The sequence below is a fragment of the Gossypium arboreum genome, chromosome 12 (genome assembly GCF_025698485.1).
Source record: "Gossypium arboreum isolate Shixiya-1 chromosome 12, ASM2569848v2, whole genome shotgun sequence".
NCBI lineage: Eukaryota > Viridiplantae > Streptophyta > Magnoliopsida > Malvales > Malvaceae > Gossypium > Gossypium arboreum.
In genome coordinates, this window is record NC_069081.1 from 24,067,318 (window position 1) to 24,139,406 (window position 72,089).

Sequence of the window (72,089 nt, forward strand, 5' to 3'; positions counted from 1 at the left end):
GTTGTAAAGTTGAGTAAGTAAATGATACAAGACTAAGATATTGGTAAATATTTAATAATGCCTCATGAATATTTTGGGCCTTGTAAGCCCAATTAAAGGATAATATACGTGTGTATGAAAAGTTTAAAGTTGATCAAAAATTTTTACGGTCTAGTTTTATATAAATGGATGAGTTTAAATCTGGTAGCACCTCGAAACCTGTTTCGGCGAGGGATACGGGCGAAGGGTGTTACAGACATGATCCTTTATACTCTCGAAAACATGATAAATTTTGACTTCCAGAAGTTTATATGTCAAAAATTACAAAAGGATGCCCAATATTTTAGTCCAACGAAAAAATCGAAACCCAGCACAGTAAGGCATGATTTCTCGAATTTCTAGACATTGAACATTGCCTTATTTTAGAATTTAGAAAGCATGAGTGAAATTCTAAAGGAACAATTGATTATTTTGAACAAACAAGAAATTGCAACCCAGCACGATAGGGCACGATTCCCCGAATTGCCAAACATAGGGCGTTGCCTTCATTTTAAAGAATTTTTAAAGACATGAATGAAATTCCAAAAGGGTCATTCGATTATTGAGAGCAAATGAGAAATTGCAACCCAGCACGATAGGGCACGATTTCGCGAATTGTCAAATATCGGGCATCGCCTTCGTTTTAAAGAATTTTTAAATGAATAATTATAAAACTAGCTTAAAACGCATTAGTTCGACTTGAAATATGATGGAATAATTAATTAGAATTTTACAAAAAAGAAGTTGAAAATCATAATGCTACATTTGTAGACTAAAGGGAAAATAGAACTTGGGGTAATATGCACACATAAAATACAATACCAATTAACCAACTTATAACTAAGCATAACTGATCAAGAAAATATAATCAAACTCACAAGCGTGGTTGACAAACAATAAGAAATAAAACAATAGATAAATGATATACGACAATAGTAAACATGGCACAATATAAGTCAATCAACAAATCATATACAAAAACAAAATGGAGTTTAGAGGTCGATATGGTATAAGACAATTTCAAAATAGATGGATGAACACATAATATATGATATATAAGTGGATGAATTGATAAATTAGAAACCATTAATTGTAAGAACAAACTAAATATATACATGCAATTATTAGAAAGCGTATCATAGAATGAATATTTTAAAATCAAGAAATATACAAAGGAAAAATGTTTATTGAAATATGTACATGAAAATTTAAGTAATGTATAGGATATTCAAAAATAACAAAAATACATTGTAAAATATAATTTAAGAAATGCATGTAATAGGTTTATAAAACATATATATGTATAAATAGATTTAGAAATAGCTATTTGCAAAAGAACATACACTTAATAATGCATTTAAGATTAAATTAACTTCATTATAAGCTATACATAAAAACTTAAGAACATACTTACATATATAAAGGAAACTATAGGTATAAAGTACATGGATTTAGTAATGTATATAGATTAAACATAGACATCAATAAACATATATACATATAATAATAATTTAAAAGATATATCATGTAGGATTATGTAATATAATATGTAACACCCCAAACCCGGCCTAGACGTTAGGCCGAATTCGGCGTGTCACATTGCAGTGTTTTTCGAAAACCATGTTTTCATTGAAAACCCTTCTTGATGTAAAACTCATTGAAGCATTATTGTAAAACTCATGTTTTAATTAAAAATCTTTGAGAAGAATATTTTCGTTGTAGATTAAAGTGAATGGAAGCTGTGCACCAGGTAGGAAGCCAGAAAAGAGGAGGTGAGTCTATTGGACTGCTTAAGTACCAAGCTCTTCATGGATCCAATCCTACACATGCACACATCCATTGCCACACTTAAAGCATATTACTTGTCCACGAACAACAAATTAAGTTTAAGTCCATTTAAAATATTTATTTCCTTTGAAAACATTTACGTTGCGGAAGCTTTGCTCGGTAATCGTGATATTTTGAAAATAATTAACTTTTATAAAACGCGCCCTAGAGCTAACCAATTTAATAACCCAAAATATTAAAAATAATAAAAAGAGCAGCCTTATTACAAATTAAACCAGAATAAAAATAATCAAAATAATAAATGCGAAACTTATTTTAAAGAAAAGAAACTTAATCTTCGTGGCCACTGAATCCCCTTGACTCCAAGTCCACCAACTAGGCTCACTGCAAGGATGGAAGAAAGGGGTGAGTTTGGAAAACTCAGTGTGTAAAGTATCCCAACGAGCCCAAATCGGTTCAAGCTTTCTTGGGCGTAAGCCCTATTCAAATCGATGTTAATCGGGCCATAGCCCATATCAATATTAATCTGGGCCATAGCCCTTACGAGATCGAGTATATTGGGCCTAGCCCATATCAAGTATCAATCGGGCCGTAGCCCTATTACAAGTCGAGATATATTGGGCCTTGGCCATATTAACCGATTGGGCCCATTTCAATACAATTGGCCCATAACAAAACAACCTCATATGATTAATGCATGATAACCCGATCCAACCACGCACTTGCCTCCGTCCATCCCTACATTTCTGTGGGAATAAATCACCACGCCATCCCTACACTTACAGTGTTAGCACCGGTTCTTGGCACTAACTATAATCCGCATGAGAAAGTCGCTTATATCTGAATATGTGGCACGACCACCGAACAGGTTCTTCCTCCATAACATAACCCAGATCCCATGCAACAGATATACATGTCATGGCATACAACAAACAGAATTAGAATATCATGCATTTCAGTCAAAATTAACCCTAGGGGTATAACGGTCATTTTGCACCTAGGGGTAAAATGGTAATTTTCATACTTGGGGATATTTTAGTAAAATTCACTATTTTAGGGTTTACATACATCCTACAACCGTTAACGCATCAACAGAAACACTTACCGAGCGTCTTTACTGAATTGGGCCCGTTGGCCCATTAACCCGTTTTCAGCCCATTAAGCTCAAATATACCGAAGTGCACGAAATTGCGCACTCTGCAATCATACCGCTTTAAATTACCAAAACTAACAAACAACCATCTCACGAGCGCTCGCACGCTCGCAAGTTCACAAAATGCTGGCTTTCCGGCATTTCGGCTTTTCAACTTTTGCCGATCTAGTCTATGAGTGGGTGTCGTTTACACACCTATTTTTCGATGAAACGTTGATAAGTTCCACATACGAGTTGCCTAAAATTAGTTACTAACACGTTAAACTATGAATCCATAACAACTTAACACATCAAACCCTTACCATATTTGGCCCTTAACACCTTAGGCACTAAAGTTCTTACCTTTGCCGAAAAAATAGAATAGATCTAATTCTGGTCGTTCCAAATATCCAAGCCCTCGATTAGTAGCCTTTAATCCACACAAGAGCAAAACAAATCAAAAAACACCACTAAACCCTTTTAGTTTAGTCGACAGGCACCCTTTGCATATAGGGGTTTTCGGCTTTTCTTTAAATCCCGAAATAAAGAATGGAAATAAGATTCTGAGTACTTACCACCAATGATGTACTTGTCAAGAGCGTTTCAAACACTTCCCCAATCTCAGATCCACAGTGAATCCAATCTTAGAATGCGAATAGAGAATAGAACTAGATATTAATTCCCGAATCACTAAAATATGAGGCTTTTCAGCTTTTGGATCTAGCCTAGAATATGACTATTGCGATCTAAAAGAAAAAAATAGGTGACGATAAGTTCACCATCGAAGAGACAATCAGTAGAGGAAGAGATGTAAGATTAGAGGTTCGGTCTTTTGAAAGATTAAAAGGAAAGGAGATATGGTTTCAACCAAAGGAGTAATCGGCAACCAATATTTGAGAAGAAAAAGTTGTTTTAAAAAGAATTTGGCTTCGAGGAAAGAAAATAGAAAAGGAGAGAATTGTTCACTTTTGGGAAAAATAGAAAAGAATATGAGCAAAATAAATAAGATAAGATTAGAATAAAATAAAGTCCTTTTCCAATTTTAATTCCTTCCTTAGCTCCCTAATTCTCGCCAAATTCAAAGTTTGGATTTAATTCAAAATCTCCTTTGCTAGCAGCGATCCACCGCTTCAGCCGACCCTCATTCTTTGGTAGAGTTTCAATCCCGTCACGGTCCTTCCCACTTCGACAGCAAAAAGAAGCACCCTCTTGTGCGTAATAATCGCTCGAACACAGGACCTCCAGGTTGCCCAACACGATGCTGGCCACTGGGACGCACCTTTGCTTTCAATAATATACCGTCACATTTTATCTTAAAGGTTACCTGCTGAAGTCCCGCTCATTTTAAAAATATAAAATTAAGACATACCTGCGCCTAGACTCGAACCCATGCCCTTGTGGAACTCCTAGCACCCTACTGCCACTGCGCTATAAACTCTTTTTGATTAACTTATACTCGCAATTCCTCTTAACCCTTATTCTAGCCACGATCTGCATATTAAAAAAAAACCCCAAATTGCGTAGCCACACCTCCCACGCCTTCCTAGCGTGCTTAGCCACTGGGCCAAGTGCTCCGTTATGCTAAAACGCAGCCCAAATTATTATTAAGGCCTACTGCCCAGATTCCCTAAGGTAGCATAAAATTAAAATCTTTCTAGAGTCTTAAACACCAAAACAACAATACTTTTATAAATATATATATTTTATTTTTTCCCTATCTAATAATAATAATTATAATAATAATAATTTTATAAATATATCTAATAATAAAAATTTCAAATATCAATAATACAATAAATAATAATAAAAATTTTCATAAAATTTTTCAAACATACATCTTGATAATATTTTTCTAATAATAATAATTTTATCTCATAATACTAATTAAAATTTCGTAAAAATTTAAAATATCCGTAATAATAAATACAATAAAAATTTTCTAGTAGTAATTTAATTCAAAATTGTTTTCTTAAACGATAATATTTAAAACTTTTAATTATTCAGGTTTTCTTCTATCCGAATCCTGCACTCAAGGCCCAATTCTTTCTAGGCCCAATTTTTGGGGTGTTACATAATATGAGAATAAATTTAAAAGAAATCATATGTAAATATTTTAAACACAAATTTATTTTAAAAAATTGACAATGTACATGAAAATCTTAAATAATATATAAAATATGAAAGAATAATAGAAATACACAATGAGATATAATACACATAATAGATTTACAAAATATATGCTAGAATTTAAAATAATTTACATGTATAAAAAAACCTCAAATATAAAAATGATTTTTAAAATATATTGTAAAAGAAGAAATTTGAATCAAATAACATCCAAAATATTTTTAAAATGGAATATCAAAGTTGATCATATATATATAATAAAGAAAGTTAAAAAAGCATATTAGATATGAAAGGTTTGTAAATAACAAAAGAAAAATTACGATAAAACATATTTTATATACATAGGGTTTTAACTTATATACAAATAGATTCAAAAGGAATTATGTATGTGAAATAACATGGAACTAATAAGATATATAGAATAAAAATCCAACTTTATCATGAACTACATGTATTTAATAGTATATAAAAACATTTAAAGGATATATTATACAAAAAAACATTTTAAAATAACATGATAAAAATTTGAAATAAAGATCTTATGTCAAGAGGGCAAAATCATCCTAAAAACTCAAAAAAAAGTATACATTTATAAAGAAAATCGAGCGAATAATAAAAAAAGTATACATTTATAAAGAAATAAATAAGCAAACAAGATGCAATTGAGCATCTGCGCAAAGGGGAGGGACCTGGGGCGCAATTAGCCCTTTCAAACAAAGAAACGTGGACCCGGCCTATCTATCAGGTCAACATGCGGATCCCTCTCCCTTTGAAACGATGCCGTTTCACTTTCCATCAAAAACCTAATAACAAATGAACTCTACCATTTTTTACTAAAATTTATACCAAACCTCCCCTTTTTCCTATTCTCCACCTTGACCGACTCTTGGGCTTCACCGACGCATAACACGCCTCCACCACCGCCGAGGTTTTCATCGGATCCGCAAGGATTCGTCGACTTTAGACCGGAGAAGAGGGCGTTGGCTAGATCGACACCAAGCAACAGATAAGCAAACCCTATTCTTTTTCTTTAGTGCATTTGTAAGATAAAAAAATGAAATAGTCTAATAAGGACTAAGAATCAGTGAACCAACCAATTTTGAAAATGAACTCGATTCCCCTGCTTTATGAATCTTTTTCATTTTTTGTATTCATTCTTTGCATCTCTATTGCGTTTTTTTTGTGTAATTTTTGTTCGTGTGTAAAAAAGGTGCCCCTTTTACAATAAAAAATCAAAGGCTTTATAGCCGAATAACCAAAAAAAACAACAATTTTTGTCCTCTGCTTTCGTATTGACTTGTTACTACTTTCGTTTGTTTTCTTTTGCAGGTACGGAGCACGGGGCTGTGCGTTGGAGTGTGTACGGGAGCTGGCACGTCATACGGTGCGAGGGCTGTGTTGCTGGAGTGGAGGCGTTGTCCAGTTCTTAGCTGCGGAGCAAAATGAAGGGGGTGACCTAGGGTTTCTAAAGCTGTCAAGGAGATGGGCTTATTGGGCTTGTTTTGATTTGGGCTCGTAATGGGTATCGGGTCTGGGTTTAGTTGGGCTATTTGTAATAGTTTTGGACTATTATAAGATTTAAATTTTGGTCTTGTATTTGGGTTAATATCGGACTTTTATTATTGGGTTTTTATTTTTTGTTTTTTTGGTTTGTTTGTAATGGGCCGGGCAAATTTGGCCCACTACGTATGGCATGTATAGTCTAGTATTTTTGTTGGTTGGATTTGAGTTGTACTTATGGAAGCCATGCGAAAATGGCTAAATATGATGTTTAAACTTAAGTAAATTATGGTTGATTTCATAATTAAGTAATGCTATAATATATAAATATATATGTGATGGAATTAATTTAGTATTCTTGGTATATGCGAATGAATTCATGATCTGTTGGTATGGTTAGATTATGGATATATCATGCATAAGAGTGGATTGTTGATATGAAATTATTAAAGATGTATGCCGTTGACTATAGTATAAATTGGGCATTTGATATTGATTAGTTGATAATCGTTTCTAGAAGAAATAATTTGTTTGTGTACTTGGAAGATTTTTGATATGGGATGAATTTTGGTCAGCTTATGGGTTTAGTTATATGTGAGATTTTATGCACGTTTTATGAATGAGAAAGTTGCTAATGGATCTTTATTAAGTATAATTAAATTCAGCTTTGGTTGATAAAATGAATAAATGGACATTGATTTATGTTTGATTAAATTAGATGAGTTCATACAAGATAAAAATTGACTTTGTTTATGGTACTTTGATTATTAAATCTGTGCATATTAGATGTTTGAAATTTGGCATATTTATGAATTTTACAGATGCCCATATGAAAGGTATAATTGATAATGATTAGATGCCAAATGAAATTAGATAATGATCGGTGATTTATATATATACATTATTTATTTTATATATGTATGTAAGAAATCCTTGACTTTAATGAATGCTTTGTATTTGATAGGATTTAATATTGTCTATAAATTGTATATTTTAGAAATGTTATAAACTTTATGTTTAACTGTGATATTAAAATGATGATAATTATTAAATGATGAATTTTGTTTGATAATGCCTTGTAACCCGTTCAATGACAGACACGGGTTAGGGGTGTTACAGATAATGAATTTTATTATCACTACAGCAAAATAGGTTTTTAGCGGCATTTTTAGCGGCGTTTTTTATAAAAGCGCCGCTATAGGTTCACATTTAGTGGCGCTTCAAGAAAAAACGCCGCAAAATTTACTCTAAACTCCGTCATTTTAGTAGAGCTTCAGTGGCATTAGCGGCGTTTGTACAAAAACGCCGCTATAGATCAGTATTAGTGGCGTTTTCAAAAAAGCGCCGCTAAAGGTGTACATATAGCGGCGTTTTTAGAAAAATGCCGCAAAAAAATTTTGCAAAACGCCATCGTCTTATATTGACCTTTTTAGTGGTGCTTTTATAAGAAACGCCGCTATATGTCTTATGTAGAGCTTTTAGTGGCACTTTTCTGAAAACGCCGCTAATACTGATATTTAGCAGCATTTTTTTACAAACGCCGCAAAAAATTTTGTGAAACGATGTCAGCTTGTGTAGAGCTTTTAGTGGCGCTTTTATAGAAAACGCCGCAAATTCTGATACAAAAAATCTTTTCATCTTTTTTTTTTGTACTTTAAGTGGTTTATTTATATTAAAATACAATTTATTTTTAATTGAATATTTATATTCTTGAGAAAAAAAAATGACACGTAGGAAAAATTTGAAAGTAAAAACATAGAAAAATATTTGTTAAAAATGATAAAATACTATTATTTAAAATAATTTTAAAGATTTTTGGTATATGACTGATTGTTTTTAATTTATATGTTAAATATTTTCTTATATAATTGTAAAAGAGATTGTATTAATTTCAAAATATTGAATTAATTATCATTATAGTTTAGGGTACTTTACGGTTTAGGGTATATGATTAAGGGTTTAAGATTTATGAGTTATTATTTTAAGGTTTAGGGATTATAGGGTTTAAGGGTTATGGTTTAAGTGTCAGGGGTTAGGGGTTTAGAGTTTATGTTTTATGATTCAGGGTTTATGGATTATGGATTAGGGATTGTGGGGTTTAGGGTTTTGATTAATTAGTATTTTTTAATTTATATATTAAATAATTTCTTATATAATTGTGAAAGAGATAGTATTAATTTTAAAATATTGAATTAATTATCTTTATAGTTTAGGGTTTACGGTTTACAAATCAGGGTATATGGTTAAGGGTTTTAGGGCTTATGAGTTACAACTTTAAGGGTTTGTGAATTATGGTTTAAGGGCTGGTGTTTAAGGTTTAGTGGTTAAGGGATACGGCTTAAGGGTTTAGGGTTTAGAGTTTATGTGTAAGGTTTATAGTTTTAGGGTTTAGTGTTTAGAATATAGGGTTTGGAGTTTGGGGCTTGTGGTTTGGGGTTAATAAATTATGGTTTAGGGTTTAGAGTTTAGGGTTTATGTGGTTAATGGTTATATGTTACGGGTCTGGGGTTTAGGTTTATGTGAAGGGTTTAGGATTTTAGGGTTTATGAATTAGAGGATTAGGGTTTAGATAAATTAGTATTTTTTAATTTATATATTAAATAATTTTTATTTAATTGTAAAAGATATAATATTAATTTTAATATCTTAAAATATTAGAGTAGTGGTGTTTTTGAAAAAATGAAATTATTTAGATTAAAATTTTAGATTAAATTGTTTAAGAGATAATAGATAAACTTTATATATTTAAATATTAGATTTAAAAAAAACATTGATAAAAAATAAAAATTAAATACAAAAAAAAATGAATATAAAATGGAGGTTAGTGGCGTTTTTGAAAAAAATGCCACAAAAAGCATTTATCTTTAACTAAAACGCTGTCGTTTTAATTGGAGCTGGAAGGGGATTAGTGGCGCTACCTTACAAACGCCGCAATATATGGGATTTAGCGGCGCTTTTTCAAAGCGCCACAAACGTTTAAATTTTTTATGAAACGACGTCGTTTTCTTTTCTAACATTTTATCCTCCTCATACCCGACACTTTGCCATTTCCAGCATTAATTTCCACCCTTTAACATATTTCCCCCAATTTCCCTAATCCCTAAATTTTCCCCCAAATCCCTAAGCATCCGAAGCTCCTGAGGCTACCCGACCACCTACTCGTTGTCGTTCGCCGTTCTCACTGCTCTTGAGATTTCCCCTAAGTGCCTTTGGAATTTAGCAACCAAATTTTTTGGCACCAACTTTTCTTTCAAAATAACATATGCACGTAGTCCATTTCAACACCATGTGACTGTTATATCTTTTTGCTCAACTACGCAACAAGTAAGTGTGTGCTTGTTTTTTTTCGATCAATTTCTGTAAATCATAATTATATGGATTTAGTTTTTTATTTATTATTTGATTAAAATTTTTCCTTCTATTTTCTTTTAATTGCCTTATTTTAATTCTAAGCTTAACGGATTTTGTTGCTATCGTTAAATAATGACATATTGTCTCAATAAAATAGAAAAAGGGATTTTAGTTTTAATTGCTTTATACATTATTAAATGAAAAAGGGATGATTATATCCACAATGTAAAAGAAAAAGAAAGAAGAATGATGAGTAATTTGACAATGTTTTTGTCAATTACAGAACGGACAAGTTTCATCACCCACAAGATTCATTCTTTTGGGTCAAATTACTTTTTTAGGAAAAGATATTACAGCAGCAAATATGTTATCTAGATAGGGATGAGTGTTATGTGCTCAACAAAAATCTGTCAACTTTATTCATGTAGTATTTGAATGATGATACTTCATATCATATACTTGAATATATGTCAAATGCAGCTATTAGATACCTTTAAAAAAATAGTGTCTAAATAACGAAACCAGCAAAAGAAAAATTGCCAATATCTCCCAAACCAACTTGTGTTAAAATGTTTGAAATTGGAAGGTGGGAAACTGAGAATGGACATAAATTTGACATTTTTTTTCTGTTTTTTATTATACAATTAACATGTATTACAAAAGAATAAATTGCTATAATTATGACCTGAAAAAGTACAATTTGTTTCTTCATAGTTTGACGCATTCATCATCTGCAACCTCAATATCATCGTCCCAGTCCAGTTGAAAAGAGTTCGCTGATCTCATCAACTCTGCTAGTCCAGTAACATCCTCCAGATACGTTGGTTGGTTAATATCTTGGAGTATGAATTGCATACCTCTCTTAATTTATAAATTTCTATAATTAAAGATAGTATAGAGATAGTATCTTTAAAGATACCTGGCTATGGATATAGACATATATCTGGCTATGGATATAGTCATATAGAGATAGTATTTTTAAAGATACCTAAAATACATAAAGAAGCTTTAAGAAAATCTAGATATACTCGTATCGAACATATATATTTTTAACATTTTAGAATATTTTTAATCATATTAGACAAATTTCTTGAATTATGTTTGAAGTTTTAATGTACATGTTTGTGGAATTAAAATTTATGTTTTCTAGTGGTCCTGTTTTTTTATCTGCAGTAGAGGATTTTCACTCAGAGTAAGAAATCCCACAGCTTTCCTCGCACGGTCTCTGGTTAGTAAATACTTCTATATCTCTCTACATGATACTGTTGACTATGTTCTCGAACTTGAGTGTGAGTATACTTGTGCAGACATAAATTTTTAGAGTGTAGATGCAATGATTTAAGTTTCGATACTAATACATTTATATATGATTGAAGATGACGAAAATTTTTTATGGTGATGATAATTTATGATAAATATTAAATTGTAAAAAAAATAGAATATTGATTATAATATATTGCATTAAGATCATCAAGTGCTGGCCTTGAACCTAGATCAGCTCTACATTTATGCAAACGACTTAGATTTTACTCAAAACTGAATAGAAGCTGGCTTGTCGGTCCATAGTCAACTTGTGTATGTACTGCCTTTTATTACTTTTAAGTCTTAAATATTGATTTAGCCAAAATAAATAAAGGTAAACTGCATTTAAAGTCACAAAATTATTAGTAAATTTTTGTTTTGGTCATTGAACTATTCAAAATTGCCATTGGTTTGTTCAATTTTGCGTTTCTATTGGTTTTCCTTTGTGCTGTTTATAGAGAAGATTGTTGGTTTCGATGCTACTTATGTTGTGATTTCTAGTTTCTACGGTAATAACTTTGTCACTTGTGGGTTTCAACTTATCAATTTTGTGGATTTTCTACAAATACCACGTATGGTAGACAAGTATTTTTTCTTATTTTCCTTCTTTATAATGTTTCTCTTCATAGAATGTAATCTTCTTTATTCTTTCTCTTTCGAATTGAACCTGTTTCCTTGGTGTTGTAGGTCATTCAAGGGCAGGCATAGAAAACCCATTGGAGTGGCTCTTTTCTAGCAGTTTGGCATCAAATTATCAGGACCTTCATTTGCTGCTCTTTTCATACACTAAAGCAATATATAGAAAGCCTAGATAGCCAAAAGGTTAGTTATGATATTAAACTTATTTTTTATTATTTAAAAAATTAATAACAGAAGTAACTGCTAGATACCCCTATCTCATAGTTGATAAATCCATAGGACACAACCAAACTAAACTTTCTGGCAAACTTATCTCAAAAAACTCCTCACTGCTTAAATCAAACCCCAAAATTGCATTACTGAATCCACCAATTTTCCCTCTTGATACCCTAACCAATGGAGTGCCCCATTAACAAAAGTGGATGAAATCCCTGCGTCAACAGCGTACTTAGGTGAAGTGGGAGTAACCTTTTTCCAACAATTTTCATTAAGTGAAAACAAATAAGGTTCAATCAAAGTCTCACCTTTTTCAACCCCAACTATAAGTAGCTTATAATCATTGGTTTTCGAATCAAACCCAAACCCAAAATTTAAACGTACATCATCAGTATAGCAGCAAATATTTGGTTGAGGCAATGTAATGTATTTTTGAATGGAAGGGTTCCAAAAAATGAAATTCAAAACATCTTGTGGTAGAAAAGTAAGACAAACTAACCCATTGCAAGAACCAACCACTGCAGAATAAGACAAACACCCAAAAACAGGGAATTGAAGCTGCTTGAACTCATCAAAGTCATCATTATTATAATGTAAAATGGAGTTCTCTTTGCCCTTTTTAAAGCACCTAAGGAGGATGAAAGGAATGTTGTTGGGTTCTGAAAGTGAAGCTTGTAAATGGGTTGAAATGAAAGATGGGTTGCAAATGAGACTGTTCCAGGTCGTACAAACTGACCTGCATTTCACCAATGACTTTATTGGGAGTCTTTTAAGGATTTCAAGGATCACTTCTACAGGCAAATAATCAGACATCTTTTTCTCTTTTGCTCAGTTTTTGAAGAAATGAAATCGAAATGTATTGAAGGGAAAGGGGAAGAAGACAAAGAAGAAGACTAGACTAATAATTGCTTTATTAATAATAACCATAATATTTTAAGAATTTTTTTTATTTTTTTCTGTAACCTAAAAACTTTCACTTTACTTTATGAGACAAGATAAGGGTGGATTAGTTTGAAACAAAATTAAAGTAAAAAATATTGTTACAAAACTAAATTAAATATTAATTGATATTTTGAGAGAAATATTCTCACAATAAAATAGTTTAATTTATTGATGTTGAAGCATTTTTATTATAAATGTATATTATTGTTTTTAAAGTTATTTTTAAGAAAATTTAATTGATATTTTTTAGAAAAATAAAATAATTTTAATTAGTACATGATAATGATGCCATTACTATATACAAAATCATTTTGAATTTGGTCAAAATTTTACTATTAATCATTATATTTTGTATAAATTATTTAATTTAACATTTATATTTTAATGATTATTTTATTTTTTTTTGTATTTTTGAGTTGTTTAATTTTAATTTTGGGTTTTTATATTTTGAAATTTTAGTCCGAACAGATAATAATAATTAAACTTATTTGGTTAAGTTATGCTATTATTTTTATATTATGAGTAAAGATGTAAATTTAGTTTATAGTCTTCAATTAGACAATTCTTAGTTGCAAAGTTTTTATATTTTAAAATTTTAGTCTCAATGCAAACCATAATTGCTAAATCTATTAACTATTTGTTTTAGGAATAATGTGTGAAAATAGCAAGTTGGTTTAACATTATAAATGTAATAATATGTTTGACGATCGAATTTTGAAAATAATGAAATTTAACTCAATTAAGTCAATAGCTATCATATTATTAGGATTAAAATTTATATAATAAAAATAATAAAAATTTATATAATCTCTACGTTTATTTATAACATTTCTTTAATTCTTAAAACGTAAAAAGAATATGTTTAAATGCACTTAAACTTGTATTCTCGAAATTGCTACAACAACAATAATACCTATTAAATAAAAGTTGAATTAGATTTCTTTAAAAATTTGAAAATTTAATATTAAAAATAAATTAATATTGTGATATCAATGCCTAAAATAATCAATTCATGTGATTTTGATATTAATAAAAATGGACTATCTCACCACACGGATCCAACAACAAGGCTCGAAGTTGGACAACAAAATTTATTCATGTGATTTTTTTAAATTTATTTAAATTTTATTTAATTAAAATAATTTTTAGCTTGGGAAATAATATTTATCTTAATGTTAAATATATATCATATAATAACTTACAAAACTTACATAATACATAAATATATATCATATAATAACTTACATAACTTATATACCTTACAAAATACATAAATATATATCATATCATAACTTACACAACTTACATAATACATAAATATATATCATATCATAACTTACATACCTTACATAAATGTATATCATAACATAACTTAGATAACTTACAAAGCTTACTTAACTTACGTAATACATAAATATACACTTCAAAATGCCCCCACTGAATTAGTTTACACCTATTAGATAATTTATACTTGATATATATTATCTATTTTAGTAAACTAATTTATTGTCAACTTTAGATTTCAAGAACTACTGAAATGGATAGGAGTTGGATGAAATCGTCAAGGGTAAGCAATGCCTATCGAAATGGAGTACAAACTTTTCTAAATTTTGCATTTCAAAATGCAAGCCAAGAGAATATGATTCTTTGCCCGTGTAAGAAGTGTGGCAACATCAATTGGCATTTTTGTGAAGTTGTCTACGAGCATCTAATTGTTGATGGCTTTATTCTGGGGTATAAAAAATGGATTTTCCATGGAGAGTGTACATCTAGTGGAACTTTTTCAACGATTAATCCAACTTATCCTGATACTGATTACCACCAGTATGTTAGACAAGATGACATGGAAGGTATGTTGCGGGATGCATTTAATATGCACAGTCATGGTGAGCAATCGTTTCTACCTAACTTTATTGCATCCGACGATTATAATATTGGTGGAAATGTTTTTTGCGAAACGGGAACAAGTGCACCTGATGAGGAGCCAAATGAAGAGGCGGCGAAGTTCTACAATTTACTTAACGAAATGAACGAAAAACTTTACGAGGGATCAAAATATTCGAAATTGTCCTTCTGTATTCGTCTATTTCACTTAAAATGTTTGGGAAGGTGGACCGGAAACTCTTTTACAATGCTGCTAGAGTTTCTGAGAGAGATGTTTCTGTTTGCAAAAATCCCCCAATCTTGTCAAGATATGAAGAGGCTAATAAAAGATTTGGGCCTTGGGTACGATAAAATTCATAGTTGCCCAAATGACTGCATGTTGTACTAGGGTGATCAGAAGAACCAACAGTCTTGTCATGTTTGCGGTAAGTCTCGTTGGATGAATGGGAATACAAAAGATGTGAATGGGGATGAAGGTGGGGCACATTTAAGAAAGAAGCCAGTGAAGGTTATGCGATATTTTCCCCTAATACCAAGACTTCAAAGGCTTTTCATGTCGTCTAAGACGGCCGATTCTATGAGGTGGCATAATGATCAACGAACCGATGATGGATTATTAAGGCATCCTGCTGATTCTTTAGCTTGGAAATTGTTTGACAGTAAATTTCCAAGCTTTGCGAGCGATCCTCGAAATGTGAAGCTTGGGCTTGCAACTGATGGCTTTAATCCTTTTAAAATCATGAGTACTTCGTACAGTACTTGGCCTGTAGTGCTTGTTCCTTACAATTTGCCTCCATGGATGAAGATATTTATAATAACATTTGTTATATGATCTCTTACTCCAAATTCCCTTCCAAAATTATAAAATAATAATATAAAAAGTGCACATAAATTCAAAATTCTAGATAATTATCAACAGTACTTGAAAATATTTTCCCATTCAACAATACTTAATTACATTGAATATACAAAATAATTTACAAAAGAAACATACTTTCAATATTATAAGAATTCTTGACACAATCAAATCCTATATGAATAGCTGCAAATGATGCGTTTGAAATCGAGGTGCGATATTTGTGCCAAGCCAACCAAAGGATACGTTTTCAAATGCAATGCCTGTAGTTTCCAAATGCACCCATGCTGTGCCATGTTATCAACTAAAATTAACATCTCGGTTCATCCGCACATGTTACGGCTCCTCCCCTCGCCGTCAACCGTTGACCCTTCTAGTTTCTCATGCGCGAGTGTAACCGCAAAAGGTCGGGAGGGTTTACCATTGCACCACATGCGATTACCATCTCTATGCAGTTTGTGCCAAGAACATGGTGAATGGGCTTCAAGCCAATGGTATCAAGGGCATGGACAAGCCGAGCATGTTAGGGACTGCCGCGAGGCTCGCATCTCAAGTGGTGATTGAGTTCATCGGAGGGCTGATCAAAGGGTTCGGGGAAGGTGTTGGGCAAGTGTTGGTTCAAACCACGGTCCGAGAAAGGTGCTACAGTAATAGACTATATAGTATTTATTAATTGATATTTCTTTGACATGTTGGATTTTTATTTTTATTTTTTGTTTAACAGTTGATGGGAGCTTAGGGTTTATAGTTTGAAGATGGGGAAGTGTTGCAGCTATTCATATAGGATTTGATTGTGTCAAGAATTCTTATAATATTGAAAGTATGTTTCTTTTGTAAATTATTTTGTATATTCAATGTAATTAAGTATTGTTGAATGGGAAAATATTTTCAAGTATTATTGATAATTATCTAGAATTTTGAATTTATGTGCAATTTTTTATATTATTATTTTATAATTTTGGAAGGAATTTGGAGTAAGAGATCATATAACAAATGTTATTATAATTAAAACCAATCATATAACAAACTTAGATGAAGATATCCTAGTACTAGTACACAACATCAATGGGTTCGACATGATGTGGATGAAGATATTTACGAATAATGATGTAGTAAGATTTTACGATTTTTAATTATATGTACTATTATAATTTTAATCTTGGTCATGTTATATAATTTAACTATTTTATATCTACTATTATTGTTGTAATTTGTTACTAAAACTTTAATTATTTTATGTGTATTGTAGGAAAATTGCGTAGAAGAAGATTACGAGATTTAAGTATTGTCCAGAATACTCCAAATTCAGAAGAAGCAAATAGTGAACAGCAGACAGTTGTTGGATCTTCGAATGTGCCGGAGACATTTGACGAGCCTGAAGAATTTCAAAGTAATGTTAAGTTAATTTTCCATGTGTTGACTTTTATTATTAATTTTTTGTCAATTTTAATATAATAATAGTATATCATTTTTCAGCTGAAAGTGGTGAGACGCGCAAAGTTCGAGGACGTACGCTGCTTAGAGATTTATACGACTTAGATCCTGTCGAGCGTGTCAAAGTAAGTAGAAATACTCATGGTCAGCCTGTTGGATCTGAAGCTCGACTTTTAGTAGTCTATTTGGGCATTTTAGCACGAAATGCCAATATGTTGCCCATCAACTACTAATCATGGCATCACATGCCTGGTAGCAACAAAAATCAGGCTCTCGCTAATATTAAGGTAACAAACTGTAAATGTAATTTATAATACTTTGGTTTAAGTTTCATTTATATTTACATTCTAAACTTGTGTTTTTTTAGGAGAGATTTGCTTTAGAGGTCTCCGATGATTATATCAAGAAGGCATTGGGTAAAAAATGGAGAGACAATAAAAGCACTTTAAAAAAACATTATTTTAAGAAAGACATAAGCCTCGAGGAAAAATTGAGAAATGTCCCACGGAATCTTTGAGGTACCAATGGGAAGATGCGGTTAGATTCTGGAATTCAAAGAAAGGAGAGGTATTATGTATTTCCAAACTCTTATATATAGTGTTTACTATATACGTAATAATAATTTCATTATGTAGGACCGTGAGCGAGTTGGAACAAGCAGCAGACAAAAACAAAAATTCAAGCACACGGCAGGGTCGAGAAGTTTTACTTCTGTAGATGAGGCCGAGGTATTATGAATTTATTAATTCTTTCAAATATTAATTACTTTCTACTATTAAATAATATTTTTACTACTATATTGTAGGAAGTCAAATCTGGACAAAAAGTTAGACGCCTTGACTTTTTGAGATTACGATAGGAAGAAAGATGGATCTCCTATGACATCTGAAGCTGGAGAAATTATGGTATATTTACTTAATAATATTTGATTTATTCTAAATATTTATAATGTTTAATTATAATTGTTTAATTCAATTCATCATTACTAGTTTTAAATAATGTTAAGTTATGTTGCATTCCTTTTTATTATATATTTCGTTTTTAACTGTTTAATTGATTTTTTAGGAGAAACTAAAGGAGAAGAAGGCGAAATATGAAGCGATTGCTTCGATTGATAGTTCTGTTAATCTTGAGAACATTGATAATAGAATTATCACTGAAGTTTTGGGTCTTGAAAAGTACGGTCGGGTTCGATTTCAAGGATCTGGTGTTACCCCGACCCAATATTTTGGATCCGGCTCCCAGCAATACATGCCTTCCGGAAGTCAAGCTCAAGCTAAAGTTCAGAGGTTAAAGAGACCAGATGGTTCAGATGCAAGCGAACACGGTTGAGCAAATTGCCGAGGTTCAACGAAAATATGAAGAACTCCAGCAACAACTTAGAGCGAAGGCAGCAGAGAGGGAGGTAGCAGCGGCAGCGAGGGAGGCAGCGGCAGCAGCGAGAGAGGCAGAGGCACGAGCGAGGGAGGTAGAGGCAGCAGCAATGGCAGCAGAGCAGAGCAAAAAGTACGATGACCTCAAAGAATGACTTGAAGAGATGATGCAAATGTTCCAACAATCATAAAAGCCGCCATCTTAGACATTAGTTTTCTCATTGTAAGAATGTTTTTAACTTTGTCACGTTTAACATTATTGTAAGAATATTTTAAATTATACTTTATTTATTAATTATATCATATATCTTTCGTTAAATCTGAAGTATTATTTAGAATTAATGTTTTTGGTTGTGTTTTTTATGCTAAATTTGCTGTTTTTGGCTGCATTCTATACTATATTTGTTGTATTTGGTTGGATTTTAATGCAGGAAGGGCTAGATATTGGTGAAAAAAATATATTGCAAATCTGCCAAAATTAGCGGCGTTTGTGGAAAAAGCGCCGCTAAAAGTAATAACTTTTAGCGTTTGCAAAAAAGCCGCTAAAAGCCAAGACTTTAGCGGTGCTTTTACCACAAACGCCGCTAAATAGCCATTACTTTTAGCAGCGCTTTTCCCACAAACGCCGCTAAAAGCCATGACTTTTAGCAGTGCTTTTTTAAATAAATGCCACTAAGTTTTTGCGGTGTTGCCTTTAGCGGCGTTTTTAGCAGCATTTTGAAAAGCGTCGCAAAAAGTTTTAGCGGCGCTTAAAAGCTCCACTAAAGGCTAAAAAAAGCACCGCTAAAAGTCTATTTTCTTGTAGTGTATTTTTTTAGATGGTTATTTGGGATATAACCAAATAGTTGTAGCTCCAAAAGACCAACATAAAACAACCTTTACTTGTCTGTACGGTACGTTTGCTTTTAGGCGAATGCCTTTTGGTTTATGAAATGTACCTACAACCTTTCAATAATGCATGATGGCAATATTCATTGATATGGTTGAAATTTTTTTTGAGGTATTCATGGATGATTTTTCTATTTTTGGTGACACTTATGATATCTGTTTGAGTAATTTGGCTAAGGTACTGAAGAGATGCAAGGAGACGAATCTTGTCCTTAATTGGGAGAAATGCCATTTTATAGTTAAGGAAGGGATTGTCTTAGGGCATAGAATTTCAAAGAAAAGAATTAAAGTCGAAATGGAAAAGGTGGACATAATTGAAAGATTACCGGCACCAATGAATGTGAAAGGAGTTCGAAGTTTCTTAGGCCATGCTGATTTTTATCGAAGGTTTACCAAAGATTTTTCGAAAATTTCTAAACCATTGTGCTTATTGTTAGAGAAAGATACAGTGTTTGATTTTAACAAAGCATGTTTAGAAGCTTTTGAAGAGCTGAAAAAATAGTTAATCTCAGCTCCAATAATCATTACACCCAATTGGAGCACCCCTTTTGAGTTGATGTGCAATGCAAGTGATTATGCTGTTGGAGCTGTGATGGGTCAAAGAAAAAATAAAGTGTTCCACCCTATTCACTATGCAAGTAGAACCTTGACTGGAGCCCAAATCAATTATACGGTAACTGAAAAGGAACTATTTGCTATAGTCTTTGCTTTTGACAAATTTTGCTCATATCTTATAAGTACCAAAGTTTTAGTATTTACTGACCATGCAGCCATTAAATACTTGCTCACGAAGAAAGATGCAAAACCAAGGCTAATTTGTTGGATACTTTTACTCCAAGAATTTAACCTTGAGATCCAAGACAGAAAAGGAGTTGAAAATCAAGTAGTTGATCATCTGTCGAGGTTGGAGTAAGATGAGGTAACTCAATCACATGTGCCTATCAACGAGAATTTCCCAAATGAACACTTATTTGAGGTGAGTCGAATTCATGAAACACCTTGGTTTGCTAATTTTGCCAATTATCTTGCATGTGGAATAATTCCTCAAGAAATGACATACTAACAAAGGAAGAAATTCCTTCATGATAATCAGTATTATTTATGGGAAGACCCGTTCTTGTTTAAACAGTGTGCAGATAATATAATCCGAAAGTGTGTACTAAAAGTAAGATTGCTGCGATCTTATATCATTGCCATTGATCTCCAAGTGGGGAACACTTTGGTGGTGCACGTACTGCAGCTAAGGTTTTGTAAGCAGGTTTTTTTTGGCCTACACTATTTAAAGATGCTTATGCTTATGTGAAGAATTGTGATAGATGCCAAAGGAGTGGAAACATATCAAGGAGGAATGAAATGCCCTTAACAAATATTTTGGAGATTGAATTATTTGACATATGGGGCATTGACTTTTTAGGCCCATTTCCTTCTTCGTATGGGAACAAATACATCTTAGTTGCTGTGGACAATGTATCAAGTGGGTTGAAGTTGAAGGGTACCGTACAAATGATGGTAAGGTAGTCATGCGATTCCTACATAAGCATGTGTTTATACGATTTGGGACACCAAGAGCTATTATTAGTGATGAAGGTTCTCATTTTATGAACAAGTTGTAACACTCCTAACCCGTATCCATCACCGGACTAGGGTTAAGAGGCATTATCGGACATATCGAAACAATACAAAATCATAAATCATACATCATCATATCATAGCAATGCATACACAAATAGTCCCTTTAGAAGGTTTATGAAACCTTAAACATACTTTGCAGAAGGTTCGGACCAAACCGAACACATACAAAATTTTTCAAAACTTAAATAAATTTTATAAGTTACAGAGGTCACACGACCGTGTGAACAGGCCATGTGCCTCACATGACATTAGACACGTCTGTGTGTCTAGACCGTGTCAAATCAGGGCATACATACTGACTTAATCACACGGCCACAAGACATGTCTGTGTGCCTTAGCCGTGGTCGAAATTGACTTGGGTAACACGGCCAGCCACACCCCCGTGTGCCTTTGCCGTGCTCAAGACTGACTTAAAAACATAGGGTACCCAGGGGACACACGGCTGTGCAACATGACCGTGTGTCGCACATAGCTGAGACACACGCTTGTGTCTCTGCCCGTGTGGACAAAAATAAGCCATTTGAAAAGCCAATTTGCCACCCAATTTGGGTCAAACCTACAATCATCAGACCAAGCACATTTGCACTATAATTTCAGCCAATTTCAATACCGAAACTTACATCATTCATGCCATATTATCATCAACCAAATTCACTCTTATAATTTACACTCAATCATGTCAAATCATAAGCCAAATTCATATTAAATCATATGTTTCAGAACTCCAATTCACCTTATCTATTCACATGCCAAAACCTTACCAAATTGGCCATTTCACTAGACCACTGAAACACATCAAAACATACCATTTTTGAACACAAGAATATACTAAATTCATTCATAACCTCATCCATAAACAAGCGATATCACCTGGCTAGATATACACATCACAAAACATAACCAAAATCCTCTAGCCTATACATGCCATACTACAATATAAACATTTTCAAAAGGTACCAAAATAGAGTTCTGATAAACCGTAATTTATACATATTTCTATCCCATACTTAGCACATTTTATGGATGATTTTTCCTTAAAATTGGTGAATTCGATGCTTCTAATGCCTTAATTTCATATTTTATACTTAGGTGAGCATAGGAGAGTGAAAGGAACGAGAAACGGGCCAAAAATGGAGAAAATGGGCCAACGTACAAAATCAGCACAGCCTGGACCTCTTCACATGGGCAGACCACACGGCCGTGTCAATTTGACAAAATCGAAGCACGACTCACACGGGTGGACCACACGCCCGTGCCTATTTAACAGGCTTGACCACGGCCTGAAGTAACCACACACAGGCGTGTCTCTGCCGAGCCCAAGTTTAGTCCAATTCAAAAAAGGCCAATTTTGAGGGCTCTTAGGCATTCCAAAGCCTATAAATACACCCTAGAAGAGGAGAAGAAGGGGGGACATAGGGAAGGAAGTAGGGAACTGCTCAAGGAAAATCGATTGATCCATCTCAGAAGCCGGATTCATCATCAAGACTGAAGATCTCCCCTCAGTTTCCCTTCAAGAGTTTTGGGTTTTTATTTATGTTTTGTATTCATTATTCTTTTGAGATGTTTACCTTTTTAGTTATGAACTAAAACCCTTAAATACCTAAGGGGAATGAAACCTAAGACAGATCTTGTTATTATTATCTGAATTGTATGATAAATATTTAACTTGTTCTTAATTATGTGTTCTTAATTCTTGATTTGATATTCTAGGATATTGATTCAAGTTATGCTTTTATTCAGAGGAGGAATAGACCCTGTCTAAGAGTACATTTGTCATAATTAAGCGGAGTTGATTGCGCGCCTAGAGATAGGGTGACAAGATTTTGCCGGATTAGGGTGAAAGGAGATCTATAGATCGAGTTAATGCAACCTTATGGAGTTAATTAGAAAGAGATTTCAGTTATTTAACCTAGGGTTAGACGTTGTTAGTCTCGAGAGGGATAATAATATAACTTGGGGATTTCTACAGATCAAGTCAAATAAATAAATCATCCGATTCAGAGTCAAATAACAAGTGAAGTCTAGGTGGATTTTTCCTTAGGTATTGTCTTAATTCAATCGTTTTTCCAAAAGTAATTCCCCAATTCTATTTTCTGTGAATTCTTACTTTAGTTAATTAGTTAGTTAAAACAAACCCCATATTCTTAGGCTAGATAATAAAAAAACAATCATTACTAGTACTTTTAGTTCCTTTGGGTTCGACAATTCGGTCTTGCTAAAGCCATGCTACTGTTCGATAGGTACACTTGCCTTCATCGTGATAATAGTTAGTTTCAAGAACGATTCATTATAAATATTTAAAACCTGTCATGAATATCACATATCAAGTTTTTGGCGTCATTGCCGGGGAATTAAGATATTAGGAACATTCGATTTTTATTACTTTAGCCATTTACTTTTATTGCAATTTAAATTTTATTCTAATTTTTATTACTAATTCTTCTTTTTCCCTTTTTCTGACAGGTTTTTATAGTTTATAACTAGAAGAAACCTATCAAGACCATTACTTTTTGACAGTGAGATCGATCACACAGTTCGTAGAAACCAAAGAGAAATAAGGTGAAGCTTAAGATACACAGAGAACGAGCAAGAGGACAATATTCAAACCACAACCGAGGAGATGGCTGAAAACCAAGAAAATCCGCTACCTCCTGCAATTGTTGTTAATCAAAATCCTGCTTGGTACACTATGTATGATTATGCTAAATCTAATTTAACAGGAACTGAGTCAAGTATAGTTAGACCGGCTATTGCTACAAATAATTTTGAACTGAAACCTAACACAATTCAAATGATACAACAGTTTGTTCAGTTTGATGGTTTGCAGGACGAGGATCCAATGCTCATTTGGCAAATTTCCTAGAATTTTGCGATACCTTTAAAATTAATGGCATTTCTGATTTCACCATTCCTATTCACTTTTGGTTGTTTCCCTTTTTGTTAAGAAATAAAGCTAAACAATGGCTGAACTCGTTACCACGAGGGTCAATCACTACTTGGGAACAAATGACCGAAAATTTTTTATTAAAATATTTTCCACCGGCTAAAATAGCCAAATTACGTAATGATATCTCTTCTTTTGTGCAGATGGATTTAGAAACATTCTACGATGCATGGGGGAGATACAAGGACCTTTTGAGAAGGTGCCCTCACCATGGGTTACCGCTTTGGCTACATGTTCAAATGTTCCATAATGGCCTGAATCCTTCGACTCGGCAGATGATTGATGCAGCCGCTGGAGGAACTATCAATAATAAGATACCTGAGGTGGCTTACGAATTTATTGAGGAGATGTCACTGAATAAATATTAGTGGCAAGTTATGAGAACAAAGCCGACGAAAGCAGCCGGTGTTTTCAACCTGGACGTGGTTACTATGCTATCTAACCAAGTAGAACTCTTAAATAAAAAGATTGATGGTTTGTGTGGTTCTACTCTGGTACATCCAGTGATGAGGTGCGTTTCGAATGGAGGAGGAGCATGCACAGAATATCAACCCTTCAACCCTAGCATCGAGGAGGAACAAGTCCAATATATGGGTAACAATAACTCTAGATCCCAAAATAACCCATATAGCAATACTTACAATGCAGGTTGGAGGAACCACCCAAATTTTTCATGGGGAGGCCAAGGAAATCAGAGACGGCCTCCAGGCTTCCAACAACCACCCTACTAATAGGAAAAGAAGCCGAACCTTGAAGTGATGCTAACCAAATTCATCTCGGTGTTAGAAACTTGTTTTCAGAATACTGAGATAGAACTCAAAAATCAATAAGGATCAATCCAAGGGCTCGAAACTCAGATTGGACAGCTCGCTAAGTTAATTTCTGAACGACCACAAGGTAGCTTGCCAAGCAACACTGAATCTAACCCAAGGGAGCAACTCAACACGATTACTAGTCAAGATAAGGAAGGGTTAGTCACACCTGAACCAGAACCAAGGCAAGAAACTGAGATAAGCAAAGGTAAAGGTGAGGTAGACCACAATAAGCAGAAACCGGTATGTACAAAATACAAACCTCATGTGCCATACCCCAATGCGACAAGGAAAGCCCGCTCAGACGAACAATTTGATAAATTCCTTAACTCTTAAAAAAATTACATATTAACTTACTGTTTATTGAAGCCCTATCGCAAATGCCAAACGCAATGAAATTTTTAAAGGAGCTTTTAGTAAATAAGCGGAAGTTGGACGAGGCTTTGTATGTTAAACTAAACGCAGTTTGCTCAGCTATTCTACAGAATAAACTACCCAGCAACTTGAAAGATCCAATGAGTTTTACAATTCCTTGCTTAATTGGTAGTTTAGATGTTAATAATGCATTAGCTGATTTAGGGGCTAGTATTAACGTCATGCCTTATAATATGTTTAAACAACTAGGTCTTGGGAAACCCAAATAGACTAGGATGAGCATTCAATTACCAGATAAAAGTATAAGATTTCCTAGGGGTGCTAGTTAAAACAAACTATAAGATAAAACAGACTAGGATGCCTTAGAAGATGTGCTAGTTAAAATCGATAAATTTATATATCCCGTTGACTTCGTTGTTCTAGACATAGAAGAGGATAGCAACACTCATTTGATTTTAGGAAGACCCTTTTTAGCAACTTCTAGAACTATTATTGATGTTGGCACAGGTGAGTTCACATTTCATGTGGGAGACGAAACAATCACCCTTCACGCTCGCAATTTCGGCAACACATCGAAAATTGAAGGTGATTGTCTAAACCATTCTACTAAAACTGACAATATGGTTCAACCTACTTTGCAGGAAATAAGTTTGAAGGAAGTACATGAGCCATTTTCAAGCAATAGTATAGGACCTATTCATGAAGAACGAAGGCTACAAATCGAGGAGCTAGATAAATGGCGGACACATAAACCGAGAACACACGATAAACCAAAACTACACCAGAACAAGCTTAATACCTTTCCAAATCAACTTAAGGTTGGAGATAAAGTTTTATTAGATGCCACAGATCCTCACATTGTCACTGCTAAACCGAATGAAGAAATTCCTCTTACGGTACTTAGCATTTTCCTATTCGGTACAGTCGAGGTAAGTCATCCCAAGTTCGGCACTTTTAGGGTAAAAAATACCCACCTAAAACCTTATTTTGATGAGATTCATAGCAGGAATGAGGAGTATAAACTCCTCGAACCACCATGACCATTCAATGGAGAGGTAAGTCGAGCTTAGACTAAAAATAAGTGCTTCTCGAGAGGCAACTCGAGCACTAACTGTATTAACTTCTTTAAATTTTAGCGTTTAACACCTAACTTACTAACAGAGCTCTTGAATACAGGTTTACCACACAGACACGGCCAAGCACACGGGTGTGCTTAGGACCGCGTGGAAACAGGGCAAAGATTTTTTACAGCACGGGCTACGATAAATCGCCACGACTGTGCGACATAGTCGTGGACGAACCTGCCAAAACAACACGAGCGTGCGACACGCCCGTGCCTGGAAACAGTGGCCAAACCTGACAAATTAACACGGACGTGCGACACACCCGTGCCGAGCAACCGTGGGCAAACCTGTCAGATTAACACAGGCGTAGGCCTACATACATGGGCGTTGGAGAAGTGAGCGAAGACAGACATGGCTGTGCGACATGGCCGTGTGCATCCACACTCCCAAAGAGCATAGGCATGGGCCAAAAGTCAGACGCGCCCAAATTCAAAATTCATGAATCACACGGGAAAAAAATTAGGGAACACGGGTGTGTCCTCTGGCCGTGTGTCCCCAAATCTATAAATACCCTTTACTATTCATCATCTTCTTCACCCAAAATCCCTAACCCTAGCCGCTGCAAGTCCACACGGCCTTCCTGCGCTGCCTCCAACTCCATTTTCGACGCCCATTCTCATCTTTTTAGCGCTTGTTTACTTTTTTCTCTTTTATTTTACTTAGTTCTAATGCTAATTACCATGTTAATCTTCATTTATCCCATACTATTTCCATTTTTCTATCATTCAAATCCCATTGTTAGATTAGCTACCATTTATTTCATGTGACGTTTTTCTTTATTACTTCATGATTTCTTAAGCCCCATTTACGTATTCTAAGTCAATATTCACTTGCTTATTATTCTTTTCCATTATAATCCATGCATCGTGACACATTCATACTTTTATATTTCCATCAAGCTCTTTTCCATTTTGATTTTCATACTAATACCACGACATTATGCCATAAAATTTATTATTTTGGCTAGGTCTGTTAGTGTTAGTAGTTGTGCCTGAAATTATTTATGACCTTTTCCTTGTTGAATTTGTTTCCATTTTACCTTACCCAATCATCGAAACGGAATAATGGTTTTTCTTGTAGGTATACCATGTCATCTTTATGAGGAAAGAAAGTCGCCGTCCCTACTTTGAAGAAAACGAAGGGAGCGTCATCTTCCTCGGGTTCTACCATAAAAATTCGTCACCCTTTCCAACAGTTCCCCATTGGGCCCCAAGAAGAACTTTTCCAAATTCTACGGGCCCAACCCTTAGAAGTGGGCCACTGCATAGCTTGTTTTTATTAGTTATAAAGAGCTCCTAAGCTCATCATCGCACAGGAACTAAAAACTCCACCGAGAAAGGTTCTCCACAACTGCCATGTCTTACTTGACCACAACCATAGCTGCCACCAGATATAATACTCTTTTGGTGCAAGACTTATGGACTAATGAACCTCTACCACCACCAGAGTATCCTCCTCCACCCTCATGCCGATTATTCTCCAAAACTCCAGTTCAAGGAAATTCATTCATCATTCAGGAAGTTTCACTTCTCTCCCTATCTTATGATTATGAATCTATCTTTTTCATTATATCTATCTTTGTACATTGAGGGCAATGTACATATTAAGTGTGGGGGGTCTTTTATATAAAAAAAAATCCCTGAATTTTGTTTTATTCTCATGTGATCTTCTTATATCATTATTAGAATGAATTCCAATTAGTCTATAATGTTTATTGATATGTCTTGAATTAAAACATAGGCATTTATGCATTGATTGTTTAAAATTTAAGACATTAGGGAATTAAGCATGATAAGTTGATTTTTAAGAATTTAAAATTTTAGGTTGTTTCCCTAAGTTTAGGTATTATCTTGAATTAAAATTCACAAGTTTAAACATAAAAAAAAGCCATAATTTTTGTGAGATCTTGAGCCGTTAGAGCATTTATTATTTCTTTAATGCTCACTTTCATTATGAGTGCATCAGTATCGAATTGTTATTCTAGAAATTGTTATTCTAGAACTTGCTTGATTATGTATGTCAAGGCCACACCATTTGATTTGATATGTCAAAATGAGAAAGGCACTTAGGTTTAACCCACTCACTCCATAAAAGCCTACCTTCACAAATAACCCTTAGTGAACCCCCTTGAGCCTAACAACCTATTCATTGATTTACCCTCAATATTAACCCATAACTCATTATTGTTGAAATCCCCTAAATTAATTTGATCCCTATTTTTGTCGAGATTTGAGTTGGAATAGTGGTTAGATATGTTTTATTCTATTTTGTAATTTGACTTGTTCTTGCTTAAAAAAATACATGTTTACATACTAGTAGTTGTGATCTTCTAAACTAAAAAAGTTAAATTTGATATTCTGAGAAAAAGCTCTGTTGTACGCAATTGATGACTAGTCATTTTTCTAGTTAGGCAATTTTTCAATTCAATCTCGATTCTAACCCTTTCTTTCAACTTGTGACCACACCCTCTAACCAAAGCCACGTTACAACCCTCTAAAGACCTTTTGATTGATGTTTCATGTCAATTTATAGTGGTGGAGATTTGATTTTCATGCAAGCCGTAATCACTTTTCATTATTGACTATTGAGTGCTTCATTTATTGTCCTTAAACACCTTGAATGATTTGAGTGAATCTTTAGTGAGGATGTGAAACTACTGTTTGATAGGTACACTTTCCTTCATCGTGATAATAGTTAGTTTCAAGAACGATTCATTATAAATATTTAAAACCTATCACGAATATCACGTATTAAGTTCTATAGTGTGGTGACAATCATTTATGATCACCGAGCTCCTGATAGCTACGATATCTATAAAGCAATGCAAACGCAAAAAAAGTAAGCTTTCAAAAGCTTAGTACGCCATATACAAAAGCTTTCAAAAGCTTAGTAAGCCATATACAAATAAACTTATCAAATAACATCAATTCGTTCATATAATTTAAGGCAAAACACATTCAGTTAGCCATATATCTCTTATATTTCATTTGAACATGATTCACATACACATATAACTCATTCTCATAGCAACTCATACTTATATAATATATTCAGCAAGGTACATATACTTACCTTTCATTCTCAAATGTGCTATACAATTCAAACGTACCTGAGTCGGATACAAATTCACATAGTCATCTATTATCTCAGAATGCCTGTTGAACCATTCAGAATCATAAGGATACATGGATAGCTCTAAAAGCTCATACAATGCCAACATCCCAGACGTGGTCTTACATGTAATCAAATATCGATACCACTGTCCTAGGCAGGGTCTTACATGAAATCAAATAAGATGCCAACATCCCAGACGTGGTCTTACATGTAAATCATAAGTCGATGCCAACGTTCCAAACGTGGTCTTACACGATAACACATATCGGATCTTATGTCATGACATATGTATCCTAATTATTCCTAAGGTCCGTACAGGGCTTTTCGGACGTCGAAACTTTGTCGATACTTTCTCGGATGTCTCAATTTTCTCAACTCATATATTCATTCATCATAGTACAATAGCATATAATCGATAGTAATTCAATTCAAAACACATTTATTTTTCTATAGACTTACCTCGTACGGATTCGGATAGATAGAATCAGCTACTCGATGACTTTCGATTTTCCCCGATCAAATTCCATTTTCTTTAGTTCTTGATCTATATAAATTTAGCTGTTTATTACCATTTTTCCCCTAAGCTTTTAATAAATGATAATTTCGTCCCTACTCAATTAGTCTCTCAATTGAGCTAATTTTTCTCAACTAACATTTTATTCTATCACCTTAAACTAGTTTACAACCTTTAGGAATCAGAATTTCAGCAATAGACTTTAATTCCAAGCATTTTCACAATTAGGTCCTAAAAATCAATTTCTATTGAAATTACCTAATAAAATCATCTCATAAACAAATTAAAGCTTTAATTTAATTCTATTTCATCATAAAATTACAGCACTCAACCATGGTGACTTTCAATTTCATCCATGAAATCAAAAACTAATGAATTTAATAGTAGGACCTAGTTGTAAAAGTCTTAGAAACACAAAAATTACAAGAAAAAGGCAAGGATTAACTCACTTGGTGCAAAAATTATGAAATATCAGCTTAGAGAACCCTCCTATTGCGTTTTTAGCTGCTGGAATTGAAGAGAAATGAAGAGAAATCTAGATATTTCCTATTTAGTCCTAGCTTTATTTAGTTAATTTTGCAATATTTCAATTTTACCCTTAATTTATCAAATTTTCTACTGATTTCATACCTTTGCCGTCCAGCCCAAATAACTTTTGGGTCTAATTGCATTTTATTCACCAACTCATTCAAATCAATCCACAAACACACACATTTTACAAATTAGCCTTCACAATTTCACATTTTAACAATTTAATCCCTAACCACAAAAATCACAAAATACACAAAATTTGCATATACCCGTGTTAGGCTGAATTCTCATAGTGTTCATATAAGCCCATATGTTTCATTTATTTCACATTTTAGTCCCTCAATTTACAAATTTCACAATTAAGTCCAAATTACTCAAATTCATCAAAAATTCAAATACAGAATATATCAATCCAACACATATATTTTATTTTCCAACATCTAACATCACAAAGCTCACAATTTCATCAATGAAATATTTCAAAATCATCAAGAAAATCATAAATTGAGACTTGGGCTTGATAGAACACTAAGCAACAATCAATAAAATGTAGAAATTATGAAAAACCGATCAAAAACATACCTTAATTAAAGATTAGAAGTGTCGAACCCTAAAAAACTCTTTTTATTTTATTTTCTTTGATATAATCAACCATATGATGAATAATGAACCAAATTTTAAGCTTTTTTTTTATTTTAATTATCATATTAACTAAATACCAATTTTACCCTTTGTTATAAAACCATTTAATCAATAAACATAAGGCCATTTATGTCCATACATTAAGCTAATGGTTAAATAACAATATAAGGACCCCACATTTAATAAAACATAGCAAACTAGCACTTTAACAAATAGAAGGCCACTTTTTCATTTTACGCGATTTAGTCCTTTTATCAAATTAAGCACACAAATGATTAAATTTTCATACGAAACTTTCACACATGTCAATTCACATATTATAATCACAGAAAATAATATTTAAATAATTTTCTAACTCAGATTTGTGGTCCCAAAACTACTATTCCGACTAGGGTCTAAACTGGACTATTACACAAGTGGTTTAAGTGGTTGCTTGACAAATATGTTGTGAAGCACAAGATTGATACTGCTTATCACCCTCAGTCCAATGGGCAAGTTGAAAGATTGAACTGTGAAATCAAAAGTATCCTTGAAAAGGTAATACGCCCCAGCAAAAAAGATTGGTCTCGAAGGCTCAATGATGCATTATGGGCATATCGAACAGCATTTAAAACATTGCTAGGAATGACTCCTTATCGGTAGGTTTTTGAGAAGGCATGTCATTTGCCATTAGAGTTGGAGAATAGAGCTCACTGGGCTTTGAAGAAGCTGAATTTTGATCCTAAGCAAGCTAATGAGAGAAGGATATTACAATTGGATGAGTTGGAAGAGCTGAGGTTGTTTTCCTATGAGAATGCCAAAATGTATAAAGAAAAATAAAAAAAGATGGCATGATAGTCATATACGACCTCGCGAGTTTAAAGAAGGTCAGAAGGTTTTGTTGTTTAATTCAAGGTTGAAGTTATTTCCTGAGAAGCTAAAATCCCGATGGAAAGGACCTTATACTATCTATCGTGTTTATCATTATAGAGATGTTGAATTATATGACAATTACGGAGGTAAGTTTAAAGTCAATGGTCAACATCTCAAACATTATTGGGATGGTGACGTTGAGCGAGTTGAATCCTCGTTCAAATTAAAAGACCCTTGATTTTTCATAAACTTGTTTTGTAAATAAATAAATAATTAGGATTTATTTTCTTAATTTAGTACATTTAATTAATTCTATCTAAGGAGATTGGAACTTAAGCAGCACCACTATGACCCCTCTAACCTTTCTTGGGAATTAATTTAATATAATTTATTGAGAAAAATTTTCTAATTAAGATTTAAAATTTTTAGTTTCATTTGTTTTGTTTAAATTTTAAATTTTTATGTTAATAAAGGGGGTCAAATTTGACCCAAGTACTAATCAGTTTTTTTAGTAAGATACAATCTGAATTTAAGGCCCAAGACAACACAAATAGGGAAAACTCTACACCTATTGCCACCACTTCCATTGCTTGCCGCCTAAGCAACCCTAATGTAGCTAAGTTTTTGCTACATGTTGCCCTAATTTTTCCCTGTATAAACCCCTCTTCATTCTACTATTTTTCATATCCCTCAAAGTTATTTGCTTAAAACCCAAAAATCTTTAAACTTTTCCTTTGTGCCATTAACCTCAAATCCCGAAAGAAACCCTAATTCTCCTTCCCTTTTATCAAATTTCTTATAACCGCTGCAAAGAAATCGCTGAAGCATTAACGTCGCTGCCACACATAGCCGCTATCGTCACTGCACACCACCACTACTGCCATACACTGCTTTTGCTGCTGCAACCTCTTCACCGTCGCAAGGTTCGCCGAAGCAGATCCTACCCACTTGCCAATTTCTATTTATCCCCTGTAAGCATAACGTCACCGAATTTTTGGGAAAATACCATGTCTCGTAAAAGAACTAAATCGTCAAAGACTACTCTTGAAAACCCAATTGTGATCCATAAAAAAGTGAAAGAGAGATTTGATTCAATTTTCATGCATCAACCTATGATGCCAGAAAAAGGTTTTAACTTGAAGAGTAATGATTTGATGGTTGTCCCTGTGCCAATTAAAAAGACAATCAATGCTCTCAAGTGGGAACGATTTTGTGATGCTTGTTCGCTTCCTGATGATAAACTAGTTCGAGAGTTCTATGCAAGTTTGACCACACAAGATGCTACTGCGGTCATCGTTCGGAAGAAAAAGGTACATCTTACTTTTAAGTCCATCAATGATTTGTTTAACTTACCTGATGTTGGAGAAGATGATGAGTACTACCCTATGATGAACAACATAAATTGGGATTTTCTTCAACAAGTACTTGATGTTGTGACAAATCCGAGATCCCAATGGATTATAAGAAAGTATGGAAGCCATTCTTGCCGAAGGGAATACCTAAAACCAATAGCAAAGGTATGGTTTTATTTTGCTTGCTATAGTTTTATGCCTATCTCATATAGTTCCACCATCTCGATGGAACGAATGCTCTTGTTATATGCCATCTTGACAAAAAGTCCATTAATGTTGGGAAAATTATTCTCAAGGAGATTTATGACTGTTCTAAAAAGAAGAGAGGAAGTGCTTATTTCCCATCATTAATCAATTCACTTTACTTAAGGGCCTGTGTTAAAACAAAAATGAATTTGAAGGGGTAATATGTCCAAGGGTGCATTACAAGTCATGATCTTGAAAGGTTAGTAGAGATGGTACATGAGCTGAATCAAAGTGAGAAAGAAGAACCAACTGAGCCAGATACTGAGGAGTCAACAAATGAAACTGAAATTGAATCAGTTACAGCCACTACAGAAGAAGAATCTGATAAGGAACCAAACAGTCCCAAACTAGTTGAAGGATCTGAAAACCCTAAACCAAGGGTTGAGCTAAAAGAAGAAACAGTCAAGCTAAGTGTTGAACTTGAATATACAACTCCCATGCCAACTTTTGCAAGTACTTCAAGGAAATTGGAGTTGTCAATGTTGATGGATATGTGCAAGTTCATGCATAATTAACAACAAACTTACTGGAAATATGCAAAAATTAGAGATGATTTGATTCGAAATCCTTTTAAGAATATCTCTAACACTTTTGTTCCTGAGTTCCCAGATGCTATCTTTGAGACATGGACGAAAGATACTGATTATACAAGCGGAGAATGAGCTGAAGAAGACATAGGGAATGAGTTAGAAAAATAAAATGGAGGATTCTTGTCTTTTTATTCATTTATTTTAGGTATTTAGGAATTTGTTTCTTTAGTAACTAGGATTTAATTTTTGGAAAATAAAACATAGCAAGCATGAATAAATGCGTCTTTAAAAAGAAAAAGACTAAGTGATGTGGTAATGGGAATGAACATGTCTAGGATTGGATTATGAGGAAAGACTTGGTATTTAAGCAGTCTTAATGACTCACCTCTCTTTCTTTTTAACCCTACCTGGTGTTTAGTTTTCATTCATTACTTTGTTCTTACAATGAGGACATTGCTTCTTTTTAAAGGGGGTAAGGCAAATCATTGCTCAAAATTTTTAAAATTTTCAAGTATGTTTCAATCATTTATTTCATGAGTTTGTTTTAATAAATGAATGTTTAGAGAAATTCATTGTTAATGAGATAGCTTGTATGTGAGCATGAATGATGATTTTATCTGAGTGATTGTATGTTATCATGAAGAATGGAATGATTGTATGATCTTAGTCTTAGGTAATATTTGGCATGAAAACTTAATTTCTTTTGAGATTAGACATGCATGAAGGTTTATATCTTTAGAATTGACTTAGTAACTTTCTTGAGGCGAAATCCTAGGAGACATAAAAATTTAAAATGATATAGGCACTATTTCTTTGGATTGTTTGAGCCTTTTCAAGGCCACCTTATGATATTAGACCCTTAAAACTATAATTTTGAGCTTAAAGGCCTGTTTATTGCAATGAACCTACATTACAAGCCATATCTCCATCTTTTGAAGTTATCCTAATTTTGTGCACCTGGCTTAACTAAAGTTGTCTTGTTAAATGACATTTGAGGAAATTTTCAAAGGATGTACATGTTCATGCTAAAAAAAAAAAGAGCGAAGAAAAGTTTGCTTAGTTTCCACAATGAAAAAATGTATGAGCATGAGTTCAAAATAAGTTTGGGGTATTCCAAAGGTTCACTTAAAGAAAAAAGGCTATATTTCGAGAAATCCAAGACAAAGTTAAAGGTTAAGATTTTGAAACTGAAATGTCCCATCTCTTAAAATCTCTACCTTTAACCGAGCCCCATTACAACCTTATAAAAGACCTATTGATTTGATGATTATGTCACCTACATTAGTGGAGAGGAAGTTCTAAGTTCAACATATGAAGATCATAAGTAAGCCTTATGATTGTTTTTCTTGATTGAGGAGAAATTATATTGAATGAAGAATATTATCTATGGCTGTGACATATATACATACTAAGATTCATGTTGGCATATCTTGAAACTTAGTATAAAATTTTCAAAATGTTTGTGTATGATTTACTTGTTAATAAAAAGATCTATGAGCATGAATTTATTAATATATGATTATGGGGCAAAGATTGATGCTGCTTACACTTTTAGCAATTTTGTTTTAGCGAAACCTTGTGCTGTGCATGAACATTACTTAAGACGAGCAATGATTTAAGTTTGGGGGTGTGTAAACTGAAAAATATATAGGATTCTTCCTATATAATTCGTCACCTTTTTACTTAAAATTGTTGTTAAAACCAAGTAATTGCTTAATAAATTAATGAAATATATGAAAATATGAAATTGGGACATGAAAATTATTAAAATGTGATTTTATGCTTTATTATATAGTTTTCATGCGAAAATGGCTTCTTTTATATTAATTTGAGCATATTATATTTTCAAGCTATAAAGTGGACCATGCCTGATTAAATTAAATAATAAAATATAAAGTTGTATTTAATAATTTATTTTAATATGTTTCATTAATAAATTGGGTTTTAATTAATTAAGTAAATTAATTAATTAAAGTGGTTAAATTACATTCTTTGGTCCTCTAAATTATCTACTATTGCTAGACAGGTCTGAGAGTGTTATGTTGATTAAAAAACTATCCAAATGAAGGACCAAGTCAACCTAAAATTTGGCTGCATGTGGATGTTCATAAATCAAATTTTGGTTTAATTACACAAGGTTCTTGAAAATTTAAAGAAATTGGAGATTTACCCGGAGCTTTGCAATTGACCGAGTCTTGATCCTGGTGATGTTGTGGCACTTAAATCAAGCAAAAATCAGCCACATTTCCACAAATCATGGCCCACCACGGTTAGATGAATTTGCAAAAGATGGACACTCCTATTTTTAGCAAACTAGCTCCCTTGCCTCACCTATAAATAAGACCCCATTTCTCACTTTTCTAATCATCCCTCATCCCTCAATCATCCCTCACTCATTCATTATTCTCTCCTCTCTCAACTCTCTTAGCCCTCATGCCTATCATCATCTTTGCATAAATATTTTTAGCAAATTAGCCTCTTAAAGAGCCATTGGTCGGCCACCTCGGAGAGCCATCAACAAAGGAGCGAAGCGAAGGAATGAAGGAGCCCTCGTCAGTCAGAGTATTGGGTGACAACCACTTTGATTTGAGTTTAATCTTTCTTTTCTTTAACTTAATTAAGAATGTTTGCTATGTGTTTACTGTTGTTGTTTACAACAATGATAGCTTAATTTTATTTAAGCTAGGATGATTATTTTGATTGAATAATATTTATTTGATTCATGTTTATAATGTTTGTGCCTTAATCGATCATTTTTTCAATTAAAATCAAGTTTGTATTTCATTCATATGTGATTGAAATGCACCTAAATTAGTTGAGCGATCCTAACTAGATGACGACTAATGCACACATAACTGAACTGTGCATGCTCAATTTAGATCCTAACCCGATTAAGTTGTAGGTTAGATAACAACCCTAACCAGGCTATGTTATATGCATAGTTTTTAGATTTGTGTGATTAAACTGTTTCAAACCTAACACGTCCCTATTTCCTCACACAAATACTAAGAAACCCTTAGTAAATAAGGATCAGTAAAATGCATATTTACTAAGTAAAGGATTCCAAAAGGGCCTAATGTTGTTTCCAAACTCATGAAAGATCATGTGCCATGGAATGTTTTTCCGAATATTGATAAGCATGTTGATAATAATTTGAGTTTAATTAAAGTAATTTTCCTAGCTTATTTATGTTATAATTGTTGCTTATTGTGTTAATCCTGCTAAAATCTATTTCATTCATACAGTTTCATGTTAGGGTAAATCACATCAGGGATCATTGCGTTTAGTTTAATATACACATCAAGGATCATTGCATTTAGTTTAATATATTTTAATCATCACTTCTCAATTATATTGTTGTTTTTTTATCAAATTGTTAATATAATTTTACAAATTAATTGACTTAGCACAAATATAATCCCTGTGGAGATGATAACTCGATACTTAGTTTAAACTTGCTAACAACTGCGTACACTTGCGCAAACTCAAGCATTATAGTTACTAGTCATCCATTACTAATGCAACCTAAATCATTCATCAAAGAATTGAAAATACAACATTCAGTCAAATTTATTCAACTCATTCATTGATAGTTCAGATAATTTAAGAATTAAGCATCGAATGTAACAAAAATTGTTAACACGTTTGCATTAACCACAAATAAACCTTGTAGTTTTATTAAAAAATTAAAATGTGGGTGTATTTTCAAACCCCATATGCATTTCCCCAAACTTAAAGTTTGTATTGTCCCCAATGCAATAACATTAAAATGCAGTGACAATACAAATACAACGACAATGTTCACTAACAAGATGAAAATTACAACTACATGCAATGCATGAATACTTCAGCTAAAACTTAAAATAAGCTAACTCAGTTTTCCTCGACCATCAATGTGGTTGCACGAGGTTTCTTCTTCCCTCTCTTTTTTTACTCATTCTTTCATTTTTTGTCTTTGGAGCACTTTCTCTTCTTTTTTTGGGGGGCTTCACATGTTCCCCGAATTGCTCCTCAGTTTCCAGCGCTACCCTGGCATCATTGGCTACTTCTTGTACAGGAGGGATCACCTTAAGTGGTCCAGTATAGACCACTATAGCCAATAAATTATGGTGCTCCTCATTTGATATCTCTATAGCTTCCGTCGGTCTAGCTCTATCTCACTTTAGGTTATCATTAGTTACATCACAAACTCAGATACATTGACTATGTCCTCAACAGATTTTTCTAGCAGCTTCTGTCGCAATATTTTCTTCCTCAGCCTTCTCATTCACAACTTCAACATGGACGTCTTCCTTCTCCACAACAATGTCCTCCTCAATAGCAGGCGCCTCTTGACCAGCAATGACGTCACCCTCGATCAAGCTATCAATCCTTCATATGCACTTCTCAATGTTCCTTGAGTCTTCTTCTTTCTCAACATCACGGACATGTAGAATGGGAGGGGATTCCACCGATCTATCTCAGCCCCCTAGGTCATCTTCCTTGGAGGTTCATACTATCGGATTATCAGTGGGAACACTTGAAATTCGGGAGTGGGGTTGGGCTTAAATGACGTAATATGGCTACAATAGGGTTGTTATAGGTCCTGGTATAAGCGTAGAATAAATTTTGTGATCTATACATATCTTCTATTGTAGCGACAAGCCTAATCTGCTTATTGCTAATGGAATTGGCCAACTTCTCGATATCCTTCATTTTGCACAACAATGATGTCTCTGCAGTTAAGTTTGTTCCTTTACTTTCTGCTTTGGTTTTGCCCTTCCTTATCTTGCTGGTCTCTGCCTCCTTCATTGTTGGGGTATCTTTGCCGCGAGTCATTCTTTCAATTGACACTTCATTGGTTGAAACTTTATTTTCTAAGACCTCTTCATCATCACGGGGCACGATCCCTTTCTGCTAGCACAGTAGCATCACCAACGATGGGAAAACTAAAATTTTAGTTTGCCTTGCGGCACAGTCAACAATTACTTGGTGGAGTATTACGCCGAAACCAATCTTTCTGCCCTTAACAATTGAATATATCAGGAAAATTCTATCAAGTTTGATTGTGGTGCTGTGAGTAGAGGGCAGTAGCCTACAGTTGACAAAATGAAACTAGATTTTTCTTTATAGTGTCAAGAAGCGGTGGTGCATTGTATAATTCTTTTGATGTGAACCCACCCACAATGCTCCTTCGACACATAAATCCTTCACCAATAGGTCCCTTTTTTTATCTGTGATATCCTCAATAACCTTGGAGTGTTCATCGACATCCACTTTAGTATTGTACAGATCATTGATTTTTGTAGCATCCTATGGGATTAAGCCTTCTTGAACAAAGATAAACTCCAACTCATGGTCATAAAGGTTAGTGTAAAACTAACGTACCAATGAAGGAGAATTGCTTCCAGGATGCGCGCCAAAAGTCTCCCACTTCAACTTAGAGATGGTTCTAGAGACTTGTTTTCTCAAGTCTTGCTGTTGTGAAAGGCGAATGCCCTATTCTAGGTGGAAGTTTCACTTTAACATGTTTTTTTGAAATTGTTCTTTGGCCTCTTTCATTAAAAAGGTTACTAGTTCCTTTTTCTCCATTGGCATGGAGGATTCTGACTCACAAACTATAGTTGCAGAGGATGAGTGTTCTTCAACAGGCTTGGTGGCTTTCTTGACTGATGCTCTCGTTCTTGCCATACTTTTTTTGTTTTGTGGAGTGAAGATGGTTTAAAATTGTAAAAGTATGAGCTTGGAGAAAAGAAAGTAAATAAAAATGGTTGCTTTGTATGTGTAATAGTCAGCACAGTGAAAAAGGGTTTATAGAGAGTGAAAGAAGAAGATGGAAATGCATGATTTTTGTGAAGGGATATAAAGGTGGCGGGAATAATTATGTCTCAAATAGATCAGAAGACTAGGTGACATCAAACGGTGAGATCTTGAAATTTCTAATATGTGACAGCCCAAAATTGACCCTAGTCGGAATGTGGTTTCGGGACCACAAAACTGAGGCATAAAAATAATTTAAAATTTATTTTGATGCCTATAATATGTGTGTGCTCATGTGTGACATTTTTGATGATTGATTTAGTGTTATAAAGGTGAATTCCACTAGAAAGGACTTAGTAGTGAACTTTGAAAGTACGATAGGAAATGTGTGATGACTAATTAAAGCATGCATGCAAAACAATGGACTTGCATGTCAAATTCCCCCTTTATAGGTGGTGGCGGCCATGACATGGTTTATGGGCAAAGAAAACATGTTGAAACATGTTTTGTTAATGGAGCATGAAAGAAATGATTAATAATTAGATGTGGGAAGAGAAACAAAAAAATGTGTGAGAGTGTAGTATCCCCCCATTACTGTGCAACTAAGAAAGAAAACAAAAAATTTTGTTCATCCTTGTTCTCTCCATTTTGGCCGAAAATACTAAGAGGAAGAAGAGATTTTTGCTTCATTTTCTTTGTTTAGAAGAGATCTAGAAGGAGATTTGGCTAAACTTGCATCAAGATTAAGGTATGTATGAGGTTGTGTCATGAGATTCATGCATGTTTTAGTTGCCAACTTGATGTTCATGTTAGCCATGGTTCAAATCCTTGTTATGCCATGGAAGTGGTATTTGGTCAAAGTTGATATTGTGATAAAGCCATTGCATGCTAAATGTGAAGCTTGATGATGATGCATGCAATGATGGATTGACTACTCTTGAAATTTCTTTTAGTATTCTTGAGTAGGGCATTGAGTCCTTTGTTTAACCATGACCAAAAATTTAAAAGGAGTATGGTGTGTGAGGTATTCGGCCATGGCATGCTCATGAGCATGGTTTATGTTTCTTGCATGTTAGTTAAAATTTGTGTTTTGGATGGTTATGAACACCTTGAAATTGACCTTGCACCTATATGTGTATATGTGTTTGCACATGATGATTTGGTTATGAAGTAAATGATAAATATGTTTGTTTAAAGAAGAAATGGTTGAAGAATGTTTGTGAAACTTGCATGTATATTCGGCCTAGTACTTATATGGTGTGAAAATCTCAAATTTATTGTTGATTTGTGCAAGTATGACTAAGTATAATCGGCCATATGAGTGCTTGATGCTATGTTATAATTATTGAGCTTAAGTATGTGGATGTAAGTGTGTGCGGCCTTATAAGGGCTAAGTACCTTGGATTCCCTTTGATATTCAAAACGATTAAATCAATTTATTTGTTAACATTAAGCTCAAGAGCAAAGGGAACTAGCTCCAATAAAGGAAAAGAAAAGGTGATTGAATAGCCGTTGGAAGCGCTCGATAATCTCCAAGGTAAGTTTTCGAGTATCGAAACTTAGATTTTGATTCGATTGAACAAAGTAATAAGCAATCGAAATTGTGCCCTTGTATGTGGCCATTGAGCGAAATGATATTCTTGATTAAGTAAATTGTGCATAAAAGTTTGTTATGAAATTGAAACAAAGATGTGTATGAATGTGCGAATTTTGATATCGGGCTAAGCTCAAGGCAATTGTGTGAGTTGTGATATCGGGCTAAGCCCAAGGCTATGGTGCGAGCTATGATATCGGGCTAAGCCCAAGGCAATTGTGCGAAGTTGTGATATCCGAGTTAAGTCCCGAAGGCATTTGTGCGGGTTACCATAACCGGGCTATGTCCCGAAGGCGTTTGAATGAGTAGCTATATCCGGTTAAACTCCGAAGGTATGTGATTTGAAAATTATAAGCTTGCTGGAAAATTTTCAGTTAATGCACTTGTGAAATTCCCAACAACAAGGTATGTGTTGTGTGTGCTTTGCACACTAGGAGTAAGTGCGTATGAATATTTGCTCCAATGATAAACGAGTTATCGGCCTTAACTAAGCCGTTATTTGTGTATGAATATAAGAGTTGGGATTGTGAAGTAAGCATGTCATTGAGAAATTGTGCATATGAATTATTGTTTAGCTACTTGAATGCTATGCTTTGGTTGTGTGTAAATTATGGCTCGAAACTTACTAAGCATAAATTGCTTACTCCGTTCCTTTGTTTCTCTGTTTTATAGATTTTGCTCGTTAGTGATCGGATCCGGGATCATTAAAGTCGAAGTCATCTACACTATCAAATCCTCCATTTTGGTATAATTTTGGTTGAACTTTGAAATGGCATGTATAGGACTACCCTATTGTTGAAGTCATGTACCTTTCGGTTTTGTCTAAGCTTGGATAGCCATGCGAAAATGGCTTATATACGTTTTTAGTATGATTCTATAATTGTTTGTATGATGAACATTATGGGGTATGGAATTGTTTTGAAAAGATTAGCCATTGGAATGGTTAATCATGATCACACTTTGTGCTATGTATGCAAAAAGGGCCAATTGAATCGTGGAAATCATGAAATTAGTAAAGGTTACCTTGAAAACAGATGCTGGCAGCAGCAGTGGTGTGGTTTTGAAAAATCACCAAAATTTGTAGGAATGGTATTAAATAGTGAATAAGTTATGTAATTGAACCTTGATGAGTCTACTTTCATATGGAAGAAACGAAACGGTCATAGAAGTTACATGTTAAGAGTTATTAAAGTTATTGTGAGACAGGGCCAGAACGGTTTCTGGGTCCCCTGTCACGACTTTAAAAATTTACTATAAATCATCCAGAAAGAATTAGAAGTCATGCCTTATATGTGCAGATTCCATTTTGAGTCTAGTTTCATTCAAAACAAACGGCACCAGTATTAAATCCCTGTACAGAGAGATATTCAATTTGTAACGCGTGAAGGTCAGAGCAGTCGATCCCTATAATATGGGTGACTTTAACTAATAAAATGTACCAATTGGCCCGACCCAAAATTCTAGAAATAAATCCATGGAAGGATATATGAGTCTAAATTCAGGGAAATTTTACGGAACCAGTTTCCGAGTTTTGAAACTCGAGATATGATTTTTAAGGCGACAGTGATGCAGTTTTCAGCACATGCTGGAAATGCCAAATTGGTTCGGTGCTTTAAGAGGATTTAGCTCGTTAACCCTCGCGTCCGACACGGTGATGGTCTCGGGTTCGGGTGTTACAATTTTATTGGTATCGAGCTACGGTTTAGTCGATTCTAGGACTACCGTGATATGTTTGGGGTCTAGCTATACATGCCATTAAATGATGAATTGATAGTGTGGTGATTTCGACAATTTGACTTTGTGTTTGTTTATAGCAATGGATCCCGATCCCAACCGAGCAATAGCCGATGATGTGGAGAGTGTGGCGCTGCTCCGCGCAAGGGACAATGCCGGCGGACTCTCAACCTATGGCCAACAATCCGAATGATGAGGCTAGGCAAGCCTTTTATAGTGTGATGAATGATTGGTTTAACCAATACATTCGAACTAACACTACTGTTCCACAACCTCCATTCCCGACAAACGCAACCCCGCACCTACAATACCTCCGAAGAATCGACCAAATAAGGTCAAGTAAGCCCCAATCGACAGGATTGAAAACATGGGGCCACTGAATTTAAAGCTACGGATGACGACGATGCCGAGCAAGCTGAATTTTGGTTGGACAACACTATCCGGGTGCTCGATGAGCTATCTTGTACACCCGATGAGTGCTTAAAGTGTACTATCTCCTTGCTACGTGATTCCGCCTACTATTGGTGGAGTACTTTGACTTCGGTTGTGCCTAGGGAGCAAGTAACTTGGGAGTTTTTCCAAACCGAGTTCCGAAAGAAGTATATCAGTCAGAGATTCATCGACCAAAAACGAAAGGAATTTCTTGATCTTAAGCAAGGCTCTATGTCCGTTACTGACTACGAGCGAAAATTTGTTAGACTCAGTAGATACGCTCGGGAATGTGTTTCGTCTGAAGCTATTATGTGTAAATGCTTCGAGGATGGGCTGAATGATGATATAAGGATGTTTGTTGGCATTCTCGAAATACGAGAGTTCGTAGTACTTGTTGAGCGAGCTTGTAAAGACGAAGAGCTTAGAAAGGAGAATCAAAAGTTGATGTGGGAACCGGAGAATTTGAAAAAGGTCCTCGTGAAAGTCTCTTCAACAGCATCAAGAGATTTCGAGAAGATGTGAGCCGGTCTAGAGGCGCTTCAGCCTTTTAGACGAGATCGTGATCGACCCCGTGGGTATACGAGGCACCGGTCTCGGTGTTGGGAATGATCGTCAAATCGAATGGAGTGTCGACATTGTGGCAAATGGCATTCGGGAGTCTGAGGTTCCGTGATCGCCTCGCTATAAGTGTGGATCGGCCGACCACTTTATCAAGGATTGCCCGAGGTTACTTGAACAAAATGTAAGTCGAGTGGAAACCCGGTGCTACCAACGTCAAGTAGGCCATCCAGAAATACGGGCAATGCTAGTGGTGGTTAGAGAGGGTCGAGAGATGCTACAACAAGACCCGAGGCTCGTGCTCTGCTAGGACTTATGCCATACCCCACGCGAGGATCTTTGCCTCACCGGATGTCATTACGGTACTTTCACTCTTTTCGATACTAATGTGATTGCTTTGATTGACCTTGGTTCTACTCATTCTTATATATGCAAAACCTTAGCATCCAAAGAAGACTTTGCCTATTGAGTCTCATCGAGTTTGTAATTCGGTGTCAAACCCCTTGGGTCATTACGTGCTTGTCAACAAAGTGTGTAAGAAAAGTCCCTAGTATTTCGAGGTTCTTGTTTTCCGGCGGACTTGATGCTTTTGCCGTTCGATTTAATTCGACGTTATTCTTGGTTTGGATTGGTTGACCATGCACGATGCGGTTGTAAATTGCAAAAGCAAGACTATCGATCCGAGGTGCGCGAATAACGAGATAATTCGGGTTGAGTCTACGGACTTAAAGGGTTGCGGTGTAATTTCAGCAATGTTGGCCCGTAAATATGTAAGAAAAGGGTGCGAAGCGTACCTTGCGTATGTGCTCGATGACAAGGAGTCGAAAAGAAACCCGAATCTGTGCGGTGGTTTGTGAATACCGGATGTTTTCCTCAAGAATTGCGGGTTTACCACTGCTCGAGAAATAGAGTTTGGCATCGAATTGGTACCGGTACCACTCCAATTTCGATAGCTCCGTATCGTATGGCACCAATGTAATTAAAGGAGTTGAAAGCTCGGTTGCAAGAATTGGTGGATAGAGGTTTTGCTCGTCCGAGTTTTTCACCTTGGGTGCGCCGGTGTTGTTTGTGAAAAGAAGGATGGAACCATGAGGTTGTGCATTGACTATCGTCGACTTAATAAAGCGACGATAAAGAACAAATATCCGCTATCACAGATCGACGATTTGTTCGATCAACTGAAGGAGCCTTAGTGTTCTCGAAAATAGATTTGAGATCGGGCTATTATCGATTCATGAATTCGAGATTCGGACGTACCCAAGACCGCCTTGAGCGAGATATGGTCACTACGAGTTCCTAGTGATGCCGTTTGGGCTTACTAATGCCCTGCGGTATTTATGAATTTGATGAATCGGATCTTCGAGACCATATTTGGATCGGTTCGTAGTCGTGTTCATTGATGACATCTTGGTCTATTCAAGAAATGAGATCGAACATTTGAACACCGAGGTTAGTCTTTGCAAATTCTACGGGATAAGCAATTATATGCTAAGTTCAGCAAGTGTGAGTTCGGTTAAGAGAGGTTAGCTTCTTGGGGCATGTGATATCTCGTGATCGGGCATTCGAGTCGACCGAACAAAATTTCAGCCATACTTAACTGGAAGCCTCCGAGAAATATTACTGAGGTTCGGAGCTTTTTGGGGCTGGCCGGTTATTATCGACGATTTGTAAAAGGTTTCTCAACGATAGCCACGCCAATGATGAAGCTACTCCAAAAGGACGTAAGGTTTGAATGGTCGGAGAAATGTCAGAAAAGTTTCAATCAACTGAAAACTTATTTGACTAAAGCCCCAATTCTAGTGCAACCCGAATCTGGCAAAGAGTTTGTCATCTATAGTGACGCCTCCCTACTTGGGTTAGGTTATGTATTGATGCAAGAAGGTCGAGTTGTGGCCTATGCGTCGAGGCAATTAAAGCCACATGAGAAAAATTATTCGACCCATGATCTCGAATTGGCTGCCATCGTATTCGCCTTAAAGATTTGGCGACATTACTTATTTGGTGAGAAGTGCCATGTGTATTCGGATCACAAAAGTCTCAAATATTTGATGACTCAAAGAGACTTAAATCTGCGACAAAGACGTTGGCTCGAGCTGTTAAAGGATTATGAGCTGGTCATTGACTATCACCCGGAAAGGCGAATGTGGTTGCGGATGCCTTGAGTCGTAAATCATTATTCGCTTCTGAGCGATGAATGTGCACTTGTCCGCTCGATCCGACAACGTGTTAGTAGCTGAATTGAAAGCCAAACCATTGTTGATACATCAAATTTGTGAAGCTCGGAAGGTCGACAATGAGTTGGTTGCAAAACGGTCGAGTGTGTTCGAACAAGGAATCGAGTTTCAGATCGATGATGACGATTGTTTGAGGTTCAGAGTCGTCTGTGTGTTCCAAAGAATTGAACTTATTTCGATAATCTTGAACGAAGCCCATTGTAGCCGAATGGCGATCCACCCGGGAGTACGAAGATGTACAACGATTTGAAACGCCGGTTTGGTGGCATGGTATAAAACGAGACATCTCGACTTTGTTTGAGATGTTTAATATGTCAACAAGTGAAAGCGGAACATCAAGTGCCTTCAGGATTACTTCAGCCGATCACGATACCCGAGTGGAAATGGGATCGAGTCACAATGGACTTTGTATCCAGACTGCCATTGTCAGCGAGTAAGAAGGATGCGGTTTGGGTCGTGGTAGATAGATTGACTAAGTCAGCTCACTTTGTCCCCGTACGTACGGATTTTTAAATGGACAAACTAGCCGAATTGTATGTTTCTCAGATTGTGAGATTACACGGGGTGCCTATTTCCATCGTGTCGGATAGAGATCCGAGATTTACCTCGCGATTTTGGAAAAAGTTGCAAGAAGCTTTGGGTACCAAGTTGCATTTTAGCACTGCCTTTCACCCCCAAACCGATGGTCAATCCGAGCGGATAATTCAGATACTTGAGGATATGTTGAGATGTTGCATCCTCGAGTTCAGTGGTTCATGGGAACGGTATTTGCCTTTGATTGAATTCGCTTACAACAACAACGACTTTCAATCAAGTATTAAGATGGCACCCTACGAGGCTTTGTACGGTCGTAAATGCCGTACACCATTGTTTTGACTGGGCTCGGTGAAAGCAAAATTTTTGGGGTGGATTTGATTAGAGATCTTTGAGCGAGAAAGTGAAAGTAATCCGTGAAAGTCTGAAGATAGCCTCCGACCGTCGAAGTCGTGACGCGGATCTCAAGCGTAAAGACATCGAGCATCGTGGGGATAAAGTGTTTCTCAAGGTTTCGCCTTGGAAAAAGATACTCGATTCACCGTAAGGGCAAGTTGAGCCCGAGGTTCATTGGGCCATATGAGATATCCGAGCGAGTCGGTCCAGTTGTATATCGTTTGATTTTGCCCCCTGAACTCGAAAAGATTCACGATGTCTTTCATGTTTCGATGCTTCAACGCTATAGATCTGATCCATCGCACGTGATTAGTCCATCAGAGGTTGAAATTCAAGCCAATATGAGTTATGAGGAAGAACCGATTCGTATCCTATCACGTGAAGTGAAAGAGTTGCGAAACAAGTGGGTTTCGCTAGTGAAAGTGTTATGGCTCAAACATGGGATAGAAGAAGCTACTTGGGAAACCGAGAACTTTATGAAAGAGCAATACCCAACCCTATTTACCGGTAAGATTTTCGGGGACGAAAATTTCTTAAGTGGGGGAGAGTTGTGACAGCCCAAAATTGACCCTAGTTGGAATGTGGTTTCGGGACCACAAAACCGAGGCATAAAAATAATTTAAAATTTATTTTGATGCCTATAATATGTGTGTGCTCATGTGTGACATTTTTGATGATTGATTTAGTGTTATAAAGGTGAATTCCACTAGAAAGGACTTAGTAGTGAACTTTGAAAGTACGATAGGAAATGTGTGATGACTAATTAAAGCATGCATGCAAAACAATGGACTTGCATGTCAAATTCCCCTTTATAGGTGGTGGCGGCCATGACATGGTTTATGGGCAAAGAAAACATGTTGAAACATGTTTTGTTAATGGAGCATGAAAGAAATGATTAATAATTAGATGTGGGAAGAGAAACAAAAAAATGTGTGTGAGAGTGTAGCATTCCCCCAATTGTCGTGCAACTAAGAAAGAAAACAAAAAATTTTGTTCATCCTTGTTCTCTCCTTTTTGGCAGAAAATACTAAGAGGAAGAAGAGATTTTTGCTTCATTTTCTTTGTTTAGAAGAGATCTAGAAGGAGATTTGGCTAAACTTGCATCAAGATTAAGGTATGTATGAGGTTGTGTCATGAGATTCATGCATGTTTTAGTTGCCAACTTGATGTTCATGTTAGCCATGGTTCAAATCCTTGTTATGCCATGGAAGTGGTATTTGGTCAAAGTTGATATTGTGATAAAGCCATTGCATGCTAAATGTGAAGCTTGATGATGATGCATGCAATGATGGATTGACTACTCTTGAAATTTCTTTTTAGTATTCTTGAGTAGGGCATTGAGTCCTTTGTTTAACCATGACCAAAAATTTAAAAGGAGTATGGTGTGTGAGGTATTCGGCCATGGCATGCTCATGAGCATGGTTTATGTTTCTTGCATGTTAGTTAAAATTTGTGTTTTGGATGGTTATGAACACCTTGAAATTGACCTTGCACCTATATGTGTATATGTGTTTGCACATGATGATTTAGTTATGAAGTAAATGATAAATATGTTTGTTTAAAGAAGAAATGGTTGAAGAATGTTTGTGAAACTTGCATGTATATTCGGCCTAGTACTTATATGGTGTGAAAATCTCAAATTTATTGTTGATTTGTGCAAGTATGACTAAGTATAATCGGCCATATGAGTGCTTGATGCTATGTTATAATTATTGAGCTTAAGTATGTGGATGTAAGTGTGTGCGGCCTTATAAGGGCTAAGTACCTTGGATTCCCTTTGATATTCAAACGATTAAATCAATTTATTTGTTAACATTAAGCTCAAGAGCAAAGGGAACTAGCTCCAATAAAGGAAAAGAAAAGGTGATTGAATAGCCGTTGGAAGCGCCGATAATCTCCAAGGTAAGTTTTCGAGTATCGAAACTTAGATTTTGATTCGATTGAACAAAGTAATAAGCAATCGAAATTGTGCCCTTGTATGTGGCCATTGAGCCGAAATGATATTCTTGATTAAGTAAATTGTGCATAAAAGTTTGTTATGAAATTGAAACAAAGATGTGTATGAATGTGCGATTGTGATATCGGGCTAAGCCCAAGGCAATTGTGCGAGTTGTGATATCCGGGCTAAGCCCAAAGGCAATGGTGCGAAGCTATGATATCGGGCTAAGCCCAAGGCAATTGTGCGAGTTGTGATATCCGGTTAAGTCCCAAGGCATTTTAAAGGGTTACCATAACCGGGCTATGTCCCAAGGCGTTTGAACGAGTAGCTATATCCGGTTAAACTCGAAGGTATGTGATTTGAAAATTATAAGCTTGCTGGAAAATTTTCAGTTAATGCACTTGTGAAATTCCCAACAACAAGGTATGTGTTGTGTGTGCTTTGCACACTAGGAGTAAGTGCGTATGAATATTTGCTCCAATGATAAACGAGTTATCGGCCTTAACTAAGCCGTTATTTGTGTATGAATAAAAGAGTTGGGATTGTGAAGTAAGCATGTCATTGAGAAATTGTGCATATGAATTATTGTTTAGCTACTTGAATGCTATGCTTTGGTTGTGTGTAAATTATGGCTCGAAACTTACTAAGCATAAATTGCTTACTCCGTTCCTTTGTTTCTCTGTTTCATAGATTTTGCTCGTTAGCGATCGGATCCGGGATCATTAAAGTCGAAGTCATCTACACTATCAAAGGCTCCATTTTGGTATAATTTTGGTTGAACTTTGAAATGGCATGTATAGGACTACCCTATTGTTGAAGTCATGTACCTTTCGGTTTTGTGTAAGCTTGGATAGCCATGCGAAAATGGCTTATATATCGTTTTAGTATGATTCTATAATCGTTTGTATGATGATCATTATGGGGTATGGAATTGTTTTGAAAAGATTAGCCATTGGAATGGTTAATCATGATCACACTTTGTGCTATGTATGCAAAAAGGGCCAATTGAATCGTGGAAATCATGAAATTAGTAAATGTTACCTTGAAAACAGATGCTGGCAGCAGCAGTGGTGTGGTTTTGAAAAATCACCAAAATTTGTAGGAATGGTATTAAATAGTGAATAAGTTATTTAATTGAACCTTGATGAGTCTACTTTCATATGGAAGAAACGAAACGGTCATAGAAGTTACATGTTAAGAGTTATTAAAGTTATTGTGAGACAGGGCCAGAACAGTTTCTGGGTCCCCTGTCGCGACTTTAAAAATTTACTATAAATCATCCAGAAAGAATTAGAAGTCATGCCTTATATGTGCAGATTCCATTTTGAGTCTAGTTTCATTAGAAACAAACGGCACCAGTATTAAAGCCCTGTACAGAGAGATATTCAATTTGTAACGCGTGAAGGTCAGAGCAGTCGATCCCTGTAATATGGGTGACTTTAACTAATAAACTGTACCAATTGGCCCGACCCAAAATTCTAGAAATAAATCCATGGAAGGATATATGAGTCTAAATTCAGGGAAAATTTACGGAACCAGTTTCCGAGTTTTGAAACTCGAGATATGATTTTTAAGGCGACAGTGACGTAGTTTTCCAGCCTGTCTGGAAATGCCAAATTGGTCGGTGCTTTAAGAGGATTTAGCTCGTTAACCCCTCGCGTCCGACACCGGCGATGGTCTCGGGTTCGGGGTGTTACATAATATGACCTCATTCTTGATGAGTTAGAAGTGACAGCACAATAGTACGAACTGTGTTGACAATAAAGCCTAAGTGCATCGACAATGGTACCAAATTATTCTGTAAAAATAGAAATAAATAAAAAAATGAAACAAACTTGAACAGAAATAAAAATGAAATAAAAATAAAATTTCATAATAAATTTCATAAGAATTAAAATTTTTCGACCAATTTAATGGTCTCTGCCTGCTTCTGATCAATACTCCCAAATATAATGTTTCAATCGCTGGCCATTAACTTTGAACTGGTGTCCATGATTTAAATCTTTAATTGTGACTGCACCATGAGGAAATACTTCTACAACTTTGAAAGGTCTAGACCAACGAGAGCACGATTTACCTGGGTGCAGTTTCAGTTTAGAACTAAATAAAAAAATTGTTGACCCGTAGTAAATTGTCGCTACAAAATAATTTCGTCATGCCACGACTTGGTCTTTTCTTTGTAAATTGCATCATTTTCATAGGCATTTCACCTGATCTACTTTAGTTCAGTGATATCCAGTAACCTTTTCTTTCCAGCAGCTTCATAGTCCATGTTCACTTGCTTAATTGGCCACATTGCTTTGTGTTCCAGTTCAACTGGCAAGTGACATGTTTCCCCAAAAACCAATTGATACGGTAACATCCCTAATGGAGTTTTGTATCCTATCCACAATGCCCATAAAGCATCATTCTGTCTAGAAGACCAATCTTTCCTTGAAGGGTTCACAACTTTCTCAAGAATGTTTTTAATTTTTCGATTCGATACTTTGACTTGTCCATTAGTTTGTAGATGATAAGTAGTAACCATTCTATAATTAACTCCATATCTCTTCAGTGCAGCTACCACTTGGTTGCAATGAAAGTGTGTACCTTGATAACTAATCAATGCCTTTGGTGTACTAAAATGGGTGAGTATATGCTTCTGAAAAAATTTAAGCACTGTCCTTGCATCATCCTTTGGGACTGCAACAACTTTAACCCACTTTGAGACGTAGTAAATAGGTACTAATATATAAAGATTCCTAAATGAACTTGGAAATGGTCCCATAAAATTCATACCCCAAAGATCGAATAATTCAACCTCCATAATTGCTATTGCAACATTTCACTGCGTCGGGATATAGAACTAGTGCGTTGAAACCTATCGTATTGATTCACAAAATTGTGGGCGTATTTGAATAATGAAGCCTAGTAGAATCTGAATTAAAGAGTCTTAGTAGCAGTTCGCATGCCAATAAAATGACCTCCATAAGGAGCATCATGACAGTGTTTTAGGATTGAAAATATCTCCTCTTCCAGAACACAACACCAAATAATGTTATCATTGCATATCTTGAATAAATACGGCTCATTCCAATGATACTTCACTACTTCACGAAGAAATCTTTCTTTTTTATGGCCTATGACACCCAATGGGAGTTTTCCAGACACTAGATAATTAACCAAATTTGCATACCAAGGGGTTGCATCTTAAAGCAAATAACTTCTCATCTAGGAATGTGTTGACAATTTGAAGTACATTTCTATCTTCGCTAGCAGCTTCCAATCGAGACAGATAGTCTGCAACTTGATTTTTTGAACCTTACGGTCTTTTATCTCCATGTGAATTCTTGCAATAGTAAGATCCAATGTATCAGTCTTGGTTTTGCATCCTTCTTTGCAAAAAGATATCTCAATGCCGAGTGGTCAGTAAATACAGTAACCTTTGCACCGACAAGATCAGAATGAAACTTGTCGAAAGCAAAGACTACAACCAACAATTCTTTATCTATAGTGGTATAGTTGATTTGAGCCTCTGTAACAGTTTTGCTAGCATAATAGATGGCGTGAAATATTTTTCCTTTGCGTTGTCCTAGAATAACACCTACAGCAAAGTAGCTTGCATCGTACATAACTTCAAAAGGCTGAAACTAGTCTAGTGCAGCAATAATGGGTGCATTTACTACTTCTGTCTTTAATTGAATAAATGCCTCCAGACATGCATTGTCAAAGAAGAATTTTTTATTTGTTCCAGCAATAAGCATAAAGGCTTTGCAATTTTAGAGACATCTCTAATAAATATTCAGTAAACCCCCGCATGCCTAAGAAAACTGCGAATACCTTTCACATTTGTCGGTGGAGGTAATTTCTTAATGATTTCCACTTTAGCTTTATTTACCTCAATGCCTTGACTAGATATGCGATGGCCTAACACAATGCCTTCCATTGCCATGAAATGGCATTTTTCCCTATTTAGAACAAGATGTGTGTCTTCACATCACTACAATACGATATCCAAATTGTCAACGCAATGATCAAAATCATTCTCATAAACTGAGAAATCATCCATAAAAACCTATAAAGACTCTTTGATCATATCCGAGAGTATTTCCATCATGTACTTTTGAAATGTGGCTGGTGCGTTATAAAGACCGAAAGGCATACGGCCAAAAGCAAAAATACCAAAGGGACAAGTGAAAATTATTTTCTCTTGATCCTCCGGTGCAATAGCAATTTGATTGTACCTAGAATAGCCATCTAAGAAGTAGTAATAGGCTCTTCCAGCAAGCTTGTCCAACATTTGGCCAATGAAAGAAAATGGGAAGTGGTTCTTCCTTGTGGTAGCATTAAGGTTGCAACATTTGGCCAACCCGTAATAATGCTGTAGAAATTAATTTGTCTTTGTCATTGCTAACCACTATGATGCCACTTTTTTTAGGAACACATTGCATTGAACTTACCCAATTGTTATCAGAAATAAGGTAGGTAATTCTAGCATGAAGCCACTTTATAATTTCTTTCTTAAAAACTTCCTTCATATTTTCGTTTAATCTTCTTTATTACTGAATCGACAGTTTTCCTTCATCTTGCAACTTGATCTAGTGCATGAAAAAATATGGACAAATACCTCGGATATTGGCAATACTCCAAGCAATAGCTCGTTTATGTTGCTTAAGAATATGGACCAATTTCTCTTCTTGAGTTACATCCAGTGTTGCGAGACAATAACTAGGAGAGTATTATTATTATCACCAAGAAAGATATATTTAAGGTGAGTAGGTAGTGGTTTCAATTCCAGAGTAGGAGCTTTGTCGGTAAATGGTTTGAAAATTGGAGCTTGTAACGCCCTAAAAATATAAGGTCTGTAATTTTACATGCAACATCTTAAAATAGGGCCTAGTCAGAATAGTGGTTTTGGGACCACAAATCCAACATCAAAATATTTATTTTATGATTATTATAAGGTCTAAAATATGAGAATATGCATGTGTTAAAGTTTCACGAATAAATTCTTTGAGTAAGGTGTTCAATTGGAAATTAGGGAGTAAATTGAATAAAGTGCAAAACTTGAATTCTAGAAGCAATTTGTATGAAATTGATTTAGATTATAAATTATAAGGTCGTGGAGAGTAATTTTCCAAATTTCTAAGTTTTTGGACAAAAATGGTCTTGTGTGGATGAAATTTTAAAGAAAGGACTTAAGGGCGTTTTGGTCATTTGCATTTTAATGAAATAAAATGGGAAAAATAAGCCAAAATCAACTCACTTTCTTCTCAAGGCTGCCGAAATTACAAGAGTTTTCATAGCTAGGGTTTTCAACATTTTGAAGCTCAATAGTAAGTGCTCCTAAGCCCCGTTTTTAATGTTCTTCATATTTTTAAAATCCCGGTAGCTTACTCTCTCCATTTTTACCCATATTTCATGCTAGGGCTCATGTTTAAAAATTTACCCACGTATGAGTTACTTGTACTTAGATGTTTTATGGAGGAATATGAAAGTTGGATGTGTGTTAAACATTTTTTCCTAGGTGATTTTCATGAAAAACCCTTAAAGGGACCTTTTTGGAAAAGTTGTAAAAGGTGTGGTAGAAATGTGAAAATAACGGAAAATGTGGGCTGCCATAAGAGGGAAAGGTGTTCGGCTAGGCTTGGGTAAGGTAGAAATTGTATGTGTTTCATTATACGAGCCTAAAGACTAAATCGTAAAAATGTGTAAGGTTAGGGGAAAAACGATCATTTAAATCGGGGATGGAATTTAGACATAAAAAGTATAATGTGAGGTGTTAATGATTTAATTTTATTGTAATAGACCCTGAGGAACAAATTTCAGAGGTTGATCGAGGAAAATGAAAGGTTTCGAAATAACTGAAACACAAGACTGAACGAATACCAGATAAGTTAGAATAACTCAAAGTAAACTCATAATATTTTTAATTGTATGATTTATGAATGCATGATGATTGCATTTATTGATGGCATGAAATTACATGAAATGCATCTTTGATAATGCTATGTTGAAAAATATCCCGGTTGAGGTTAAAAAGGGAATTCGATGGATAAACCATGATTTATATGTGAATTGAGATCCTGCATGTGTTGCAGAAAGGATTTAGCCCGGATGGGTAATCCGTTAATCTCAAGTATGAAAAGGATCTAAAGATCTAGCCCGGACAAGTGTTCCTTTTAATGATCGAGCCTCCCGAAGAATACAAGTGCATTATGGATTTAGCCCGGATGGGTAATCCAATTAGGATCTGAATTTAGCCTGGATTGATAATTCAGATCCGAGCTTACTAAGGCTGATTGTCGCTATAAGGGATTTAGCCTGGACTGGTAATCCCGACATCACCGTATGAGTTTATATTACGGGGGATTTAGCTTGGACTAGTAATCCAACCGTAAGATGTGAGGTTCGCAGGAGTGCATACCTGAATTGATCATTCTTATGAATTGACGGTTAATGGATAGTCCAATGAGATTTCCTAGTAACTCAACGGGATTAGCATATGATATATGTACAAAATGAAATGTTGAATGATGAGCTTATCTAAGATAAATTACATGGTGCATTGTTATGTGACTAGCTCATTGATTGAGTGCATGTGATAGGGAAACCTTTTCAAGCTTGTTGGTTTCATTATCTAATATGGATGTATGCTAATTAGTCGATAAGTTTACTTTCCAGTTATTCGAGCTTACTAAGCCTGTAAATGCTTACCCCTCCTTTTTCCCTGCTTTTAGAGTTCGAGGACTCGCAAGGATTGGAAGACGGTTGGAGAGTCAGCACACTATCAACTAGACCAGCTTTGGTATAAAGACATTTCTATTTCGTTCAATGGCATGTATAGGACTTTTGAGTATTTGGTTATATGTGTCATTTGATTTTCTAAATGAAGGCATGTAAAGATATATCTATGTTTTTGTATATGGCCATAGGAATTGGCTTAAATTCAAGTAGGCTATGACCTGCAAATCAATGCATGTTTATATTCACATATGATGGTTTGTTTTTAATTGACAAATAGTCACCAGAATGAGCCAATCCTAAATATGTCAATGAGACATGGAATCCCCTTAAATACAAGATGGGAATTAACCTAGCATGTATAAAACCAAATATATGAGGTTTACATGCAATGAGGTTCGTCAAAGTTTTGCTTAAGTGTATAAATTGGGCTTTAGTATGTATTAAAGTAACCTAGAAATGTGGTTGGTTGATAAGAGGGTGATCAAAGGCTTGGAAAATAGCATAGTAAGGTCCACACAGTTAGACACACGGGCTTGTGTCTAGGCCGTGTGTGACACACGAATCGTCCCTATGGGTATGCAGTATGGTCGTATGTCCCCTGCATCTAAAGTTTTAAGTCAGTGTTGTACACGGGCTAGGCACACGGTCGTGTGTCTTGGTCTTGTGCCCCCAATTGTATGCTAATGTCATTGTCAAAGAGCCACATGAGCTGAGGGCACGGGCATGTCCCAAGCCACACGGGCATGTGTGATCACACGGCCCCACCCACATAGGCGTGTGACTCTTCAAAACAAGAGAAATTTCTAGGGTGCCCAAAGTTTATCGAATGTTCCTGGTTTTGTCCCGAACCGCCTCTATGTATGTTTTAAGCCTCGAAGGCTTGTACTAGAGACGATATGTACATGTTCGAAAAGTTTTAAATTTGGGCGAAACTTAGTGACCCGATTTGGTATGAATAAGAATGTGATAACGCCTCAAACCCTGTCCCAACATTGAATAAGGGTGAGGGGTGTTACATTTAGTGGTATCAGAGCTACAGTTTAGTCTGTTCTAGGACTACCGTAGAGAGTATGGAGGTTTGCCATACATGTCATTATTTGAATATTGATAGTATGACATCTCCTAACTGTTTAAATTGTTTTGAATTTAGTAAATGTCTTCCAATCAAGCACAAGATGAGTCCGAGAGAGCCGAGAGCCATGCTCCAGCTTCCATACAACAAGTTGTATCTAGTAGTAGTAGAAGGCTTATGTCTGAAGGCTGAGAAGAGGCCCGAGCCGCCTTCTTTGATATGATGGACAAATGGTTTGGGGATTATTTAAGGAATTGCCCCAACATACCACGACCTCCCTCGCCCCTAACCAACTTGATGAGGATGTGCCACGAGGTATGGCACAAGTAAGAATTGGTAAGGCCCCTGTAGATAAGCTTAGAAAGTATGGGGCTGAGGAATTTAGAGCTAAAATTGAGGATGATGCTGAAAGAGTCGAGTTTTGGCTCGAGAATACTACACGGGTGTTAGATGAATTGTCGTGCACACTCGAGGAGTGTTTAAAGTGTACTGTGTCTCTCTTGAAAGACACTGCATATCATTGATGGAAGACTGTATCTTCCGTGGTGCCAAAGGAAAATATCACTTAGGAATTCTTCCAAGCAGAGTTTAGGAAGAAATACATTAGCCAAAGGTTCTTAGACTCGAAGTGAAAGGAGTTCCTAGAACTCAAGCAAGGAAATAAGACCGTAGCGGAATACGAAAGAGAGTTTGTAAGACTAAGTCAGTATGCAACTGAATGGGTTCAAGCTGAGTCAGAAATGTTTAAACGCTTCGAGGAATGTGACAGTCCTGATTCGACCCTAGTCGGAATGTGGTTTCGGGGCCACAAGACTGAGTCCCAAAATTTATTTAAAATTTGGTTGCATATCCTCTATGTGTATTAGTGCATGTGTGAAAATTTGATGTTTTAATTTAGACTTATGAATGTGAATTTCATGTGATTGGCTTAGTTGAGAACTTAAGAAAATATGATAGGGGAATATGTAAGGATCAAATAATAACAAAGTGAGGAAACTTGGGTTTGCATGTCAAATTGCCCAAAAACCCAAGTAGTGGCGGCCAAGCCATGATGCCCCATCCACTAGGTTGAATTTCAATGCAATTCTTTTATTAGTTAACAATTAAAATAAATTAAAGAAAGGAATTAAAAAGAAATGATGAATAAAATAAGGAAGGAAGAGGGAGTATTCATCTTCTTTCTTTTTGCAATTGCCGTGAGTTAGGAGAAGGAAGGAAGAAATGCTCTAGACATTCGGCTAACTCAAAAGGGGTTGATTAAGGTAGGATTTATGTTACTTTTACTAAATTCTTGTGAAAATCTAGTTAGTAGCCAATGTCTTCTTACAACCCATATGTTAATTTTCTACCTAAAGGGGTACTTAGATGGCATATGGTTAGGAAGAGGTAAATGCTAAGAGTATGGTGCTTTTGATGTTGTGAATGGAAGTAGTGGAAAAGTGAAAGAAAATTTATGTAGAAATGTGGTATATGTGGATTTATAGAATGTTACAAATAGATGTGAAGCCATGCTAAATTAGGAAAAATTCGGTCAAGTGTTCATGAGATGAAATTTTGTGTTTAGATGAGTTAAAGATGATAGTATAGTTGATATCATATATATATATGCATATTCGGCCATCAAATTAAGAGCATAGGTGATGTTGAGTCTCAGTTTTGCACATTCAGCCATATATATATTATATATATATATATATAAATGTATGCCCATTCGTGATATTATTTTTGGATTATATATATAATCGACTAAAAATGAGTAATTAGCAAGGGTGGTTGTCGAATGTCCGATTATATATATATGCATGCGTGATTGGATTATTGATAGTAGGGTGATAGCATATGGGTATTAGCCGAATAGCTCAAAAACATATGGTAGGAAGATAAGAATTAGTCATGTATCTCCTATGATATGAAATCATTAATATTTTGATATAAATATTTAGCAAGACAGTTAAACTAGTTAATTTATTGATTAAGCTCAAGAAGTTAAAGGAGGAGAATCAAGCAAAGGCAAAGGAAAGAACATCGAGTAGCCGAGTTGGAACCGTTTTACCCAACACAAAGTAAGTTATTAAGCATATATTTTGTATTGATTTAAATAACCATAATACCTATGTAATTATGCCGAATGGAATGATATATAAATGCGGTAGTGACAAAATTATCGAGTGTAAAAAAGAAATGAGATGTATTGAGTTGTTGATTTGGCACTAAGTGTGCGGGTATAAACATTTACGATAATGAGATTGGCACTAAGTGTGCGAGTTTAATTGTATAGCACTAAGTATGCGAGTTTGATTATTAAGCACTAAGTGTGCGGACTTACTATATATTTTGAATAATTATTAACGTTAAGTGTGCGACTTTATCAAGTAGATCATGGACAACGGAATGAGTAGATACTTTGAGTTCATGAGGAATAGACGTTATGTTTATATTTGGAACCGAGCTTGGTAAGTCTTGAACCTATGTGGTGATTATATTTGAAGTTAGGAACATAAGATTATTGTGGAATAGATGAAATGCTATTATTAGTATAATCTAAACGAAAATAAAATGATGTGTGGAAATGCGTCAAATATCATATCGAATATCATACGAGATGTCAATGGAGGCTTGGCTAGTTGAGAGCATGTAATGATAAATGTGCGTGAAATTATAGCATAGTCGGTATGGATGGAGTACCTAATCTTGCATTAATTGTTTTCTTTTATGATACTTTATAAATGGACGGCAGTGTAATGCTTATGACTTGCTGCGTTATATACTCATTTAGTGTGTTTGTTTGTCACTTATTTAGGTTCCTTTGATCCATTTTTGTGTGCTCGGGACCATCGTCGAAGTCATCACACCAGCTTGTAACTTTTTGGTATCTTCTTCTTAGTTGGTCTAAGAGAACATTTCGGCATGTATAGGCTATTATGTTTTGTTTGAACCTTGGTATGTATACTTTTAGCCATGCGAAAATGGCATAAATGTTAAGTTGGATTTGGTCTTATGATACTTAGTTATAAGTAATAGTTAAAGTCTATTTGATTATTATGCCGTTTGTCATGGCTAATCATTTCCGGTGTTACATTCATGATATGGTTATTGAGTAGTAAGGAAATGCTTGGTAATGATTAGCCTTTGGTATGGCTAGTCATGATCATACTTGGTGATATGTATGTTAAATTACTCTAATAGGTAAAAATTTACTCTAATAATGGATGCAGATAGCAGTAGTGATGTGAAATTAAAAAATCACTAAAAATAGTAGAAATGGAATTAAATAATGAATAAAATATGAAATCGAAGCTGGATGAGTCTTTTTTCATATGGAAGAAACGAAACGACCATATGAGCTATATTTTATGAGATGTTTAAATTTTTGTGAAACAGGGCGAGCGATTTCGGATCCCTGCTCGACTTTGGAAATTCACCATAAAGTTTTTAGAGATAATTAGAAGTCATACTTTATATGTGCAGATTCATTATTGAGTCTAGCTTCATTATAGACAAGCAGCATAGGCATTGAAGCCCTGTGTAGGGATATATCTAAGTCGTAATGCTCAGAGGTCAGAGTAGTTTAACAAATAAACTGTACTAATTGCCCCAACAAAAAATTCTACAAAAAATTTTATTAGATATATATATGAGTCTAGTTTCAGGAAAGATTTACGAAATTTGATTTCAAGTTTCGGAACTCAAGATATGAATTTTAAGTGACTATAACGCAGATTGATGACTTGTGCAGGAGTTTTAAAATAAATTGTTTGAGCTGTATAATTGATGAATTAAGCCCGATAACACCTCGTGTTCGACCCCGGTGACGGACACGGTTTCGGGGTCTTACAAGGAAGGTCTAAATGAGGAGATCAAACTGTTAATTGGGATTCTTGAAATACGGGAGTTTGCCGTATTTACTGATCGGGCCAATAAGGCTGAGGAGCTCAATAATGAAAGAAACAAGCAAAGAGAGAACCTCGAGTTTCGAGCAAGAGGTCCAGCAGTAAAACACTCTCATTTCCCACAAAAAAATCAATGAGACAACATGAATGCTACACTTCATTGGTAGGATATTCAGGTAGAGCGAGAGGCTCTAAACGACATAATTAGAAGCCTTCCTCCCCGATGGTGACTAGTGTGGGGAGTGTTGATGACCAAAAGCCGAAGTGTAAGAGCTGTAACAGATTTCACTTTGGAGAGTGCTGAGTGAAGAGTGGTGCATGTTTCAGATATGGTTCTCTTGACCACTTTCTCAGGGACTGCCCAGAACGAATCGAAAAAGAAGTGGAAGTAACCTCAAAGACGAGTACTCCCATTTCACAAGGTAGACCTTCGAGATATCCTGAGAGTGCTAGTGGTAGTCTTGTTGTGGCTAAAGAGGCTACAAAACCAGAGGCTTGAGCCCTAGCAAGGACGTATGCAATACGCGCTCAAGAAGAAGCCTCTGCTCCTAACGTCATTACGGGTACTTTTTCTCTTTTTAATACATATGTTGTTGCCTTAATTGATCCGGGGTCGACGCATTCATACATTTGCATGAGATTGGTATCTAGCATGAACATACCTATTGAACCTACGGAATTTGTTATTAGAGTGTCGAACCCACTAGGCAAATCAGTCCTGGTTGATAAAGTTGTAAGAATTGTCCTTTGACAATTCAGGGTCATTGCTTTCGGGCTAACCTTATGTTGTTACCATTTAATGAGTTTGATGTAATACTTGGTATGGATTGGTTAGCCTTACATGATGTAATTGTAAATTGTGGTAGCAAGTATATTAAATTTAAATGCCCAGATGGTGAGATTCTACAGGTTGATTCAAGAGAATTGGTTACGCCGCCAGTTGTAATCACGAAAACGGTTGCTCAGAAATATATGAGAAAGGGGTATGAAACCTACCTTGCATTTGTATTGAACACTAAGGAAACAGAGTTGAAGATTGAGTCTGTGCCAATAGTATGTGAATACCCAGATGTATTCCTGGAAGAGTTACCCAGGTTACCTACTGAAAGGAAGATAGAGCTTGGTATTGAATTGGTGCCAGGAACAGCTCCCATTTCTATTGCTCCATACAGAATGGCGCCAACCGAGCTAAAAGAGTTAAAAGCACAGTTGCAAGAGCTGACGGATAAAGGTTTTGCAAGGCCAAGTTTTTCACCTTGGGGTGCCCCCGTACTCTTTGTAAAGAAGAAAGATGGTTCAATGAGGTTATGTATTGATTACCGCCAACTGAACAAGGTAACTATCAAGAATAAGTATCCTTTGCCAAGGATCGATGATTTGTTCGACCAGTTGAGAGGAGCCACTGTGTTCTCTAAGATAGACTTGAGGTCTGGCTACTATCAGTTGCGAGTTAAAGAATCAGATGTACCTAAGACTGTAACGCCCCCACGCCCGAGACCATCGTCGGAGTCGAGTATTAGGTGTTACTAAGCTTAATTTAACATATTTAGAACTTTGGATTATTTATTTCTACATTCGCAGCTTTTAAGCTACTTGCATCACAGTCACAAGAAAAATCATATCTCGAGTTACGAAACTCGAAATCAAGATCCGTAAATTTTCCCTGAATCTAGACTCATATACCTATCTACTAATTGTTTTCTAGAATTTTTGGTTGGGCCATTTAGTACAGTTTATTAGTTAAAGTTACCCTGTTTGAGGACTTGACTAGTCGACCTCTTTTACTACGAACCACATTTCTCTCTGTACAAAATTCATATGAATAAGGTTTATTTGTCCTGAAACTAGACTCAATAAGTATTCTGAGAATATAAAATAAACTACCTAATTATATCTTTACAATTTATGGTGAATTTCTAAAGTTGGAACAGGGATTCAAAAGCTGCTATGACCTGTTTCACTAAAATTCTAATATCTTCTAACATATAATTACTTTTCTTGTTTCATTTGTTTCATGTGAAACTAGACATAATAAGCTTCAATTTGATATGTAGTCCATCACCAATTCAATTTCTATGATTTTAGTAAATTTTAAACTCGCCGTCGTTGTTCTTTGCGAAGATTACATTTATGGCAAATTTCATCCCTTTTATGAGTTTTTATGCACTAAGTATCTTAATAATTTTCCTTAACATCAATTATAATCTAAACTAACTATTTTCATAATTTATCATTATCAAGCATTTCCTCAACCATTCCATCACCATACCATAAGATCATTTACACAAAAAGGTATATTGCTATACATGCCATACTTAAATTTACAAGCCATTACCAAAAGTCTTAGGATAGTGTGGTGAGCCTTGACCTATCCCGACTCACGAGTGGCTTGTCCAAAACTACAATGAGTAAGAAGGAGGAGTAAGCATAAATGCTTAGTAAGTTCATATGCAAATAATAAGTAACATAACAAACAGTCATACCAATCAACATTAGCATGTATCACTAAAACACATATCACATTTTTAATCATTTTTCATCATCTTATTACCTTATCGTGGTTGTATCAATACTCAACCCGAGGGTTAAATACATACCTGTCCAAAATATCCATTTCACATCACTTACCAATACGTCTCTTTACATCTCGAATATTCCTCCATTTGAGTAGAACTTTACCCGTTGAACACATCGGAATATAATTCGGATACATGGATAACTTGCACATAAGTGCCATATATGCAATCAAGCAATCATGTAACCCGCCCATAAGCGAAGTCGGACTCAACTCAACGAGCTCGGGCGTTCGCATCCATAAGTGAACTCGGACTCAACTCAACAAGTTCGGATGCCTAGTTACGTCTCACGAACTCGGACTCAACTCAACGAGTTCGGACATTCGCATCCATAAGTGAACTCAGACTCAACTCAACGAGTTCGGATGCTCAACCATCCTAGTGACATGTCACTTGTATCCTAATCTATTCCTAAGGTTCAAATGGCCTTTTTTCCTCGATCTCACATTGCCGTCTTCCATGGAATATCAGAATCGATACTCGATAGCAATTCATATTTATCAAGTAGTAAACATAATTTGCATATTACTCAACATTAACCACAAAGCATAATATTTCACGATAAAAAAAATCAGCATATCATATAATTAACATCAATAACTTAAAAATAACAATTATGCTACATTATTTACACATGAACTTACCTTGGTACCAAAATACAAGGATTTTGCAATCTAGTCCACAATCTTTTCTTTTCCTCGATTGAGGTCGATTCCACGTCTTTCTTGATCTAAAATAATGCATTTAGCTTATTTAATACTCACATTGTCAAATTAATCCTTAACTCAAATTTTGGCAAAATTACAATTTTACCCCTAAGCTTTTGCATATTTACATTTTTGCCCCTAGGCTCGGGATTAAACTTTATTCCTTATTCTTATGTTTTACAACATGCTGATCACTTTTCTCTCCTATGGCAACATCAAATTCTCACTCTAACATGTACTTGTGACTATTAGGTATTTTTACCGATTAAGCCCTTTACTGCTTTTTGCTTAAAATCGAGTAGTACAAGTTGTCTAACATAATTTAAAACTTCATATTCTATCATAAAACATCAAAATACACAAATTTCACCTATGGGTATTTTTCCAAATATAAACCCTAGGTTAAATTATTGCTAACATAAGCTTTATCGAGTTAGGGATCTCAAAAACGTAAAAATCATTTAAAACGGGCTTGGAATCACTTACTATGGAGCTTGGAAGCTTGAAACAAACCCTAGCTATGGAGAACCCTTGAAATTTCGGCCTAATGAAGAAGATGGACAAAATTGGCTTTTAATTTTGTTTTAATTCATTTTAATAACTAAATGACCAAAATACCCTTACTACTAAGCTTTCCAAAAATTCCTTCCATGTCCTAATTATGTCCATGAACTTAAAATTGGTAAAATTGCTATTTAAGACCTCCTAATTAATATTTCAAAGTAATTTCATACTAAAACTTCTAGAATGCAAATTTTGCAACTTATTGATTTAGTCCCTAACTTTAAATTAAACTCGTTATGCCCAAAATTTCTTCACGAAATCTTCACACAATTATGCATTCATATCATAAACTTCAAAATAATTATAAAAAAATTATTTCTATCTCGGATTTGTGGTCACGAAACCACTATTTCGATTAGGCCCTAATTAGGGATATTACAACTCTCCCCCTTTAAGGATTTTCGTCCTCGAAAATCTTACCAAAGAAATGAGATGTGGGTATTGATTTCTCATAGTTTCTTGATTCCCATGTAGCTTCTTCTACTCCATGCCTTTGCCACAAGACCTTCACAAGTGCAACATTTTTATTCCTTAGTTGTTTGACCTCTCGAGCTAAAATCTTAATCGGTTCTTCTTTGTAGGTCATATCCGGTTGTAGTTCAATTTCGTCGGTGAAACTACATGTGAAGGATCCGAACGATACCAACGTAACATAGATACGTGGAACACATCATGAATCTTCTCTAATTCGGTGGTAATGCTAGCCGATATGCTCTTGGTCCAACTTTTCAATTACTTCATACGGCCCAACAAAACGCGGACTTAATTTGCCCTTCCGTCCAAATCTAAGGACTTTCTTCCACGGAGACACCTTTAAAAATACTTTATCACCAACTTGAAATTCAATGTCCTTTCGTTTTAGATCTCGCATAAGATTTACATCTATCTCAAGCGACTTTCAAACAATCTCGAATTATTTTACTTTTCTTCTTTTCTTTTATTAGATCAACTCCATAAATCTGATTTTCCTTGAGTTCAGTCTAATACAATGGCGTTCGATACTTATGACCATATAATGCTTCATAAGGTTTCATTTTCAAGCTCGTCTGATAACTATTATTGTAAGCAAATTCCACCAACGGTAAGTATCTTTCCCAACTTCCTTGAAATTCCAATACACAACATCTAAGCATATCTTCAAGAATCTGAATTATTCTTTCTGATTGTCCATCAGTTTGTGGATGAAAAGCAGTACTGAAATTTAACTTCATACCTAACGTGTCTTGCAACTTTTGCCAAAACCGCGAGGTAAACCTTGGATCTCTATCTGAAATAATCGATAATGGTATTCCGTGTAATCTAACAATTTCTTTAATATACATTTCAGCCAACTTGTTAAGAGAATAATCCGTACGTACCGGGATAAAATGAGCCGACTTAGTTAATCTGTCAACTATTACCCAGATGGCATCTTTCTTTCCCGGAGTCAATGGCAATCCTGAAACAAAATCGATAGTAATCCGATCCCATTTCCATTCAGGAACCATAATAGGCTGAAGTAATCCCGAAGGAACTTGGTGTTCAGCTTTCACCTGTTGACAAATTAAGGATTTGGACACAAACTCTGATATATCTCTTTTCATTCCATTCCACCAATACATTTTCTTCAAGTCATTATACATTTTCGTACTACTTGGATGAATCGAGAAATAACCACTATGTGCTTCCTGTAGGATCTTTTGAATCAGTTCCTCATTCTTCGGTACACAAATCCTATCTTTAAACATTAAACACCCATCAGAACCAATTTTGAAATCTGACTCTGTATCAACTTCACACTGCTTTCTCTTGGCTTGTAAATCTTGATCATCTTTCTGAGCTTCAGAAATCTCTTGTAAAAACTTCGGTTTTACTCTTAGCTCTACTAGAATCGAACCATCATCTGACACTTTCAACTGAGTGTTCATAACTCTCAAAGCAAACAACAACTTTCTGCTCAAAGCATCAGCAACCACATTCACTTTTCCCGGATGATAATCAATAACAAGCTCGTAATCTTTCAATAACTCCAACCATCTTCGCTGTCTTAAATTCAAGTCTTTTTGTGACATCAAGTACTTAAGACTTTTATGATCGGTATATACCCGACACTTTTCACCATACAAATAATGTCGCCAAATTTTCAAAGCAAACACCACCATGACCAATTCCAAATCGTGAGTAGGATAATTCCTCTCATGGGGTTTTAAGCGCCTCAAGCATATGCCACCACTTTTCCTTCTTGCATGAGCACACATCCCAAACCATTTAGAGAAGCATCGCTATACACCACAAATTCTTTACCTGATTCGGGTTGTATCAACACTAGTGCTTCAGTTAATAACTTTTTCAATTCTTCGAAACTCTGTTGACATTCTTCCGTCCATTCAAATTTAACATCCTTTCTGAGTAGTCTAGTCATAGGAGCAGCAATTATAGAAAATCCATTTACAAACCATCGATAATACCCAGCTAGCCCCAAGAAACTTCTAACTTCGATTCACGTTTTTGGTGGTTTCCAATCAACAATGGCTGAAATTTTACTAGGATCAACCCGTATACCATCACCAAACAATATGACCCAAAAATCCAACTTCCGGAGCCAAAATTCACTTTTACTAAACTTAGCATACAACTTCTTATCTCTCAAAGTTTGCAAAACTATCCTCAAATGCTCAAGATGCTCGTCTCATCTTTTGAATAAATTAAAATATCATCTATAAACACCACAACAAATCTGTCCAAGTATGGCGAAATATGAGATTCATTAAATCCATAAACACAGTAGGAGCATTTGTCAACCCGAATGGCATAACTAAAAATTCATAATGACCGTACCTTGTTCTAAAAGCGACTTTAGGCACATCCGACTCCTTTACCCGCAGCTTGGTAATACCCGGATCTCAAGTCAATCTTTGAAAACCATGTTGCTCCTTTTAGTGATCAAACAAATCATCAATTCTTGGCAAGCGGATACTTGTTTTGATTGTCACCTTGTTTAACCGCCGATAATTAACACATAACCTCATAGAACCATCCTTCTTTTTCACAAATAACACGGAGCACCCCAAGGTGAAAAACTTGGTCTCACAAAACCTTTATCACCAACTCTTGCAATCTGCGACTTTAATTCCTTCAACTCTGCTGGTGCCATTCTATACTGAACAATCGAAATCGGAGTTGTTCCGGTATCAAATCAATACCAAATTCTACTTCCCCGATCGAGGCAAACCCGCAATTCTTTTGGAAATCGTCCGCAAATTCACACACAACCGGCAATCGATTCAACTTTCTTTTCAACTTCTTTTGTATTAATTACATACGCCAAATAAGCTTCATAACCCTTTCTCGATATCTTTGAGCCGACATTGAAGAAATCACACTAGGCAATGCCTCGATTTATCCGATTCAACCCGCAGAGTTTCACCATTTTCACACTTTAATTCTATAACCTTTTCTTTGCAATTTATTTTAGCATCATGTAATGTCAACCAATCCATACCCAAAATAACATCAAACTCATCAAACGGCAACAACATCAAGTCAGTCGGAAAGTAATGATCCCAAATCATTAAAGGACATTTCTTACATACTTTATCAACAATCACACATTTGCCTAACGGATTCGACACTCTAATCATAAATTTCAGATTCTCAACGGTATATTCATACTAGACACCAATTTCATGCACACATATGAATGAGTAGAACCGAGATCAATCAAAGCAATAACATTAACATTATAGAGAGAAAATGTACCGGTAATCACATCAGGTGAGGAAGCATCTTCACGCGCTTTAATAGCATAAGTTCTAGCAGAGCCCTTCCTTCAGGTCTAACCGGTGCATCCCTGGCTACATTCTTACTGCTTGCTTCGCTCCCAACTTTTCTTGGATATCTTCCTCTCGAATCCATCCCACTTGTTTTTATATTCTGAAATTTTTCTTTTTCAGCTCTCTCTGGGCAGTCTCTAATAAAATGATCCGGAGAACCACATCGAAAACATTCATTTGCTCTACACGGACCAAAATGATTTCTACCACACCGCTGGCACTCAGGTTTAACAAATCTCGAGTTCCCTACACTGGCTGCCGAAGTAGTCTGGGATTTAGGACCCACATTTTGCTTCTTATAATTCCCATATGATTGCCCAGCTGAAGCTTGGGAACGAGGATTCATATTCCTTGACTTTCCGAGTTCTTTGTGAAAATGAACTACTCATCGGTCTTTTCTTCCAATTTCTAGTCTCACCTCTACCTTTTCTTTTCTTTAAGTAGTTCTTCAGCCTTGCAAGCTCGATCAACCAATACTACCATTTCTTTTAATTCAAGAATTCCAACAAATACCTTGATGTCTTCGTTGAGTCCGTCTTCAAATCGTCGGCACATCTTGGCCTCTGAGGAACATACTCTCGCATACTTACTTAATCGAACAAACTCTCTTTCATACTCTGTAACCGTCATATTACCTTGCTTCAGCTCAAGAAATTCTTTACGCTTCTGATCAATAAATCTTTCACTAATATATTTCTTCCGAAACTCTTCTTGAAAAAATTCCCAAGTTATATTCACTTTCGGTACCACCGAAATCAAAGTCTTCCACCAATTATAGGCTGAATCTCTCAACAAAGATGTAGCACATTTCAAACATTCTTCAGGTGTACAAGATAATTCATCAAATACCCGGATAGAATTTTCAAGCCAGAACTCTGCTTTCTCGGCATCATCATCAATATTTGCTCTAAATTCTTTGGCCCCTTGCTTGCGAATTCTATCAACTGGAGTTCTGTGAAATTTTATCATATCCATACCTTGAGGCATCGGGGGTACAGGTTGAGGAATTGGGGGAGGTGAGGGAGGTCGTACATTTGGGTTCGTACGAACGAACTCAGTGTACCATGCACTCATCATTTGGAGAAAGGCTTGTCGATCCCTTTCTCCTCCTCCCTGACCAACAATAAGAGGTGGATTTTCAGTCAGCGCTGCTCCTTCAGCCGGAGCTGGCGCATTACTCTCTACTTCATCTGCCACAACTGGATCGGGATCCATTTACTATAAAAAAATCATTTAAAAAAGTCAGAAGTCGTCACACTATCACAATTTATACATATGGCACGTATAGCAAAATCCGTACATACAACACGTAGTCCGAGAACCGACTAAACCTGCTCTGATACCACTAAATGTAACACCCCCACACCCGAGACCATCGTCGGAGTCGAGTATGAGGTGTTACTAAGCTTAATTTAACATATTTAGAACTTTTGATTATTTATTTATACATTCGCAGCTTTTAAGCTACTTGCATCACAGTCACAAGAAAAATCATATCTTGAGTTACGAAACTTGAAATCAAGATCCGTAAATTTTCCCTGAATCTAGACTCATATACCTATCTACTAATGTTTTTCTAGAATTTTTGGTTGGTCCATTTAGTACAGTTTATTAGTTAAAGTTACCCCTGTTTCAGGACTTGACTGGTCTGACCTCTGTTTACTACGAACCACATTTCTCTCTGTACAAAATTCATATGAATATGAGGTTTATTTCTCCTGAAACTAGACTCAATAATTATTCTAAGAATATAAAATAAACTACCAAATTATATCTTTACAATTTATGGTGAATTTCTAAAGTTGGAATAGGGGATTCAGAAACTGCTATGACCCTGTTTCACTAAAATTCTAATATCTTCTAACATATAATTCCTTTTCTTGTTTCATTTGTTTCATGTGAAACTAGACATAATAAGCTTCAATTTGATATGTAGTCCATCACCAATTCAATTTCTATGATTTTAGTAAATTTTAAACTCGCGTCGTTGTTGCTGCGAAGATTCTGCTTATGGCAAATTTCATCCCTTTTATGAGTTTTTATGCACTAAGTAACTTAATAATTTTCCTTAACATCAATTATAATCTAAACTAACTATTTTCATAATTTATCATTATCAAGCATTTCCTCAACCATTCCATCACCATACCATAAGATCATTTACACAAAAAGGTATATTGCTATACATGCCATACTTAAATTTACAAGCCATTACCAAAAGTCTTAGGATAGTGTGGATGAGCCTTGACCTATCCCGACTCTCGAAATGGCTTGTCCAAAACTACAATGAGTAAGAAGGAGGAGTAAGCATAAATGCTTAGTAAGTTCATATGCAAATAATAAGTAACATAACAAACAGTCATACCAATCAACATTAGCATGTATCACTAAAACACATATCACATTTTAATCATTTTCATCATCTTATTACCTTATCGTGGTTGTATCAATACTCAACCCGAGGGTTAAATACATACCTGTCCAAAATATCCATTTCACATCACTTACCAATACGTCTCTTTACATCTCGAATATTCCTCCATTTGAGTAGAACTTTACCCGTTGAACACATCGAATATAATTCGGATACATGGATAACTTGCACATAAGTGCCATATATGCAATCAAGCAATCATGTAACCCGCCCATAAGCGAAGTCGGACTCAACTCAACGAGCTCGGGCGTTCGCATCCATAAGTGAACTCGGACTCAACTCAACAAGTTCGGATGCCTAGTTACATCTCACGAACTCGGACTCAACTCAACGAGTTCGGACATTCGCATCCATAAGTGAACTCGGACTCAACTCAACGAGTTCGGATGCTCAACCATCCTAGTGACATGTCACTTGTATCCTAATCTATTCCTAAGGTTCAAACGGCCTTTTTTCCTCGATCTCACATTGCCGTCTTCCATGGAATATCAGAATCGATACTCGATAGCAATTCATATTTATCAAGTAGTAAACATAATTTGCATATTACTCAACATTAACCACAAAGCATAATATTTCACGATAAAAAAAATCAGCATATCATATAATTAACATCAATAACTTAAAAATAACAATTATGCTACATTATTTACACATGAACTTACCTTGGTACCAAAATACAAGGATTTTGCAATCTAGTCCACAATCTTTTCTTTTCCTCGATTGAGGTCGATTCCACGTCTTTCTTGATCTAAAATAATGCATTTAGCTTATTTAATACTCACATTACCAAATTAATGCTTAACTCAAATTTTGGCAAAATTACAATTTTACCCCTAAGCTTTTGCGTATTTACATTTTTGCCCCTAGGCTCGGGATTAAACTTTATTCCTTATTCTTATGTTTTACAACATGCTGATCACTTTTCTCTCCTATGGCAACATCAAATTCTCACTCTAACATGTACTTGTGACTATTAGGTATTTTTACCGATTAAGCCCTTTTACTCGTTTTTGCTTAAAATCGAGTA

At 35.4% G+C, this 72,089-nt stretch overlaps 1 long non-coding RNA gene and 1 other non-coding gene across 2 annotated transcripts; both read right to left on the reverse strand.

Annotated features, from left to right (window-relative positions):
• Nucleotides 1-12,045: 12,045 nt before the first annotated feature.
• Nucleotides 12,046-12,563, reverse strand: LOC108463454 (uncharacterized). The gene is made up of 2 exons (XR_008276224.1): nucleotides 12,382-12,563; nucleotides 12,046-12,288 (listed from the first exon to the last, which is right to left on the reverse strand). It is a non-coding gene; the product is annotated as an uncharacterized LOC108463454 (long non-coding RNA).
• Nucleotides 12,564-24,136: 11,573 nt separating this feature from the next.
• Nucleotides 24,137-24,243, reverse strand: LOC128286196 (small nucleolar RNA R71). Its single transcript, XR_008276741.1, has one exon. It is a non-coding gene; the product is annotated as a small nucleolar RNA R71 (small nucleolar RNA).
• Between the last annotated feature and the right edge of the window lie 47,846 nt (nucleotides 24,244-72,089).